We start from the raw sequence: 67500 nt of genomic DNA on the forward strand, positions 1-67500 counted from the left end.
TGTAGTAGGCCAGCAATTTATCCAAGGGTGGGATTTTAACCTCACAAGTTCAACACTTGCAGACACTGTTGGTAAGAACTAACTGCAAGAACCGCAATGGTTCATAGTTTTTTTTTTCTTTTCTTTTCTTTTCTTTTCTTTTTATTTTATATTGGAAATTAATGAACTTTGACTCCTCACTTGCTTTCTAATCCTGTAAAAAGTTTTAAAGCAAATGAATGAAGAAGCTTGTTTCTAGTGCTGGTTGTTGCTGTTATAATTGTTATTGTTATTTTTTTTTTCCTTTCCTTTTTTATAATTTATGTCACTGTGTGGCAAAGTTCATCAAGTTGTATTCATCCCCATGTTTATTGTCACCACCCTCCAAAGAAAAGTTCAGTTTGTTTTTAGTACTTGGCAGTTTACATTAGGCTGAAGTTGTTATTTTCTTGTCATGTATATAATGTGGAGTCTCTCCCCCCCTCCCCTCCCCCTCCCCCTCTCTCCCCCCCTCTCTCTCCCCCTCCCTTCTCTCTCTCTCCCTCCTCTCTCTCTCTCTCCCTTGCTTTATATATATATATATATACATATATATATATATATATACACACACACACACATACACATACTCCACAATTTAATAATGTTGGGTTCAAGTTTTTGGTTTCTTTAAAAAAAACTATTTGAAACCAATACCTTTGGGTTTCTTTAAAAAATTCATTGATTATAATGAAGCCTTGTTAAAAATTTCAGTTTTATGTTTATTATATAAATATTGATTTTTTTTGTTTTCTAGTAAGATATTGCATCAGTAATGCAAATATACAAATCCCAGGATTTATATATTAATCCTGTGCTCACTTTTTCTTAGTGTTATCTATGTTATTTTGAAAAGGCTTGAATGCGGCTATCACCTTCACCTGACCTCGCTCTGCCCTCCCTAACTGAGGTTTTGTGCTGATGTAATTTATGTATGATATTCATTTATTAATGCTTGGCATTGCTATTTTTTTTTTTTTATATTATGCTTTTTATTATTATTATTGTTTTTATTATTGTTGTTCATTGTTTCTTCTAAAACTGCCCTCCACATTCAGTATCATACGTTGCAACAACTAAACTAACTGTGCAGTCTCTTGACCTGCTAAAAATAGTTGTCAAATCTCCATAATGTCTCATCCTAACTATCTTTAGATAAAAAGGGTTCATTGGACATACGGTCCCTGATATATATATATATATATAAAAAAAGGGAAGAAAATGCACTGGTCATGAGTGGATCATCTTTGAATATACATTTGCTTGATCAGGACAAACTCGGGGCTGTACAGTAATTAGCACTCTTTTTTTCGTGCACCATTTTGTTGTTTTCTTCCCCCTATATTTTGCTTACACAATTGTTAAATAGTTAAAAGCATTTGTTTACACCTGTGGTGAATTTGTATGTATTTGATACACATCATCTTGTTTTAGACAAGACCCTCAACTCCCATTGTTTCCTTTCGTTATGTGTGAAGCACACTTAGTATTATAGTGTTTTGAGATTCCATTGCTATTATTATTATTATTAAGATGACAAGCTGGCAGAATCATTAGAGAATTGGTAAAAAATATTTCACAGCTCTTCAAATTCTGAGTTCAAATCCTGCCAAGGTCAACTTCACCTTTCATCCCTCCAGCTTGATATAAAGTACTGGGATCGATGGTATTGACTGGTCTTTTCTCCTCAAAATTACTAGCCTTGTGCCTAAACCACCATTATTATTATCAAAGTGGTGAGCTGGCTGAATCATTAGCATGCTGGACAAAATGCTTAGCGGCATTTCATCTGTCTTAGTGTTCTGAGTTCAAATTCCACTGAGGTTGACTTTGCCTTTCATCCTTTTGGGAATTGATAAAATAAGTACCAGTTGAATACTGGAGGTGATGTAATCAACTCCTCTCCTTCCCACCAAAGTTGCTGTCCTTATGGCAAAATTTGAAACCATTATTTAGCGGTGAGCTAGCAGAATTGTTAGCATGCTGGGCAAAATACTTAACATTTTGTCTATCTTTACATTCTGAGTTCAAATTCCGCCAAGGTCGACTTTACCTTTCATCCTTTTGGGATCAATAAAATAAGTACCAGTTGAGCACTGGGGTCAATGTATTTTGACTAGCTACCTCCCTCTCTCCCAAATTTCAGGCTTTGTGCCTATCGTAGAAGGGATTATTAAGACTGTAGAGCTGGCAGAACCATTACAGCATCGGAAAGATACTTCAACACATTTCTTTCTAGCTCTTTACGTTCTGTACTCAAATCCCATTGAGGTAAATTTTGCTTTTTATTCCTTTGGAGTTGATAAAGTAATGGCATTCATGTAATCAAATAACTTTCCCATTGAAATTGCTGACCTTGTGCTGAAAGCTGAGCTGACAGACTTGTTAGAGTATCAAAGGAAAAAAATGCTTTGCATTATTTGTTCCAGTGCTTCATGTTATAGATTCAAATATTCCTAGAGTCAACTTTGCCTAGGGTTCATAAATTAAGGTACCAGTGAAGTGTGGGGGTTGATAGCATTGACTAATCTCTTCCCTTCAAAATTACTGGCCTTGTCTAAATCAAAAACCATTATTAAAGGCAATGAACTGGTGGAATTGTTAGGGTTTTGGACAAAATGCTTAGAGGCTATTCTTCCATCTCTTTTATGTGCTGAGCTCAAAATCTTGCTGAGATCAACTTTGGTACTTTCATCAACTCCAAAAGGATAAAAGGCAGACAAGAAGTGAGGTCGATGTGACTGATGAACTCCCTTCCCTTAGAATTGTTAGCCTTGAGCCACAATTTTGAAACAATTTTTTTTTTTATTTGGTAATGTTTAAAAAAATTAGTTGATGGCAGTAATTGCATCCCATTGTGTTTCTGAGTTTATATCCTGCTGAAGTTAAGTTGGATTTTCATCTTTCCAAGGTCGATTTAAGATAAATACTGGCCAAGTACTGAAATCCATAAATAATCAACAATGTTCTCCCTCAAAATTTGTACCCCTTGCACCAATATTAGCTGTTACTGTTGCTATTAGCACTATTGCATTGCTGAAGACTAGATCATTGGATTTACTTATATTTCCTTTCTGTCAATAATACAAGGTGTCTATAAATGACCTTTCCAATTTGAGAAGTTCAGAAAAAATGAAAAATAAGCATAACAGAGTTTGTTGGGAAACACTTCTATGAGCACTTCTGTGTGAGCTCCACTGGTTGCACATAACATATCTAGATGATGTTCAGCTTCTGACCATTTGCATTAGAGCATCCTCTCATCAATATTGGATATGACTTGGCATATTTTTTCCTTGAGATTTTTGAGGTCTTGAACATTTGTGTGATAGACTCTGTCTTTAATGTAGACCTATAATAAGTCTAGAGGGGTTTATATCTGGTGACCTAGATGGCCAGGAAATTGAACTGCCTCTTGTAATCCACCAGTTTGGGAAAGTTTCATAAAGAAATTCTTGAACATTCAATTGCCAATGGGTGGTGCACCATCTTGTTGGAAAATAACTGTTGGTTGCAAGTGGTGCAACTGTGGTGCCACAAATTCTTGTAAAAGGTCAGGGTAAGCGTTGGAAATAATTGTTTCTTCTGCAAAGGAAAATGGGCCAGTCACTTGAACTAACACAAGGCCACACCAAACATTGACTTTTGGGTTGTTTCTTTGCAATTCTTTTGTTTTGTTTGAGTTTTCCAAACCCCAGTTCCTGATGTTGTGCTTATTTACCATTCCTGATACACAAAATGTTGCTTTATCACTGAAACAACTCTTTCTAAGGAACCCTTCATCTAATTGAGTTAACATGTCCACCACAAACTGTTTCATTTAGGGTTTGTCATCTAGCTGAAGTGCTTGCAAAAGTTGCACCTTATAAGCATAAAGCCTCAAGTTCTTATGCAAAACTTCAATAATATTTATTTAAAATATGCAAAGTTGATTGATAAATCTCAACTTTAATAGATACAATAAATTGTAATGGAAATTGTAATGGAAATTGTAATGATAATTTATTGACATTCTATTTATATGTTTATTCTCTCTAGATCTTTCTTTTAACTGTAATTATGATCTTTAATAGTAAAAAAAAGCCAACTGTTTTTTCTTATTCTGCCAGAATGTACATCTTACTCTAGGTTGCAATAGATCTCCCCCCCCCCCCCTTTCATTCTTATAGGAAAGGCATTGATGACACAAGAACTTATACTTTCTCTCTCCCCACTATTCTAACCAGTCATATCTGACCATAGGAAAAGAGATTTTTATTTTAATATAAATTACATATCAGTTTTTTTGAACTGGGCAAAACGGTCTCGACTCATTCTGCTGAGCTCATAATGGAAGGGCTGCAAGCTTTTACCTTCAACGCTAGATCTGTTTGCAAGAGGGAGCCTCTGACATAATCACTTGGCTTGCTAAAAATAGCAGACAAATTTCTCTCAAATCACATGTTACCATCTCTTAAAATAAAGCGTAATTCTTGATACCTAAGGACATGATGATTAATGGCTAGCATGTCTTAGATCATGGTTCTGCTTGATCAGAATTAACTTGGAAGTAAACAACAAGAAAAATATATAACCCTGGTTCTCTTATGTCAGCCTGTGGACATAAGATACAAAGTCTATAACTTACATTTTGTGGTGGACTATTATAAAGAAAATGATAATTAGATGTAAAAAGCTGAAATTCTGCTAGTGTCAACTTCCAGCTTTCATTTAGCTACACTAAGAGTGAGAGAACTATTTAATGTTAGGGTTGATTTGTGTGTTAGAACAGACTTACCCCCAGCAGCTTCTAAGAAAAATAATGAATCTTTAATTTTACAAATTTCACTGTTGTGTAACTTATACTGAATTACTCTTTTTGGCCTTAAGGGTTTAACCCATTTATTATACCATGGGTTTGAGGGACTTTGGCAGGTGGTTTCAAAATCTTGAATGTGAGCAAAGGGCTCCACAAATAAGAGTCCCACATCCTCACTCTAAACAACTATAGAGATAAAATATCAGTAATATTAATTTAATCGACTCTACAACCTAAAACTTAATTTTGTGCAATCTGGTGAGGTGCCAGAGTTGTAATGTTGGAAAAAATTTCTTGTGTTATTTCTTTTGGCTCTTCACCTTGTGTCTTTCATCCTTTCAGAGTCTATAACATAAAGTATCAGTCTATTGCTGGAGTCAATATAATCGACTAAACCCCCCTCTCCATAAAATTGCTGGCCTTGTGCAAAAATTTAAAATTATTATAGTAAAGGTGATGGTTTGGCAGAATTGTTGAAGAGCCAAACAAAATACCTTGTAATATTTGCTTCAGTTCAAAGGTAGTGAACTGGCGGAATCTTTAGCATGTTGGGCAAAATGTTTAGTGGCATTTCATCCAGCTTTATGTTCTGAGTTCAAATCCAGCCAAGGTCAACTTTGCCTTTCATCCTTTCGGGGTTGACAAAATATGTACTGGTTGATGACTGGGGTCGATATAATCGACTTACCCCCTGCCTTGAAATTGCTCATCTTGTGCCAAAATTTGAAACCAATAATTGTTCCAGTTCTTTGTGCTTTGAGTTCAAATTCTGTTGAGGTCAACATTGCTTTTCATTCACCCCGGGTCAGTAAACCACCACTCATGTGCTGATGTTGGTTTAATCAACTAACCCTCTTCACTCAAAATTTCCAGCCTTGTTTCTTTATCGGAAACAATTATTATTATAATTATTGAGTGCTGACGATTTCAAAGATTCATTATACAAAATGTTTTGCAGCTCTTTACATTCCAAGTTGAAATTCTTTCATGGTCAGTTTTTGCCTTTCATCTTTCCAGGGTTGATACAATAAATACCAGTCAAATACTGGTGTCATTTTAAGTGATTGAACCCTTCTCCCTAAATTTCTGGTCTTGTTAAAAATTATTGTAATTATTTAATTTTTTTTTTCCTGTGTTTCGTTTCATAGTTTTTATCACTGTTACCATAACAACAACATATACTGAAAAATTTTCATTAAATTTTGCACATGTGAGATAACCTTACTTTCAATGGTACACACACACACACACTCACACTAGTAAGGTCCAGTGTGGCCTAGGTCCTATTTTCTTCATTTTTTTTTCACTCCAGAATCAGACAGTGGCATTAAGCCAACTACCATGATGGCTTCAATTTTACCTTTTTTTTCTTTTTATATATATATATATATATATATATATATATCTTCCTCATCTTCTCTCCCATCTATACTACATAAAATTTTTTACCAAATATGTGAGAGGAAGGTGATACAATTAACTAAATCAATTAAAACATCCTTTCCCTTCTTAGTTTCACTCAAGGGCATTCATTCATATATTTGCTGTTATCATTATGATATGAAGGAGCTTCGGGTGACAGAATTGTTTGACTATTTGGCAAAATGCCTTGTATAAATTAAAAAAAAAAAAAATTTTTTTCTCAAAATTGAAATAATGTCAGGGTCGGTCTTGCCTTTTATCCTCCCTGGGGATCAATTTAAAAGAAGAAAAAAAATTTTAACTCAAGAAAAATATGTACAGCGGTTGAATTTAAAATAATTGATTCTACTCTCTCATTTTTGGCCCTGTGCCAGTTTTAGAGAAAAAAAAAAAATCATTACAAAGTGAGGTGGGGATAGGTGTTGTTGGCAGATGTCAGAAATACTAGAAAAAAAAAAAAAAAAAGGGCAAAATGCCTTGTGATATTTGTCTTTTCTTTTTTTTTTTTTTGTTCCCAGTTGCATTCCTGCCAGCACTGGCTTTGTCTTGCATCCTAAGGGGCTCAATTAAAATAAGTGTCAGTAACACACATACACACTGGCTGTAATTTATTGTATATGATGGCTTTAAGGTGTGCTTTTTTAAATTTTTTATTTACATAAAATACATCCCTAAAGACTCAGCCTGCATCTTGAGAACACAAGGTTTATGTTATTGGCGAGTGGTGGCTCAAATGCTCTGCTGAAATTGAGCGACATTCTATATAAGCTGATGCACCATTTAGCTTTGCTCTGCTCACTCTTAAATTCAGTTCCCATTGAAACAACCCTTTACTTTATCACTTCTCTAACGCTGATTAAACAGATATCGGTGTTATATTGGAATCAATCCCCTGCCCGCCCCCCCCCCCCTACACACAAAAGAAAGCAAAATTCAGGCTTTGTTCATCTGTTAGAAAATATATTGTTATCAGGGCAGTGTATTGGCAGAATCATTAGAGCATCAGACAAAATGCCTTGCAGTATCAGTTCTGGCTCTTTATATACTGAGTTCAAACCCTGCCGGGGTCAACTTTGCCTTTCATCCTTCTAGGGTTCATAAAATGAAGTACCAGTTAGGCACCGGGATTAATATAATTTACTTAGCCCTCTCTACAAATCTCTGACCTTGCACCTATGTTTATTATTATTATTAATTAAGGCAGTGAGCTGGCAGAATTGTCAGCATGCTGGATGGAATGCTTAGTGGTATTTCGCCTGTCTCTACATTCTGAGCTCAAATTCCACCGAGGTCGACTTTGCCTTTCATCCTTTTGGGGTCGATAAATTAAGTATCAGTGAAACACTGGGGGTTGATGTAATCAATTTAATCCCTTACCCCCCAAGCTGTCCTTGTGGCAAAAATTTGAAATTATTATTATTATTTAAGGTGGTGAGCTGGCAGAATCGTTAGCACGCCGGGCGAAATGCTTAGCAGTATTTTGTCTGTCTTTACATTCTGAGTTCAAATTTAGTCCAGGTTCACTTTGCCTCTCATCCTTTGTGGGTCGATGAAATAAGTACTATCTAAGCACTGGGTCAATGTAATCGATTTACCCCGCCTCTCAAAATTGCTGGCCTTGTGCAAAAATTTGAAACCACCATTATTATTATTATTATTATTGTAATTATAATTATTATTATTAGTAAATGTATATATATATATATATATATATATATACATATATACATACAACTATTATTCAGGGTGAAGAATCGGTAGTCATTCTAGAGTCGGAAAAATAAAATGCCTTGTATTTTTTTCCAGTTCTGGTTTCAAATACTGCCAGGGACAACTTTTGCCTTTCATCTCTTCAAAGGTGTTGATAAAATAAAGTACCAGCCAAACTACTGGGGGTCAATGTAATTGACGCCCCCCCCCCCAACTCCCGTTGAAATTACAGGCCTTGTGCCCAATTTAGAACCTTATTATATTGTAGCCTATATATAATGTAAATAGCCGATCATTTATCTGTTTATTCCTTCAATACTTTGCTGTTTGGGTTTTTCACATTCCAATTTTATGGTCTGGGGTGCTTTACATGTGTATATAGTATACATCTATATTTATACATCAACTGTTTTGTTCTCTTTTTCTTCCCCCCCCCCCTTCCTCCTATCTTCATCTGCCTTTTCTCATTTTCCCTTACAACTGTTATTGCTGCATTGAAGAAAAAAAGAAAAGAAAAAAAAAAAATTCAAAAGCAAGTAAAAAGAAAACGATGCTACTAAAAATTGCTTTGTGCCATTAAAAAGAATTTTTTGTTGTTGTTGCTGTTACTGTGTGTTGATATGAGAGGTGTATATATATATATATATATATATATATATATATAAAATGATAGTTGTGAAAAAAAAATTACAACTTTCAATACAGCCAATAATTTTCTTTTAAAACAGAAATGGGGTGGGGGTGGGGGGATTAAAAAAAAAACAACTTTTCACCCCTTTTTAACATTTTCTTCCTACATCTAGAAATTCTCATTTCTTTTTAAATGTAAAAAAAAAAAATCTATTCATAGATTTGTTCAAAAATTAAACTTTTTAAAAAAAATTTTTAATTTGTTATATAAACTGACACCATCTTGTATTTTCATTTCATTCTATTTTATTTTTTTTTTCTACTTGCTATGGAATACATACATATCTGAATATAATATATATATATATATATATATATATATACATGTGCTTCTTTGCAGCTAAGAATTTTTAACTCTTATTTCTAGCAATGCAGGTGCTGCCCTGCACTGTCAGTTAGCGACAATTGAATTTTTCCTTTTTGTTTTTATATTGCATATAGCGACCTTTGTTATATATATATATATGATATAAATATATTGCTTATGCATAGCGATATTACTAACCTGGTGTTAGAAAGAAGCATTAGTATAATAGAAAATAATAGATTATAATAGAAAATCAAATAAATGACAAGAGAACAAGAAGTTACTTAATGAACTTCATTAGCTTACAGTTGTTTCTGCTGTAACATGCAATCCACTTGGGTGTTTGTGTATCACTCAACTTTGAGTGCATTGCATGTTGTAGAAAAAACAACTGCAAGCTAATGAAGTTCATGGCATCATTTTTTTTGTTACCTTGTCATTTAGTTAATTATATATATATATTTATTTATTCCAGTTCGTTATTATAATTAAGGTGGCGGTGGATTGGCAGAGTCATTACTGTCAGAGAAAATGGTTTGCAGCCGTATTTGTTCCAACTCATTACATTCTTAGTTGAAATACCAAGGTCAACTTTGCCTGTCATTCCTTTGGGTGGTGATAAAATGAAATACCAGTCACATACTGGGGTTGATTTAATTGATTAACTCTCCCCTCAAAATTGCTGGCCTGGTGCCTATTGATTATTATTATTATTAGAGTGGTGAGTTGGCAGAATTGTTAGAGCATTGGACAAAATACCTTGCAATATTTCTTCTGGCTCTTTATGTTCTGAGTTCAAACCCTGCCAAAGTCAACTTAACCTTCCTTCCTTCTGGAGTTGATTAGATAACGTATCAGTGAAATACTGAAGTCAAATTGATTGTTCTCCTCTCCCTAAAATATTTCTGGTCTTGTTCTTTTGGTGGACCCTTTAAAGTGTTGGACAAAATGCTTTGCAGTATTTGTTTCAGGCCTTCACATTCTGAGCTCAAAGCCTGCCAAATTTGTCTTTTGTCTTTTTGGGGGTCTGTAAAGTAAAGTGCCAGTGAAATATCAGAGTTGGTTTAATTGACTAATTTCCTGCCCTAATTTTGAGGCCTTGTGCCAGTGATAGAAATTATTATTTATTTTTTGGGAATTTCATATTCTTTACTATTTTAGTATTTAAAAAAAAATTTTTTGGGGAGGGGTGGTTATTATTATTATTATTATTATTATTATAGGGTTGGTGGATGGGCAGAATTGTAAGAGCAATGGGTAAAAAAATGGTCTTGCAGTATTTTTTTTTTTTCCAGCTCTACATTCTGAGTTCATATCTTGCCGAGGTTAAATTTGCCTTTCGACCTATCAAGGTTGATAAAATGAAGCACCCGTCAAGTACTGGAGTCAGTTTGACTAAAACCCTCCCCTCAAACTTGCTGGCTTTGTGCCTAAATTTAGAAACATTATTGTTGTGGTATGCAGTAGGTTTTCTTATTGGACTGAATTCGGTCATCCAGTTTCACATCCAAGCTGGAACCGTTTTCATCACTTTATGTCACTACTAATGCCACTCTGAAAAAGGCATGAACATCTCTATCTCTCATTCACTTTCTCATAAATCTGAGGCCAACTGGCCACGTTGAAAGAAAATCCCAAACTATTCACCCAATATTAAAGCAAATGCTGGGACAAAATATAAAAATTGTCTGCAGATTATATTTATTTTTTAATATAGAAAATAATTTACTTGCCTATATTTTTGAGATGTTATTACTAGAAAGGTATATATATTTATTGGACTACTATGCACTATCTTTTGAGGTTTCTAACTACACTACGTTTTCTCTTTTCTTCTTTCTTCACTCCATCAAATGAAAAATATGTTTGTTGATCATCTACAGGGGATCAACTGCTATTTGTTTTATGAATTCTTTTTGAAAGGGTTCAGTACTCTTTATTTACGTATACTAAATACATTAAGATATAATGTTGACATGATTTTATTTCTGAATTTAAATTCTGCTCTTATTTTGAGGTAACTTTTGTATATTAAAATGTGTGAGATATGTAGATACAAACATGACCATGTGGTTGAGAAGCTTGCTTCACAATCCTGTATTTTCAGGTTCAGCCCATCTCTGTGGCACTTTTGAATAAGTGTCTAGTTTGCTCAAGGCTATAGCTTCAATTTGATCAATATCTTACGAATGGAATTTGGACTACAGAAATTGTATGTTTGTGTAGATATATACGTAATGTTTATATCTTTTGCCATATTTGGTAGGATGTAAGACTGCACTTTGAAGTCCTCTTGGTTATAAATATTCTCTTGTCTCTCTCTCTCGCTGTCAACAATGCAATGAACCAGTGATTAGCCCATTGGAAACCTGTCGCTAATAATACTATGGTTCGCAAATTGCTATATATGTATGTATTCAAAGTTCAGCTTTGTCTGCAATTTATGAATTATCTCTACCCATTGAGTAATATCAAAAAAACAAAAAAAAACAACTTGGTGTACTTTTGCAAAGAGATTCTCAATTTCTTTTACAGAGTTAAACCAAATTTTTTCTGATGATACTTATTGGAGTAGAGGTGCTCTGTGGATTTGTAGAGAGATAAACTGTGTAATTCTGCATCCTATGATGCATTGAGCATTTGACTGAGTGTGATCTTTTTTTTTTTTCTTTTTAACTGGAGTATACATGTCTATATTTAAAAAGGTGGAGTTTTAGAACTTAAAAGTTTAAGGATAGAGATGAGATGGGGTGTGATAATCTAGTATACTTCAAGAAATTACCAAATATGTGGTGTAGAAAGAAACTGAAAAAGGTTTAACAATCCAATAAATTCATACTGGTCTAGAAACTATTTTTTTTTCTGACAATAATTTGGAAATACTGCTTCTTTTTTTTTTTTAACTGCTGGATTTATTAAACACTTCTTTTTTTTTAGTTTAAATGTATTAACCTGAATACAAATGAATCATCTTTTTCCTTGGTTTGCCATATTTTTGGAAAATTATTTTAATTTCTTTACTTTAGATATTGGCCCCTGCCAGAATAAAGTGAATTATTCTACCAATTCTCAATTTTTTTTTTTTTTTCATAATCCACTTAGTTGAACATATTGCTACCATTTCTCCGCCCCCCACTTCTAATTCATGTATCACTGCATTACATATACGTTATTTATATGAAAGAAATATTGTTTTTGACTTGTGTTGGCAGGGGTAAATTGTGTTTTAATATCTTTGTGGTAAGTTTTGTAAAACCTTCGCAAAAATAGCCTATGGCATTTTTTGTTGATTCCTAGTTGAAACTGCTTTTTTTTTTGTTTTTGACACTGCTAATGCTCTTGTGAAGGGCGTGACTGTCACAACTATTTCTCTGTTTATACTATTATTTATTTTTTTAAAGTTGTTTGGGGCTGAACACTCATTGAAGGATATCTCTGGTCATTAAAAGTCAAGCATTTGGCTTTATTTCTTGCACTAATGCATAAGATTTAAAAAAAAAATTTTGTTTCATCTAAAAAAAAAAACTGTGACAATATAGTGGATATTGTATTTTCTTTTTCTCTTCATTTTGTTAATGAAGAACATTTTTAATAAATATTTTGTTTTACCTTTGTGGTGTTGGGAGATGTATGAATCAATCTTTTTTTTTTTTTTTTAAAGTATTAGTAGCATGTACTGGAAAATAGTTTGTGCTTTTAGACTGCTCAAGGAGAAGCCCACATAATAGGCAGCTGTGATTGGATTCAATCAAAACAGCTGCCTCCACTGAACAATGTCTCTGAGGAGTTTTGAGTACACATCTCATCATCTCACGTCATTATCACACTTAAGTGGGGGAACTGAATAAAAATGAAGGAAAACAAAAAGCCAGTTATTTACAAAATAGAGTTAATTCCTTAAATTTAGAATATGAAAAAATAAACATGGAAGCTTTTTTTTTTTTAATTTTTCTTCCACAAAGTTATGATTTCAGTGAATTCTAGCTTAATTTGTGGAATAGCTTCTATTATGTGATATTTGCTTGGAATTGCCTTAACTGTTAATGGTTTGACCAGAACAGTTGCTTGATAGCGTGCAGTTATCATCATCTTTTAATCAGAAAGAGATGTGATGCTGACTGGCATGCAAAAACAAAACAAAATAAGTGTTTTGAGGTCACCTAGTTCTGTTCAGTTGTCTCGATTAATTAACCATTAATAGCATGATAATCAGCAATACAATTGATTGCTAGTTGTTTTGCCAACTCTAAACAACTCATTGGGATAACAGACTCGCGTTCTTGCAAATTCAAACATATCATTTCATCTTGAGAGATGTTATCAAAACTGAGAATTAAGAAAACGGTTCTTTTGACCAATTTTTAAGTATTTGAGGCTGAGATTTTATTCCATTGCTTCTACTAGTTTCCCAAAGCTTTGTTGTGAAAGACAAAAACTTGAAACTGAGTAACAACTGCAGAAAGCCTCTGCTTTGAATTATGAATAATAAACTCTTGTACTCTCTCTCATATATAAATGAAATCCAAGCCTTGGAAGATTTTAAATCTAGTGTTGACAGTTTGCTGGTTGATTCACCACCATCCTCCTCATTTTAAGTAATAATTCATATCTCCTAAAGGTTGTCCGTTTGCCTGACACCTTTATCTGCCAACATATTTTAAATAATCCAGTACATTCAGAGTAAAAAAAAAAAAAAATCAATAACAAAAAAATCAACATCTACCTATAAAATTCATTTTTGTAAATATTTGTTCACATTACCATCTAATATATAACTTTTTTTTTTTGGAATTGAAGATATGTCATTCTAGAAGTGTTATATATAAATTGTAAATACATAAATTCATATCATTCTGAATAAATTGAAATGAAAAAAAGAAAAACAAACCAAAAAATATATTGTTATATTTCTCTCTTTTTTTTTTTAAAATTAAATCATTAAAAAAAAATATATAAATTAAATTTATGTCTTTATACACATACATACACACACAACTAGAATTGCCATTTGAAATAATGCCCTTCCTCTCCATGTATGTGCAGTTAGAAGGAAATATATCTACACTTTAGATGTGATCCTTTGTTGATATTTGGGTCAGAAGGTCATGCCATATGCTGCAGCTAGTTTGGTTCTGTAAACTCTCCAATGCAGCATGTACTGCTTTCTTGGGTTGCTCTCCACAGTTCGTGAGAATCATAAAGTGTTTAGAAAGATCTACAAATGTTGATATTTCATTACTAACTGTTCCTTGTAGCCTGAAAAAAAAAAAAAAAAAAAAACAGTAACGAAAATACCTTTTGAACTGTCAAGGTATCTCAAAGATTAGGCTTGCTCTGACCTAAAAAGCTCAAGTCAGAATCACATATCTGAGAAAAAAAATTGCTGTTACACACAAACATTCTAGAAAAAAAAATGTGGTAGTTAATCTCATTGGCTAAGATTCCCCCTCATCAACATGCTACAACCATTAACTCACAGATAAGGGTTTTTTTTCTTCTTTTCACCTTTTTTATAGCTACTACATTGACAGGCCATTCAACATACCTGTCTCTTGTTACCCCTGATGTGTCTCATCTACCATAAGCAGATACTGCCGTAAGTACATAAACCAATCTTTTTTTTCTTCTTGGTGCTACAATCTTCTGGAATTGTCTCTAACTTTTTCCTGCAGAAGCTGAAATTGAACATTAACTGCAATGATTTGACCAGCCCGCAGCTTGGGAGATCTTATAATGGCCATAAGTACTGACTTCTCTTCTTCTTCTTCTGAGACTCTTAAATGTAATAAAATCCTTAAATTATGGCTTGCTTAGTTGGCAGTATGTGCCAGGATTCTGACTCCAGTCTACCAATAGTAAAATAAAAGACTGAGGAGGCTAAAAAGTTTTGTGCAAATTATTATTCAAGTGCTATTCACATGAATGCATGTGACTTAATGACTAAAGTATTCAGTTCATGATCATAAGGTTGTGAGTTCAATTCCCAGTGGTGAATCATGCCCTTGAGAAAGACACTTTATTTCTTGTTCCACTCAACTAAGCTGACAAAAATGAGTTGTACCAGTAATTCAAAGGGGTCAGCCTTATCATATTCTGTATCACACTGAATATCCCTGAGAACTAAGTTAAGGGTATGCATTTTCTGTGGAGTGCTTAGCCATTTGCAAGTCAATTTCATAAGCAGGGTGTTCGTTTCATTGATGAGATCAACTAGAAAACCCAAAGACCGTAAGTGACAGAGAGCTAGGCCAACAACATGAAAAACGAGCGTGAAATTAGTGTTAACATATTTGAAGTACAGAGTACATCTAAAATCAATACTGAAATGGAAAATCGAATAAAATATGTACAAACCATATTTTATTTAAAATCTTAACCAGGTGTTTTTCTGCCAAGATCTTACAATTAAGTTTGGAAGAGTTGTTTCCCTTGGACAACCTACCGTCCGGCAGCCGATTTCCTTGTTCAGCGAAAGTGTTTGTTTGCTCATTGACAGTGTTCACTCCCGCCCGCAGCAAGTATATTGCAAATGTGCAGTGAGCTTCCATAAGCAGATAAAATGCATCAATCATCAAATTGCTGGCACAGAAACTTAAAGTCCTGAATGTGAATGTTCCATACATGTGTCATTTAATATATATATAAATATATATATTACATACAAAAATAAGAGGAATGACCAGCAAAAGTGGACTCCTATATGCTAGAAATAGATGCCGAATCATCTAACCACGAAAAAAAAAATATGTTCTCAGTAAACATTTAGCGACACAACAGACTGTAAAAGGGCAAGACAAATGAAAAAATACAGTCTGTTGTGTCGCTGAATTTTTACTGAGAACATATTTTTTTTTTCGTGGTTAGATGATTCGGCATCTATTTCTAGCATATAGGAGTCCACTTTTGCTGGTCATTCCTCTTATTTTTGTATGTAATATAATCTTAATCTTCGGATTTTTTTAATATGCTAGATCACTGGTTTTAATTGATTAATATCAATTTCTACCCTCATTAATAAATTTTATAAATGTATATATATATATATATATGAGAAGGGATGACCACTAAGTGGAGATCCATTAAGCTAGAGATCGACCATCTACGGTGAAACCACAAAAGAAAAGAAAATGTACTCTAGGGAAATTTAGCGCACACCAGAACATGAACGAGCAAGACAAATGGCACTTAGCAATGGCCACGACTACAATTTCACATTTATAAAATGTACAAAAACAAAACAAAACTTACTGCCAAGTGTAGAGTGAATTGCGTTGGTCATGGTGGTGGTGGTAGAGAGGTGAAAATTGCTTTGCCCAGTCAATGAGTTGGCGTAAGCAGGTGGAAAACACCGGAAAAGATAGGAGTATCACTTGAGAGAGTAAATCTTCTGCTACAGACCATATTAAGCTGCAAAGAAAACAGTAAATCTTCTAGATATTTCCCATCTCCTCATAGAACAGAGGCATCCATCAGTTTCAGTTTCTGTCTACCGAATCCCCTCACAAGGCTTTGGTCAGCCCAAGGCTATAGTAGAAGACACTTACCCAAACAATGAATAATTTAGTAAAATAACTTTGTTATTAAAGATGATGTGTGGAACATAAATGAACGGCGCAGGAGTGGCTGTGTGGTAAGTAGCTTGCTTACCAACCACATGGTTCCGGGTTCATTCCCACTGGGTGGCAACTTGGGCAAGTATCTTCTACTATAGCCTCGGGCTGACCAAAGCCTTGTGAGTGGATTTGGTAGACGGAAACTGAAAGAAGCCCGTCGTATATATGTATATGCATATATATGTATGTGTGTGTATATGTTTGTGTGTCTGTGTTTGTCCCCCCAACATCGCTTGACAACCGATGCTGGTGTGTTTATGTCCCCGTAACTTAGCGGTTCGGCAAAAGAGACCGATAGAATAAGTACTAGGTATCCAAAGAATAAGTCCTGGGGTCGATTTGTTCGACTAAAGGTGGTGCTCCAGCATGGCCGCAGTCAAATGACTGAAACAAGTAAAAGAGTAAAAGAGCTTGATGGAAGGTTCTGCTTTGGATCACTTTAAAAGAGTAAGTTTTTATGAAACAATGAAGATTGGTCTCAATGGTGAAGGTATCCAAAAAAATCTAAGGAACTAACCTCGGAGGCTTGGACATCATGATATTGTTTTGGACAAATTGTTCAAGAAACTGATACACTTTTGAATACGAGTCTTTGGAAATGTTCCACAGTGTAGGATTAATGTCAACATCTTTTTTTGTTAGAAAATAAAGAAGAATTTCCTGCAAAATAAAAACACACATACATATACAGGGTTGCAGTGAATAAACTGCCATCTAAATTATGCAGAAATGTAAATAACACTGACATCTCATTTTAACAGATATATTTACTAAAATTACATAAAAATATCTTGAAATACTAAAGAGTACATTTATTTAATAAAATCGCCATTGGCTTCAACCATGGCCTCCAGACGACTTCTGAATCTCCTGCAACTCTTCTGGATGGTCTCCTTGTTTAAGTTGGTGAATGCTGCCATAATCCTTGCCTTCAGTTCATCTTTGGTGTTACAAGGAGTTTTGTTGGTCTCTCGCTCAACTGCACCCCACACATGATAATAAAGGGGGTTGCAGTGTTGGTAGTTTAGGGGTGATGTGGTCACAGAAATTGTCTCACAGTCATGATTGGGTTTTCCTGCTTGTGTGGCATGGTGCAGAGTCCTGTTGCCAGACATATAGGGTCTTCCAGTAGCCACCCTCTTGACCCAGAGCAGCACTACCTCCTACAGGCACTTGATATAGGCCTCCGTGTTGAGTCTGTGGCTGTGTGGGAAGATGGAGGCATAATGTCGCCATCACTAGTGTTCACTCCAAACACCATGATGTTGACTGGATGTTTTATTTTTGTCTCTCTTGATACATGTCCTCAGATTGACACTCAAACACTTTGAAATGCTTGTATTGGAGCTTGTGGCGCAAATGCTAAGCAGTACAACATCATCATCATCATCATCGTTTAACGTCCGCTTTCCATGCTAGCATGGGTTGGACGATTTGACTGAGGACTGGTGAAACCGGATGGCTACACCAGGCTCCAATCTGATTTGACAGAGTTTCTACAGCTGGATGCCCTTCCTAACGCCAACCACTCTGAGAGTGTAGACATGTTATTTCCAAATTTCTGGCAGAGTGAATTGCATCATGGAGCAGCATACTTTGCTGGATGTGCAATGTCAGTGTGTATGTATGACAGATTATAAGTGTATTAAGAGAAAAATTGAGTATAAAAGGCATCAGATGTAGTGTGCAAGAGAGAAGACTACATTGGTATGGTCATGTGATGCATATGAATGAAGACAGTTGCACCAAGAGATGCTGATCTCTAATTGTGGAGGGAACATGTGGAAGAGGTAGACCCAGGAAGACATGGGATGAGGTGGTGAAATATGATCTTTGACTGTTGAGTCCCATGGAGGCAATGACATGTGACCAAGACTTCTGGTGATCTGTTGTGCTTGAGAAGACGTGTCAAGGTAAGTGAAATCATGGTTGTGGCCAGTGCCAGTGATACACAAAAGACACCCAGTACACTCTGTAGAGTGGTTGGTATTAAAAAGGGCATCCGGCCATAGAATCCAAGTCAAAACAGATGACTGGAACCAGGTGAGGCTTTCCAGCTTAGCAGCTTCGGTCAAACTGTCTAACCCATGCCAGCATGGGAAATGGACATTAAATGATGACATATACATGTGTGTGTGTGTGTGTGTGTGTGTGTGTGTGTATATATATATATATATAAAATTCTGAACAGAAGTCATCGTACTATGTTGGGTACATCGTGGTATGTTGATTCTTGTTTATTTTTATGTATCTCGACCATACGTGTACTGATGAACAAAAGATGCAGGTTACTTCACAGTTTTTCTGTATTTGATTGAGAAACCAGTGGTTTACCGTTAAGTTAAATGTTTTTAAGAGATTAATTTTGAAAGCTGCATTCCCTCGCTTTCGGTAAATATGTTGCTTATTTTTTGGTAGTTTTTGACTTATTTAGTTCCTCGAAGCGTGAGGCATTACTACACTGTTAATGCCCTTTATATAAATTATATATATTTATGGAAAAAAAATGATGAATTTTTTTTTCATTATGAGGTTTTTTTCACGCCGACTACTTGATAAATTCTTATAAAGATTTTATCCTATATTATATTATATATATATATATATGTATACATATGTGTGAAAATGCAAACAACGACTTACCCAACCATCTTTAGAAGCAGGTAAATTGGAAATGATTTTTAATACCAACTGGTCCAACCTTTATACAAAGAAATAAGAGATATAAGATGTTAATATGTAACAGAAGGATACAATTTGAAAGGATATTTTGCTGCTATTTCTAGCATGTGGAATGACTGTATAGGGAGTCCCTCAATAGATATGTTATATATAAAGATGTAACAAATAGATGGGAATTATGACTTGATGCAAAACTTGAAAATAGAAATTAACTCTCTCCCTTCACAAAGTAAATTAAGAGTCCCCTTTACTCATTGCTGACCATAGGCTTCTGCACCTGGAGAATTCCTCTTCAAGGTGCAAACCTTTGCAATCACCTGAATTCAGGTTTAGTTCCTATGTGCAGCACCATGAGTAAGAAAATTTCTTTTGTAACACCAGGCTGACCACTCATGGAATTTGTGAGTGGATTTATCAGACAGAAACTTAAAGAAACCTGTCCTAGTCCTGTGCTGGAAGAAGACCCACACTCCACAGCAGAAGCGTTAAAGCTGCATCCCCTGGTGAAGAGGATTGGCCTGCAAGAGTCCTGTGCTGGTGCCATGTTAAAAGCACCCAGCACACATTGTAAAGTCGATGGCATTAGGAAGGGCATCCAGCTGTATAAACTCGTGTGCAGACAAGTCATCGACAGACAATTCCCACATAGCCTCAGACTTAACACGGAGATTGTGGCTACTGGGTCAAGAGGGTGGCTGCTGGAACATCCCATGTCTGGCCACAGGGCTCTGCACCATACCACACAATTGTCCTGTCTGTAAGTTGTCTGTCTACCATAGAAACCAAGCCAAATCAGACAGGAACCTGGTGCAGCTTTCTGTTTAGCCAGCTCTGGTCAAACTGTCCAGCCCATGCCAGCATAGAAATATGAAAAATGGACATTAAAAGATGATGATGATGATGATGATATATATATATATATATCTTGCAAACAATATGCAGCTGCAAGTGCTACCAGTTGAAAGCTTTAGTTGACGCATGGCTATAGAAAAAGAAACTTGCTCATGATGCCATGCAGTGGGATTGAACCGACAGCCACATGACTGGGAAGCAAACTTCTTAACCACACAGCCATGTGTGAAACTTTAGAGGATTGCTATGAAAGAAAGGAATAAACCAGAAGAAATTTAGCACAGTAAGTTTCATTCTTATTCAGACTTTCCAAACAGGAATGGAAACTGGCCCCAAAACTTCTACTGATATGATCTGCTTACCTGATTTAAAAAAAAAAAAGAGGCAAGAATAACAATTTGATGACAAACCTGTCTTCATCAGAAATAATAGAGATTTGGTTGACAAGTCTCTGCCAGAGTATTTCACTTTTAACAATAGTAACTAATGACGAATGTGAGCCTGTTTTACTAGGTCGGCATTTGTCATAACTGCAGTTTACAATGTCTCTTTCTAGTCTGGAAATTATTTGCAAGGAAGCATGGAGACTGTTGAGCTCAGCACATTGCTGAAAAGAGAGAGAGAGAAAAGTATAGGTTGTCTAGTATATCTAGTGTGCTAATACCTCCGCCTTAGCAAAGGCAGAGGTATTGTTTTCAGTTGTGTTTGTTTGTTTGTCAGTGGACAAGATATCTCAAGAACCGCTGGATGGATTCGAATGAAACTTTCAGGGATGTTTGGCCTCGTGACTAGCACAAACTGATTAGATTTTGGGATTGATCCAGTACCGGACAAGGATTCTGGATTATTTTTCAGTTTTTTTTACTTAATTTTTGAGAGCGGTGAGGTTCATTCTTAGTATTCTTGTCTGTGAGAGCAGTTGAATTTATTTCAGATATTCTCATTTTAAAAATCATCTCTGGCTAATTATTAAACAGACGTTGGTGTTGCCTTGTTTAGAATAATTTCAGCACAAACACATTGTAATTGTTTTTAAAAAGTAGTTAATGGCAAATTGGTAAAACATCAGATGAAATACCTTGCTATTTGGTGACTTCATTTATGTGGAAGTGCATGGTCTAGTGGTTAGTACAAGGGTCTAGGGTGTTGGACTCATGATTGTAAGATTATGGTTTGATTCCTTGACTGAGCATATTGTTCCAGTCCTCTCAGCAGGCAAAAATGAGTAATTCTGCGACAGACTAGCATCCTGTGCAGGGGTGGAATTTATATGCCACAAAACTGGGAAACGGGGCGCTTATGAGTTGGCATGACCCTAGAAGGTAACTTTTTTTTTACTGTCAATTACGGTCTGATTTCAAATCCCGCCCAGACTGATTTTACTTTACATCAGTGGCTCTCAACCATTTTCCACCTATGGATTCTTTGCTTCATATTTTATTCCATTGGATCCTTAGAACCATTTGATGTTTTAAAAAAAAAATTGTTAAAATATTTAGTGTATTGTAGAAGTATAAGAAATTTATTGTTCACAAATTTTAACACAAAATCTTATATGGATCCCTAAGGGTCATATGAACCCCGGTTGTGTGCTTTACACATCTCTAAAATAGATAAAACGTAGACAATGTAGTTAGAGTTGGAAATAGTCTGGAAATAAGAAGGGATGGCCATGGCCAAGATGTGTTTGAGAATAGGTTAACCCTTTAGCATTCAGATTACTCTGTCACACATAATGCTCATTTATCCACATTGTTTTGTATTAATACGGCATTATGTTATAGCTCTGACATTCTGAGTTCAAATGCCGCTGAGGTCAACTTTACCTTTCATCCTTTTGGGGTCAATAAATTAAGTACTAGTTAATTACTGGAGCTGATGTAATTGACTATCCCCCTCCCACAAATTTCAGGCCTTGTGCCTATAATAGAAAGTGTTATGTTGTAGCTCTAAGATTTTGACAATGTGATTGTTTTCTGAATGATATTGTAGGGAAGGTGTGAGAGGCTAGACTTGGCCAGTTTAAACATAAAATAGGTAGAATATTTGGGCCAGATATGGCCGGTTTGAATGCTAAAGGGTCAACATGATTGCAGTAGAGCTGGTTCTACCCTTTCCCCTACTGTAGCTGATGTTTATGATGAGGGCAATAACACCTAAGTAATGATTTACAGGCTGGAACAGTAGATTATCAGGTCAAATGTATAACAGTATTTAGCTTTAACTCTCTATGTGTGTGTATGTGTGTGTGTGAGTGAGTTTGGAGGAGTCAAGTTCAAATTCCACTGAGGTCAACTCCTTTTGTTTTTCAGAGAAATTGAATGTAAATGTCCATTTCTTGTTAGGTAAGCCAAACAATAATAAAAGTTACTGCAAAACTCTTACTTTGATGATAATTTCCTTTTCTCCCAGGGACATTTGAATAAGTTCCTCAAATAATTCCTTTGGAAGATGACTATTACAGAACAGCAACTAAAATGTGAAAATAAAGAAAATAAGTGTAAGGCACTTCAGCATCATTGTTTTAACATCCACCACTTTTCCATGCTTGCATGGGCTGGATGGAATTTGTTGAGGCAGGTTTTCTACAGTTGGATGCCTTTCCTGTCACCAACCTTAACCTGTTTCCATGTAAGGTAATATTTTCACATGACCAGACATGTTTCCACCGAAAATTGGAATTGAAACACTTTGCTTGCATGGTGACAATTGTTTACAACTATCATATGATATGAAGGCAAGGACACAATAAAGCGTAAACACATACATACACTCCTCCTCCTTTAACATCTGTTTTCCATGCTGGCAATTTGACCAGGGCTGGAAAGCTGCACCAGGTTCCAGTCTGATTTGGCTTGGTTTCTATGGCTGGATGCCCTTCCTAAAGTCAACCACTTTACAGTGTGTATTGATTGCTTTTAACGTGTCATCAGCACGAATGCTTTTATTTGGCACTGGAATGTGTATTTTGTACATGGCACTGGAACAAGTGTTTTTTACATGGCACCAGCATTCTTGCAGGCCATTCTTCTTCACCAAGCGAGAATGTAGCCTTAACACTTCTGCTGTGGAGGACAGCTTTTCTATATATACATATATATATATCTAAACGAGGTATAAACAGTAGCTGCATGACAACGTGAAGTATATTTGCCACTTAAATGTGGCTAACCACTAAGGGTGGATGCTACTGAAGCTTGTAGCCCCAGGAGGACACCTCCTCCAGTTGGCTATTGACACACTTTCTGTGCCCTATCAGGTCAAAGATGGGAAGGATGGTTTCCCTTTGCAAATACTGATAGGGCACAGAAAACGTGTCAATAGCCAACTGGAGGAGGTTTCCTCCTGGGGCTACAAACTTCAGTAGCATCCACAAGCCTCGTGTGTGTGTGTGGGTGGGGTGGGATGGCAACGTTATGTGAGGAGAATAAAGAGTAGAGAGGGATAAGATATGAGAAAAAAAAAGGGGCTGCAGCAAAATAAGTTTCTTGCTGTAGATGGTGGAAGAGGTGGAGATGGAATGTGGTGGGTGACATTTAGTCTACACCAGAGCACTATGTATCATTATTTGGGTAAATGAAATTGTTGACGGAGATTCAGAAATATTCCTGACAGCTAAGGCTGGCCTATCTTACGGATAATAATTGACCAGACAAAAGCTTAACGTTAGTTTCTCTGCAACTGCAGAGTTCATGATAATCTCTGAATCCATAGATAATCAAAAGACAAAGTTATCACACATTGCCAACTCTTTCACTAATCTCTTCTTTCTCCAGTGTTTTCTGTCATAATCCTCCATTCTCCCTTACACACCATCTCTCATCCATCCACCAAGGATCATCACTCATACTTTCTTGTAAACCCCGGTAACAACACAGAAATATATCAACTAGCCTCCAAAAAATGTGTGAGAAAGAGTCTCTTTATAGCTATTTGACTAGCATGAAATAGCAATCAATTCTTGAAATCACATCACACCATTTTAAAAAGGAAGGACACATTAGCCAATGAAGTCATCGATATAGAAAAAGGGAGCGCATTCACATCTTTGATCACATGTCTGCTTGACCAGGGCTGATCTGGAATGAAACATTACTGCCGTCGCTGCCACCGCCACCACCACCACCACCACTGCTATCACCACCACCACCACCACTGCTATCATCACCACCACCACCACCACTGCTTTAACATACTAACTTGTCTTAAATTGTCAGTGGCTTTGTCCAGAAACTGAAGGTTAAGGTCTCCACATATCAAAGGGGATGATTGCACTGCATTCAGCTTTATGATTTGTTGGTTGAATACTTCCTTATAAGGTTTTTTAATCACTTGTTTATAGATCTGAAATATATCAAGAATGAAATTTAGCATAAAGTGTGTATGTATGTATATATTTCATCTTGAAGTGGTGCATGGTACCAGAATTTTCTGACTTGATCGGAGCATGAGCAAGTGGGATGGTAGGGCCAGATCAGAACATTATGTATGCTCAGAATGGCCACCTTGGGAAACTATGATGCCTGGATGCCATAATGTAAATCATGAGACACTAATTAAGAAGAAGATCATTTTGCTATCACTGTATATAAAACTAGGCCTGATGAAGCAATTTACCAAAGCACTGCAACATAACAAGCCATGTTTCTAGTACCTCAAGGCGATCTTCCCTAAAATAAGTGATGCCAAGATTAAAGAGGGCATATTCGTAGGCCCTCAGATTTGTCAAGTAATAGCTGATGAGGACTTCGAGGTGACAATGGATGAAACTGAGCTAGCAGCCTGGCATGCATTCAAAGATGTATGCAAAGGACTTCTGGGAAAGCACCAAATGGCCCAGCGTGAGAGTATAGTGGAGAGCCTAATCAAGTGCAACCAAAATCTCAGATGCAATATGTCACTGAAGATACACTTTCTTCATTCTCATCTGTCCTTCTTCTCAGAGGATGCAGGAGATGTGAGTGATGGAACTTGGAGAGAGGTTCCATCATGATATAGTATCAATGGAAAACAGGTATAAGGGAAAAATGGAGCTGTGCTGGCTGACTTCTGCTGGCATCTGAAGCGTGACACACCTGAGACGTCTTATAAACAAAGAAGTATATACTAAAATGTAGGTTCATACTTTATATAATGCTAACAAACATGCTGATTCATTATATATTTATAGGCGCGGGTATGGCTGTGTGGTTAGGAAGCTTGCTTCCCAGCTACATGGTTTCGGGTTCAGTCCCACCGCGTGGCACCTTGGGCATGTGTCTTCTACTATAGCCCCGAGCCGACCGAAGCTTTGTGATTGAATTTGGTAGGCGGAAGTTACTGCCGTGTGTGTATATAACTGTGTATGTGCTTGTGCCTCTTTCCGAAAGAGAGAGAGGGAATTAATTACAATGGATATATTTAATTTGACTTTGGGAGCAAAATAAATTAATGGTATTGTGGAAATTGGTATAAATTGCATAGTTATTAAGTTGGTAATTTACAAGGAAAAGTGACGAGATGGGAAATTTTTCGTTATAAAATTCAAATTTAGCATAATCAACTTCATTATAAAATGTACATGAGAACAATGTTTTTTTCTTGACCTTGAAATTTGTTGTACAGTGTTATTATTATATCAGATCTAATGTGTGTGTGGGGGGAGGGGGAGGGGGGGGGGGGGAAGAATGGAGGCCATGCACACACACACATACTAACACATATCACAATATTTTTCAAAATTCCAAGTTACATTTTCTAGATATATGTGAGTGAGATCATTGCCAGTACCGCTGGACTGACTCCTGTGCAGGTGGCACGTAAAATACACCATTTCGAGCGTGGCTGTTGCCAGTACTGCCTGACTGGCCTTCGTGCCGAGTGGCACATAAAAGCACCCACTACACTCTCGGAGTGGTTGGCGTTAGGAAGGGCATCTAGCTGTAGAAACATTGCGAGATCAGATTGGAGCCTGGTGTAGCCATCTGGTTCACCAGTCCTCACTCAAATCGTCCAACCCATGCTAGCATGGAAAGCGGACGTTAAACGATGATGATGATGATGATGTGGTACATGTCAATATGAGTGTTCACCCAGCATGATAGGGATTCTGCCAGCTTACCACTTTTAACTCTGAGGCAAAAATGTTAATAAGCATATACTGATACATTAAAAAGAAAACCTGTGCTCCACAGCAGAAGTGTTAAGACCAATCCCTGTGTTGGTGTAAAACACTTGTGGCAGTGCAATGTAAAAGTGCCTATGTGGTGTCACATAAAGGCACCTGTGTGGTGCCATGTAGAAGTGCATTTGCAGTGCCACGTTGAAAGCACCGAGGCCACTCTGTAAAGTGGTTGGCATTAGGAAGGACACCCAGCTGTAGAAACCATACCAAATCAGACTGGAATCTGGTGCAGCTTTGGTGAAACCATCCACCTCATGCCAGCATGGACAATGGATGTTAAATGAAGATGATGATTAACAGAGTAACAAAAAAAAAAAAGCGGGGAGTTTTATATTGAAATAGAGCCCCTTGTGCATTACCTCTTTGCAATAAGCTGCCCAGTGGAGAGCATTTTGTAAAGAATTCTTGTCCCAAGTTGCTACTTCTTCTGTGCTAGCTTGCTGTAAGATTTTGGTGAAGAAATATATGTTTTTCAAAAATGTAGACATAATTGAATCTGAAAAAAAACCCCCAAAAAAACAAAACAGAATTTACACACATTATGCCATCATTGTTGTCATTTGTTCTCAGTCATCAGTCATCAGTCATCAGTGAAAACATGTCCGTGGAAACAGATGATAGTTGATGACAAAAAGGGCTATAGAAAATTTGCCTCAACTAATTCCATCTAACTCATGCAAGCATGGAAAAGGGGATGTTAAAATGACAACGACGATGATGACAATGGAGCAGAAACAACATCTTCACTACTGAAGTAAATATTAATGTAAAGTCATGTGGAGACAAACAACAACAAAACACACACATATGATGAACTCTAATACAATGGATTTCAGTCACAAGGCGTTAGTCAACCTTAGGTTACAGTAGGAAACTGTTGTTCAAGGTAGTTACATAGTAGAATCAAATCTGAAACTAGGTGGTTGTGAAGTGGACTACTTAACCAGAGTCATACATGAATCTAGATGAACTCATAAAGATAGACGACAGAGAACAGACAGAGAAATATGCTTGCACTGTTGCACCATGTGTAGGACTTAATGCATTGCCCAGTTTAACTTTACCACTTTCGGTGCCTTAAGTGGAGCCTACTTTTGTAAGCATGAAGCAGGGCTGTCTCAGCAGTTTTATAGGCTCAGGACAAATCAATGCATTGGGCCCTGTACTCGTGAGGTCTCTGGGTAACTGTCCACTGTGCCAATACCTTAAGGTAGCACTAGGATCAGGTCTGAGGATATCTTATTGCTATATTTCAAGATGGTCATTTTTTCCTCTTGCCAAATAAACGCCACGCACTATATATTCGTTCTGCACTCGTTTATTATTGTTATTATTCTATCCTATGCCCATTGTCTGGAAATCTTTCGTCACACATCTGTGACCTCTAGAGTGACTCTTCCATCCACGTTTTCCTGTTCTGTTTAGTCCATTCTGTCTAAACGCATGCATTTGTGTCTCTGTGTGTGTACGTGTGTCTGTGTTTTGTATGCGCGTATATGGGTTTGCTTACTATATTATTTGTATCCGTGCTCTTCATATAAGTTTTTTGGCATAACTACAGGGTTTTACCCCCCAGACTTTGAGAGGTCATAACTTTCAGAAAAATGATTTTTTTTTAATGAAATTTTCTACGCATATAGTATTAACTATGTAGAATCCGAATATACAAAAAACTTTTTTTCAATCTTGCAAAAACACGAAGATTAAGAATAAACAGAAAAAGTACACAAATATATTTTACACACCTGTCGTATACGTCGGTTTTGTTTTTTTCACTTTAAAGGTGGATTAATCCCAACAAAATAACATAACTACCTTTAAAGTGAAAAAAAACAAAACCGACGTATACGACAGGTGTGTAAAATATATTTGTGTACTTTTTCTGTTTATTCTTAATCTTCGTGTTTTTGCAAGATTGAAAAAAAAGTTTCGGAAAGCTAACATTTTAAAATTCTTCGGGAAGCGACACTGTGATAGTTTCTCTATTTAACCGTGCGTGTATATTCCTATTTTTGCTCCTGTTCTCTTCTACTTCTCTACTAGAAACGTTTACTTTGGAATTTACTTCTATTGAGAAAAAAAAATCGTGTGCATGTTGTTTTTAACGAAAGTTTTCTTATGACGGCTTCTCTTCACTGTCTAGAAATCTACGGATGCACATACGCACATAATAGAGAAAAATGAAACAAATATGGACGACTTGCTCCGAAACACCACCGAGTGGGGGAACGCTTCTCAAAAATAACCTGCAGTTGTTTCCTTCAAAATTCCTACATGCTCGAAATGTACATACATCAAGGTATATTTGTAGACAATTTCACGAAAAAATATTAATTTTCCTGGAAGTTAAGAAGAATTTAAGTGGACTCTGTTGGAATTTCCGAAAATTGTCCCCCACCCCCATTCCAAAACACTTTCACCGGAAATTTTTGTATATTCGGATTCTACATAGTAAATACTATATGCATAGAAAATTTCATTAAAAAATTTCATTTTTCTGAAAGTTATGACCTCCCAAAGTTTGGGGGGTAAAACCCTGTAGTTATGCCAGTTTTTTCCCCCCTACGAGCCTAATAAACTGTGTAAAGGGTCATGGGCACTACTTTCTCTTGACGAAAAGTTATAACACAAACGAAACAAGAGTTGAAGTGTGAGACTAAAATGGAACATAGAAAGGTTATAAAATACAACGAAATGTGAGAGGTATCAAATGTCAAAGATATGTAATGGAACAGGTGACAATTGGTTTTAGTATTTCGTGCGAAATGTTCGGCTATGTTGTGTTGCATCCATCCCTGATTAATCCTATGATTAAAGACATTTCAGCCAAAACCATCCCCTCTTTTTAGGTGCATATAGGACTACATTGTTTAATATGTCATTTCCTGTTCCAAGATGGTAAAGTGTGATTTGAAGGAGATTTGACTACAATTTCTAGCAGATGTTGCGACCACATAGAAACTCCGCCATTGACTCATTCGAGGAATCTGATTTGAACAGTGCAAAGCGTAAACCGGAAATTATGGAAGTTTAAATGTTAGGACAATAAATAAATAGGGCATCGTTTATGTATGAATAAAATATTCCCCAAAATTGCTTAGTATGGCTAGTATAAATTTATATAGTAATTACAAAATGACATACCGTGAAGACATAAAGGTAAACAAACCGGTTTGAAATTTGTAATTCAGCGCCATACGACTAGACGGTGCACACCGAATATTTACCTCATTAAAAAGAAGCCCGACTACAAGTTCGATTTCTTGCATTAATACACCAATAGCTTTTCTTTGAGAAAGAAAAAAAAATTAATTATAGGTAATTATATTAAAAGATATCCGTTTTTCTGTTATGCGGGAACAAAGACGGTGGGGTTGACTCGCTTGTGCAGGTATGTCTATGTTGAGAACCCACTGGAGTCAGTGTTAGTCTTTTATTGTAGTTGAATTTCTATATCTGACGCTTAGTAGGAATATCAAATTGACTCAGTATTTGACTCATTACTTTATTTTATTGATCCTAGAAGCATGATCTCGGCGAAATTTGTGACCAAAACATAAAGCAACATAACTAAGTACTACAAATCCAATGCTTTACTGTCTGCCAATTCTAAGATTTGATGTTGTATTTTATCAATTCAATATTGAACAAATGATTTAATATTAATCAGCTTTGTTATTTCAATTTCAATGAAATACTTTGTATCCAATTCCAAAGGAATAATGAGGCATTACAAAGTAACGCATAAAAATACAAAACAAAACAAAATCAGTGATCAAGATTGTAGCAAATAAGAGTAGTCTCCCCTAGATCTAATTTGCCAGAAATAGTTATCTCCCTTAAAATTAACACCGAGCCAACAAGGGAGTCTTTAAGTGCTTGTTCAACTTGTTAGAAACAGCAACCAAATCCCCCTTAAAGAGAAACAGAAGAAAATAGAAAAAGAAGGAAAGAACAGCAGCAGTAGCAACAACTGTAGCAGTTGTAGTAGTCAGGATATGAACGGGAAGACGATACAAACCATTTCAATACCGACGAGACAACGAGCCTATTGGAAATAGCAGCCAAATTATCCTTAAATCAGGCCCTACATTCTTGAAATGTGAAAGACATATTGGTTAATGAAAACAAAGTCCTAGATATGTAATGCTCGAAAGAAGGATGAGGATGGTCATGGTTGGAACACATTTGATCATAGATTTGCTCAATCAGATATGTGAGCGTTAAACGTCACCAACAAGAACAAGAACAATAACTTCACCACCACCACCGCCGCCACCACCGCCGCCGCCACCGCCGCCGCCGCCGCCGCCGCCGCCGCCACCGCCGCCGCCGCCGCCGCCGCCGCCGCCGCCGCCACCACCACCACCACGACCATCATGATCATGATCATTATTGTCATCATGGTCTGATGATGAATTATTAATTTACTCAGCAATAAAAGATGTGCAACACTAGAGGTGTCAAACATAATGGCCCATGGTAATGTCTAGTCTAGCCTTCGGTTCAGTTATATATAATTCAGAATAGCCAGTGATATGTTTGTTTGTGAACAACATAAGCAAATACAGGTGTTTTATTAAGCTAAGTATGAATTGGATCAATCTGTGACTGAAACAAGTTAATTATACAACATAAATTCTTGATTAATTAAAATCCTCACCGCATATCTATATACTTCGTTTTTGTACCTGGTTTGCATGATTCTTTATGTGAACTCGTGTGTTGAAGCAAGTTTTGTTGTTGCTGGGGAGAATCATATTGTTTTAATGCCTTATTATTCAACGCACGCATCGGTTCGATTTCCACTCATTTATTATTTATATATTTTTCTTCCCAAAATTTTGTTGCTTTTGCAACCTTATCAATGGATGTTAAGGTTACAAAAGCAACGAGAATATTGGAAGTAAAGTATAAATAATAAATGAGTAGAAATCGAACCAGTGAATGTGCTAGATAATAAGGCATTATGACAATATGACTCTAATTCTGTTCTCTTACAACATAATTCTATCTCTCTCTGTAATTACTACTAAACAATGAAGAGAACACAAACACACACTTTGCTTCGCATGCTGTTGGATTTATCATAACCTGCCCGTCGAGGCAAGGTATTGTAACGTAATGGTAAATAAATATTTCCTTAAAACTTCATGCATTGTTCATCTTTCACATCCTACAATATGCCGTTATAACAACAAATCTTTCTCGTTTCAACTGCTGACCCTCGACCTCAACTAAAACCTAATCGTTACACACACACACACACACACACACACACACACACACACGTATATATTTATATATATATATATATATATATATATATATATATATATATATATATATATATATATATGTATATATATTATCCCCGTTGACAGGCCGCTGGTATTTATAGTGTTGTAGTGACATCTTATAGCAGACGACTGTTATATGTTCAATGTCCGGAGTTTTATCCACGCATGCGCAGGGACTAGTTCCGGAAGGAATACAAGAAGAGTCTCATGCGCATGCGTAGAGTTCGACACCCAGCTCTGGCGCCTTTTCTCAGTCTCTTCGGTGACCGATCTCTGTCGAGCCAAGACGTCCAACAGAGCTCTCTCACATGTCAGCACCAGAGCTTCACAAATAACCACGGAAATCATTCAGGAGGCGTCTCAGTAACCGAGGTCGACGAGCTACCGAATTCCCTCCAAGCGTGAACTGAATTCCATTGTAAATAAATATTGTTATGTTGTTCAGAATCTGCGTTCCGTTGTTTCTTCTAGAAATTTAATGTACGGAAGCGGTGTACACCTAATGGTGTATAACCACTTCCCTACAGTGTTAAGCACTTTCGGTATGCAAATTAGGGACTCCTTCATAGAGTAACTGCTGCATTTGTTGAGTATATAAACAGTTTGGCTGCTTGTTCTTGATCGAGTTCTTGATGAAGATCTGTGATAACTTGATCCTTGATCTTGTGACAACTTCCTCTCTGTTTTCACTTTACACCAATGAAGTACAGACAACTGATTCAACACTGCAGTAAACTACCACACATGTACGGTCTCCCTAAGGGTCACAAGGATGGTATTCCATTAAGACCTATAGTGAGCTGTAGAGGTTCAGCATGTCATCCACTGAGCCGCTGCCTTGTGGATATAATCAGTCCATTAGCAGGAAAGTCAACATCGTACGTGAAGAATTCCACCCACTTCACAGAATTGATCAAGGATACCCCCATTGAATCCAACCAGATGGTGAATCTAGATTTGATAAGTCTGTTCACCAAAGTCCCAACTACTGAAGCACTATCGGTGATTCAAGAAAAACTAGTGACAGACACCCATCTAAAAAACGCACTAGTATACCAACAAAAAATTTGATGGAAATGTTGACCTTTTGTGTAGAAACTACCTATTTCAGTATGGACACTGATATATATCGACAAGAAGAGGGCTTAGATATGGGTTCGCCATTATCATCGATAATAGCCAATATATACATGGAGTACTTAGAGAATTTGACTTTAGGATCAACACCACTAAAATCAACCCTATGGCTGCGATATGTTGATGACATCTTTATTCTCTAGCTCCATCAGGAAGATGTCCAAGTGCTGTTAGCTCATGTGAACTCAATAAAGCCATCCATACAGTTCACAATGGAAAAGGAAAAAGGCAATCAGCTAGCATTCCTGGACGTATTAATAACACGCACCAATTATGGATTCCCGACATCCGTATACCGCAAGCCGACCTTCACTGGACGATACCTTAACTTCAATTCCCACCAGCCATACGGCGTAAAGAGAGGAATTGCTCAGTGCCTAAAAAATCGAGCAAAGAATATAAGTAGCGCTCGTGATACCCATCACGAAGAAATGATCAAGCTCAGTAACAATCTGTTAAGCAACAACTACTCCAAAAGTATACTATCCACTCCAATTATGAAGAAAAGAGAGAGTGAAACCAATAAACTGTCTACAGTCTGTCTACCCTATGTGAAAAGCCTCTCCGAAAACATTTCGTTATATGTCTGTATGTATGTACGTATGTATGTATGTATGTATGTATGTATGTATGTATGTATGTATGTATATATATATATATATATATATATATATATATATATATATATATATATATATATATATATATATATATATATATATTATATATATATATATATACACACGACGGGCAACTTTCAGTTTATGTCCACTAAATCCACCTATAAGGATTTGGTATGCCTGGGGTTATAGTAGAAAACTCTTGCCCAAGGTGCCAATCTGTGAGACTGAACCTGAAACCGTATGGTTGAGAAACGAACTTAAAACAAAATTATATCTATTCACAACGCTTTTTTTTCCTAGGGAAGGATACAGTTGATTATATTGACTTAAGAATGATAAATACATTTGATTTCAGTGGATGTGAACTGTATATAACAAAGCACAGGAGGAAAAATGTATCATCTTTATGCAAAAAACAACTTTATGCAAAAAACAACTTTATGCAAAAAACAAAAAAATACAAACAAACCAGTATTTGCTTTTACAATTTCGGTTGCAGTTCTGTGAAGTATTAAATGTCAAGTCCATTCCTATTAATTTTGCAATAATACATGGCGACCACCGTCCTCTTACATCATGCCTCGGAGACAGACCACATCACGACGACATTTTCAGACATCTGCTTATGATGTAGATTACGTTTTAGGTATTAATCCCACATAATCTACCTTGGTTATTACAGTGAGGTTGCTTTATCTCATTCTATATGCCTTCTGTGCCATCAGGTATTTTGTCATTTTCTATTCTCGGATAGCAAAAACACACGCCTCAACATGAGAGCTAAAATGTCGTCATGTTCAAAATAGACTACTCTGGTTGTTTGCATTAGTGTCACGCTGAATGAAGCTTACTTACAAAATATCTATGCACAATCTTCTGCTAATAAGCAGAAGGCTTTCTTCGTATGTTCTGTTGCTCTAGAAGCGTGCAACTCCCCAGGGCGTGTATCCTCGGTTATCATCCGTCTCTCATATTGCTATTTAATTCATGTATACAGATTTTTTTTCCCTGGATGAACTTCGACACTTGATGGTTAGTTAATGCTGACGAAAAGATATGATGCGACAAGCAAAGGCTGTTTGAATCACTTTTAAACCTCTTCCACCATATTTTCGGTTTGAGGAAACATACTATCTATGTAGAAATTTATGGGAGTTTTTCAATAGTTTACAGGTTTTAATATCAACTGTTCGTATCTCATCTAGCGTCCAATCGACAGCCTAAGTATTGACAAGAGTACTGGAACAGTAAAAAAATTGCAGGAGAGTTCTGAAAGCCATATTATCCTTCATCTGGTTGTTATATTCTCTTGTTTTGCGTTCCAGGTTACAAGTATTTGTCATAAAAATGTCTTTCATGAATCACTAGGTATTTGTAGCATTCCCCTTGAGATATCGAAGAAATAGGTAGTGGCTAGAGATGTATGTATGTATGTATGTATGTATGTATGCATGCATGTATGTATGCATGTATGTATGTAAGTTTGTCTGTAAATATACGCGTGTATCCTTATATGAAAGTATATATATATATATATATATATATATATATATATATATACTAGCAGAAATACCCGGCGTTACCCGGGTTAAAGAGAATAATGAAATCTAAAAACGCCGTCTAGACTACGCATCATCTTTATATATAGAGTTGTATATACACACACGCACCCAAACACACGTATATATATGTATATCAATATAACTATATGAAAGTCAATGAAGTTTCGTAAAAGAAGGTGATCATGTACATACTTTCTTGCTGTTGTGATTATAACACCTCATTGTAAACTATGTTCCTTGTTTCCCCTTGTGGAGCATATACAAATAGGTTTTTTGTTGCTGCCCACTCTTGAGCAGCCAACATACAGTTGTCCATGTGAGAAGCAGGGCTCTTCCAAGAGAAGACCAGCTACAGACAGTGTTTGACCCTGATATTTGTTTATGGACATGGCAAAAGTCACACGAAGGGGGAATTGTAGTCTTCTGAATGTAAAAGGAATGTCTGCTCCTGATGGAGTAAGAGGAATTCTTGGAATAAAGACGTCATCCCCTTTTGCACATCCAGAAAGAATGGTAGCCTCGATAACGTGTGACATCATTTTCTAAATAATGCTCATCTGTTATGTTCGGGTTAAAATTTCATCAACATCAAAAATATATGAATTTTCATGGGAGTTATGGCCGTTATGCAAAGAATATAATTTCCAAATTTCATAAAGATCCATTCAGTACTTTTGACGTAGTTTTGGATAAGAAAACAAATGACTAATGTGTGTGTTTGTGTGCATGTGTATGTGTGTGTGATGGGTGTATATATGTATAGATATCTGTATGCATGTATATATGTGTACATATTACATGTACATCTATATATATATATACATCTACACATATGTATACATATACATGTATGTATAGATCTATATATATATACATATACGTGTACATCTATATGTATACATATACATCTCTCTCTCTCTCTCTTTCTCTCTCTCTCTTTCTCTCTCTCTCTTTCTCTCTCTCTCTTTCTCTCTCTCTCTTTCTCTCTCTCTCTTTCTCTCTCTCTCTTTCTCTCTCTCTCTTTCTCTCTCTCTCTTTCTCTCTCTCTCCTTCTCTCTCTCTCTTTCTCTCTCTCTTTCTCTCTCTCTTTCTCTCTCTCTCTCTGAAAGTATCTGTCATTACAGTATCGAAATGGTGTACATATACATGTATATGTATACATATACATCTCTCTCTCTCTCTCTCTCTCTCTCTCTCTGTCTCTCTCTTTCTGTCTCTCTCTTTCTGTCTCTCTCTTTCTGTCTCTCTCTTTCTCTCTTTCTCTCTCTGTGAAAGTATCTGTCACTACAGTATCGAAATGTGATTGTTTCAGTTAGTGGAATAGTTTCATTTTTAAAGTGAAAGTATTTGACATGAGTGTTTTTGTTTCACTTTTGACACGTAATACTTAAATAGTGGAGGAGATATTATGTTGCGGTGTGCTCGAACTCTGCAAGAAGTTAATAATTTTTTTTTACTAAAACACAACTGGAACCCTAAGTAAGGCATGTGTAAAATTTGAATGAAATTGGTTGCGTAGTTCTCGAGTTTTAGGGATTCACACAGACAGACAGACAGACAGACACACATTCTCATTTATATATATATATATATATATATATATATATATATATATATATATATATATATATATATATATATATATGTATGCATGTATCTATGTATGTATCTGACTGTCCGTCTATCCGTCTGTCCATCTGTCCGTCTGTCCGTTTGTCCGTCTGTCCGTTTGTTTGTTCGTCTGTCTGCCTGTTTGTCTGTCTGTCCATCCGTCCGTTCGTCTGTCTGTCCGTCCGTCCGTCCGTCCGTCTGTCCGTCCGTCCGTATGTCTATCTATCTATCTATCTATCTATCTATCTATCTATCTATCTATCCGTCCACCTACTTACCAACCAACCAACCAACCAGCCAGCCAATCAACTAATCTTCTGCCTCGTTCTTATGTCTTCCCTGTCTCAAGCTCATCCTATATTGTTGTATTTGATATTATTTATGACATTTAACTCAAGTCAATCAACTTTAACAATACGGATTGTGTCCTGGTGTCATTCTGTCTTTTATCCGTTAATCCGATAGATATACTGCTGTAGCGAAACGTTTATCTCAGTAGATAACTGATGTCCTCCATCTTCTTCTGTGTCAATCGATATATTATTGTATGGAGTTGGAATTAATCTCTGTCGTAGAGACATAATTGATCTTATTAAGCTTGGAAAAGGTGGTGGCGTGTTTGGGTGTTTGAGTACGGTTGGGTTTTAAGGGGAGGGTAGTGGTGGTGACCTAATGACCTAACTACACGATGTTGGTCAAGCACTAAACTTTCTTTCTCTTTCCCTCTCACACACACAAGCATAAACACACAGACACAGACATACAGACACACACACGCGTGTGTGTGTGTGCTGGGTGAGGATGAGGTGTGTGTATTTTTTATCTTCTACTTGTTTCAGTCATTTGACTGCGGCCATGGTGGGGCACCACCACAAAAGGTTTTAGTCGAACAAATCGATCCTCTAATTAAATTTATATATATATATATATATATATATATATATATATATATATATATATATATATATATATATATATATATACAAAGTATGGGGGTTTACTTCACAGGTGGTCTAAACAATTAGGTACGCTAGGTAAGTGCTGTAACAGATTACTGGGGCTCCAAGGTGATAGCTGAGGTAGTAGTTATGGAGCCATTGCAGATTTCCGATGCAGCGGATATATAATTGTTAAACAGGACGACAAACATTAAGGCAAGGCAAACATCTCAAGTCATATACGCTTTTATGTTAAACTGTCATATGTTTAAATTTGCCAAAATGCGTTTTTTCAACATTTATTTTTGCTTGCAATAGCCGATTCTTTTGGTCAAACTATCGTAACTCCAGCTGCTTCAGATGCCAAGATATAAAAAATTGTTAAAGTGTTGTACAACTGTTTTGCTATGGAATGGTGGAACTATTTTTTTTGTTTTCTGAAAAAGCAACGTTTTGGACTTATGACACTTTGCATAATGGCAGCGATGCATACATACATACATACATACATACATACATACATACATACATAAATATATACATACATATACATATATATATGTATGTATGTGTACACACGTACATATGCATACAAACATATCTATATATCTACATATATACAAGCACAATATATATATACATATATATATATATATATATATATATATATATATATATATATATATATATATATATATATATATATATATATATATATATATATATATATATATATATATACATATATATACATATATATATATATATATACATTACTATGATTAGCCATTACTATGATTGACCGCTGACTGAACACTATTCAATTTTTTTTCTCCGTGTTTGTCTCCTTGTCTCCGTATTCTTTCTGTTGAAGAGCGTAGCTCGAAACGTTAAAGACTTTCCGTATTCCCGAGCGTCATACTAATACATCCTTTTGTTGTTTACACCACCTGTCCTCGTCTGTTGTTGTTTTTTTCGTACATTCTCCCATATATATATATATATATATATATATATATATATATATATAAATATTCATTTATGCACACACATACTTATGCCCGTACACAACCACACCTATAAGCATATATACATCACAGCTAACATATAGTAGTCGGAAAAATATATACACCAGACTGATGATGTATAACATTTAATGATCATAAATTATGAATTCCAATGATAACATTAACATTAAACACTTTGGGGCCGTCTACACTCACCAACTTCACTTCATCCTGAAGGCTCCTATATTCACCAACTTTACTTCATCCTGAAGATGAGAACACGAAAGTCTAAAAATGTTGAAGATGGATTTAGAAACTTTACCATTTCAGAAAACTCTGCGAGCAACTCATATCTGTTAAGATAGAATAAAACAGTCATGTTTTCAATACAACCTGGATTAAAGAGAAGCAGTTCGTTATACACGTGAACACACTCAAAGATGTGTGTGTGTATGTATGTGTGTGTATGTATGTGTGTGTATGTGTGTGTATGTGTGTGTGTAAGAGAGGGAGAGAGAGAGGGGGAGAAAAAGAGAGAGAAGAAGAGAAAGAGATAGATAGATAGATAGAGAAAGTGTGTGTGTGTCTGTGTGTGCGCATACAGACAAATATGGAGTGAGCGATTGGTTTGATAAAAATAGATTAAAAACAGATAGCAACAGAAACAAAGAAGTGGACATGGAAACTATATATATGTGTGAGTCTGTGTGTGTATGTATGTGCGTGTGTATCTGTGTGTGTGTCGCTATCTCTGTGTGTGTGTGTGTGTCACTATCTGTGTGTGTGTGTCGCTATCTCTCTGTGTGTGTGTGTGTGTATATATATATATATATATATATATATATACACACACATACACACATATACAGAGATAGAGAGATAGAGATAAAGATAGAGAGAGAAGGTGAGTAGGTAGATGTAAGTGGACATAGAAACTATATATGTGTGAGTCTCTGTGTGTATGTGTATCTGTGTGTGTGTTCATATATGTGTGTATATGTATATATATATATATATATATATATATATATATATATATATATATATATATATATGTGCATGCATGTATGTAGTTATCTATCTATCTATCTATCTATCTATCTATCTATACACATACACACATATACAGAGATAGGTAGATAGATAAATAGAGAGACAGAGAGGGATAGATAGATAGATAGATAGATAGATAGAGAGAGAGAGAGAGAGGGGGCGGAGATGACCAGAGAGACAGAAATAAGGAGCGGGGATTGACGCTCCATGACACTGAAATGTCCGTGAAATTAAAGAGGATTTGACCAAGGTATTAAACGTTAATATCCTGTCCGATAGACTTTATTAAGTTGACCTCTCACAAAAGGGTGATAGGATTATATACACACATACATACATGCATGCATACATACATACATACATACATACATACATACACACACACACATATATACATACATATGTATACATAATATATATGTGTGTGTGTAAGTTTAATATAGTGTATATATATATATATATATATATATATATATATATATATATATATATGTGTGTGTGTGTGTGTGTGTATATGTGTGTGTGTGTATTTATATATATATATATATATATATATATATATATATATTCATAAAATTCAGAGATGCCTATAATAGGACATCTAACCCGCTCGAAAGAGCAGCAAAAAACTCTATACCACAAAAATAGGGATAATTTCGAAAGAGAATGAAAAATAAAAACTTTTACCAGTCTATACTCTGTACCATGGTTTCAAGTTATTTAGCAAGATAAAAATATATCTTACTTGGGCAACTTTCTTCAGCAGAGTACCACGAACAAGCGAGTAAACACGAGTCATAGGGAAATACGACCCGCGTTTACACGCTTAATTCTTCAAACTATACCGCGCATGTGCGCTTTAACTTATCGGCAGTAAATATAAAATAAATGCCGATTTTCCTTCAGAAATTAGCCAAAAAATATATTATTTATATATATATATATTCATATATATATGGTGATAAATTGAATATTAATTCAATTTAAAACCAAGTGGCCTAGCATATAAAAAAAAATCTGAAAATTCAGAAAAAATTGTATTACACGTGTATAAATTGAGAATTAAACGATTTTATCCACTTGACCATAGAAGCATGTACAGCAGTGATTCTCAACCGGGGTCTATATAAGTTTTTGTTGTTAAAATTTATGTGCAATAAATTGCTTAGATTTCTAGAATACACAAAACTATTTAAACAAGTTTTTTTTTCATTTATCTACTAATAATATTTAATTATCCTTTCTACTGGAAGCACAAGGTCTCAAATTTGGGGGTAAGGGATTAAGTCGATTATATCGACCGCCAGTGCGTAACTGGTACTTATTTAATCAACCCCAAAAGGATGAAAGGCAAAGTCAACCCCGGTGGCATTTGAACTCAGAACGTAGCGGCAGACGAAAAACCGCTAAGCATTTCGCCTGGCGTGCTAACTATTCTTTTCTATTCTAGGCACAAGGCCCGAAATTTTGGGGGAGGGGGCCAGTCGATTAGATCGACCCCAGTACACAACTGGTACTTAATTTATCGACCCCGAAAGGATGAAAGGCAAAGTCGACCTCGGCAGAATTTGAACTCAGAACGTAACGGTAGACGAAATACCGTTAAGCATTTCGCCCGGCGTGCTAACTACTCTTTTCTATTCTAGGCACAAGGCCCGAAATTTTTGGGGAGGGGGCCAGACATTCTGGCAGCTCGCCGCCTTACTAATAATATTTAATTATAAAAGTATAACAGGATTTTTTTAAAACATTGAATGGCTATAGGAGTCCACCGAGTAAAATATGAATCCAAGGGGGTCCATCGATAAAAAAAAAAAAATGGCTGAAAGGCACTGATGTGCAGTGTTGCTGTTATTTAGCCACAGGTCAATTCTGTTCAAGCACGCCTATGATAAAAAGCTTCCCAGCTGCGACTACCTCGTACTTTTCTTCGGCTCAGTACATTCAGTTATAACCTTCATTGTACGTGCGGAAGCAAGGAAGGCAGAACCACGAAGTAAATACGCATCATTAAACATTTGTTAGCGTAGAGAAACAGAATCAATTACTGAATAAATGATTCATGGCTCCATTCTGCATGAAAACGCAATAGTTAAGCTAGTTCTTACATATTTAATGAGTGGGCAGACATCGAGAAGCTAATTAGAAATAATTATGCAATGAGATGAAAAGGAATTTATTTAGTTTTGAATTCATGGAGGTTTGCCGCAGATAAAATATCTAAACACATCATTAATAGTGTTCTAGTACAGCGACAACATTGATTTTCAGGAATCTTTGGTCCCAAAATCTTTCCAAATCGTTTTTGTTTCGAACCAGAGGTGGTCACCTTGGTCAACAAACTTTAAATTAAAACAAATGTTAAATTTACTTAAATAATTAAATGAAATACAGGTACATATAGATTAGTATAGATTAGTGTGGATTATTAAAGCTTCCAGACCATCAGTGTCTGGAAAGACGGATTTGTACTTGTAATCCAATAAAATAAATGGTTTATCACATCAGAACAGGTGTTACTTAGGAATGTAATTATCCTTCCATTATGAAATGGTAAAGTGCCATTTGAGGGAGATTTGGTCTCTACCTCTAGCAGGTAAAGATGATATTGTTGAAAGTATTGAAACGAACAAAACTTTCTTTTGTCCATCAAAATATCTCATTAACAAACGTTTGTATACGAAGCCACGCATTTACTTTGTCGCTCTATAATTATAACTAATTTAGCCTTTTTATTATTTTTTTCCACGTATCTTTTCTCACCGTTCAAGACAAGGAATGAAGGGCAGCACCCATGAGCCTAATATTTCCAAGGACTCCGAGCAATGTTACTTTTAAGCAATGCACTTGTGCGCAAGTGCGTGCATACACATTTACAGTTAGCACACAAAGAAAAGTTAAATTTGCTCGTCCAAGGTTTTTAAGACAGAATTGAAGTTTTTTTAATTCAGGAAAGTATTATTTCATAATAACAATCTTAAATAATAGACACATAATAATGCACATTTGCGATAGTTCCTAGCAAAGATGTTCATACACTTTATAAAGAGAGACAAGATTTGCACACAAAGCAAATTTCAGCGCAAAGTCAAAGCAAAAAGAGGAGACATTGCTTTCGAGATCGGTGGGAGGAAGTGACGTTATCCTGAAGCCAAAGTCCTCGGCCAAATGCTTACAACAGAGTGAATGCTAAAGGGTTAAACTGAAACCAACTGTAAAAGCACAGTGCAAATGTTTCACCATCCTGAAAGTAAGCAACAGTAATCGGAACAATGTGAATAAATAAGCTTTACATTTGACAGAATAATCTGAATGCTAAAGGGTTAAGATAGAAACGAGAAAAAATAACGAGAACCCCCCCCCCCCCCCCCCCCCCCCAATATAACACCATTATTCGCACACCACAAGGTTCAATGGAACCTACTATTGCAAGCCAAAATGCCTGAGGAATTACCACGGGCGATGGCGAGGCTGAGGCGTTGGAAAAGCCAAGCACTCTCACGGGCAACATCTGACATCTTGATGAGGAGAGCTGCTAACGATGACAAGAACTTCGCGGTTAGCAGCCCAGCTCCTCAAAACGTCCCAAACGCCACAGGCTGGAAGAGATAGTCCAATAAAACCGAAACATTTCCTAGAGTTGTCTCCCGTTTTTGCCGGAAAGCGGAAAATTATTTTCGTCAATAACTGAAATTGTGTTATCTTCAACTCATAATCATTTGTCGCTTTGCTTTCTTTTAAATGAACGCCACATTAGATATGTTAAAGCATAGGCTTGAATCTTCTTGATTTGTCCACCTGTCACAATGGTCTGTATATTGTTTTAATACAGCTTTAAATTAAACGGCTTCTAATCGTGTTATGGCATCATAGATCACTATCGGAGAATTTAACAAACCAAATAATTTGATTTATCGCAGAAATCTAAATTGCTATGTCAGAAATATAATTTATAATTGTACCGTTGTTGTTGTTGTTGTTGAAGCTGCCGTCGCCTTTGTCGTTGTTGATATTGATGTTGTTTTTGCTACTGCTTGCTGTCATCATCGTTGTACAACCACAGATCAGTCCTGGTTGAATAGATCTCTGATCAAAGTCGTTTCAGCCATGACCACCTACCAAGCCAAGTTTTTGTATATCTAGGACTAAAATGAGCAAGCGATCGTTTTTTGTTTTGTTTTAAGACAGTGAGGTGTGATTTGAAAGCATTTGACTGCTATTTCTTGTTGGTCAATATATTTACATCCTTAAGCTATAGTAGTCTATACTTTACGAAGGAAGTCTAATAAAACCGAATTATGTCTGGAAGTGTCTCCCCTATTTGTCGCGCTCATTTAAATATTCAAACTTACTACACTCTGATTTTCTCTACGACTTTACATCTATGAACCACATATCTTATGCTAAATAATTTCTGGATGCCTCGGAAAAGAAACGGGTTAAGGCTGAACTCTTTCTGGGCGATAATAATATAGTTCAGTTGCTGAAAATGTTTGATTTAAATTTCCAGTTATTTTTTTTCATTATTTTCATTATAGAAGTCGACTTCGTAACTGTCAAAAAGATACCGGTGGTCTGACAGCAAACCTCAATACGACTCATGAAATGGAAGCCTGCTCATTGATTTATAAACATTTGCGTCTAAAAGCTGCTTTCATTGCCTTATGGTTACAAATTTCAATTCATTGCCGTTGTTTAGACAAAGGAAACAACGAAGTTTATGAGTTTAGATAAGTTCGTATACCGTGGGGAAAAAAGGAATCTGTTAAAGAAAATATCTGTCAATGTCACCCACATTTTGAACTCGTAAAATAAGAGAAACATCAATGGCGGTTTTATGTAAGATCTAAAACTGTTTATATTGCGAATCTTCTGCGCTGCAAATGAGCTACACCAAAATTAATGGCGATTTAAAGTCTAATGGTTTTCGTATAGACTGTACCAAAATTGAAAGGAGTTTTAAGTCTGATAGCTACAGATAAGCCAGACTAAAATCGATGGTGATTAAGAATCTGATTGGTTGACGATAGAGTGCTGATAGCTTGTTGATTAACTTCATCAAATTTGATGACAAGTACGATGATCTGCAGATGACTGCTAGATTGCTGAAGTCTTGTAAAGTACGCTGTTTACGGACAGTTGATGAGAATGCATCACGCATTGCTGTTTTTCTGTAAGCTGGACACTCAGAATAGGGAATTTTTTCATTAGATTTCTGGCTACTCAGGCAATTATTGAAACTAATCTTCATACGAAACTCAAACATTTACAGAGCTAGTCTTTATATTGGGCTGTCAGATAAATTCGTTCATTGTCAGATTAAGTCGTTCGTTGTCAGATAAATATTTTTTTCTTTTTTCCTTCTTGGTAAGCTATGGTCTGAAAAGTGATACAATTTATTCAGATTTCAAAAACAGTAATAAAAAGTAGAGGAAGCATTGAGCTCCAAAAACCGTAAAACACTATGATAAAGATATTTCTTTCTGTGAATTCAAATAACATTGGAAAGGATTAAATTAAATGGAGGGAAAACAACGAACGAATTAATCTGACAACCCAATAGTATGAAGCATATAAAGAAATCAAACATCGAAAGTATTTGTGGTCTCAATCTGCGCGTATATCTTTCTCCAAACACATCCACCAACTGTTAGCTATTCGTCTTGAGCTCAATAACTCAGTACAGAGAGCTCTTCTCTAAGAAACTTAACAGTGATGCTAATCTAGAAATCACTTAAATAGGTTAGGTTATTGTTTACAGCTTTAGTCTCCCTGTAGCACAAGTCTTCCTCATCATCTGGAGAAATCACAAATATTTATCCCAAAGTAAATAACTCAAGTTAGAAAATAACCTGAACTCCTAGAAATGCTACAAGCCAATGAGGGAGCTTCTATCTGGTTGATCGATCTGTTTAAAATTATTATATGATGTTTCTTTAATATTAAGATGTGCTTGCATAGCAAGTGACCTGATCTGAGAGCGTGTGCTGGAACGAAACCAATTGCAGCGTGGAAGGTGTTTATAAGCCATTTAAAAAGATGCAGCACGGAATTTTGTCAGTGAACAGGTCGCAGTCACAAAGCGACGAAAATATTTTGGCAAATTAAATTTAAATGTTGAAGTGAATCTAACGGTTTTTGCGTGTTTTTAAATGGCTTATAAACGCCTTCCACTCTGCAATTGCTTAAATATTAAGTTATATATAAATCTGTAGAAACCTAGTTTCTCTGTCAACTCATGATTCATACTTTCCATGATGCCATCAATTATATGTAACGGGGTACCATTGCTCTGCTTCGTCGCAAATTCAGCCTTACTACCCGTCATGACATAACAGCCAATTATAGAGCAAAATGAGCCAAGCTACGAAAATCTGCTCTTATCACCAATTAACAAGTTCAACTGACAGCTATACTTGTAGATTAGTTATGTTAGCATAACTATATTTTTAACTAAGACTTTTCTAATACATTTATATTACTACTGTTAAAAGCTGTTTGACAATATTTCGAGAACAACGAGAACTAAGATGGAGTTAGGGAAGCTGTGCATATATAAGATTGAAAACACGTCGGTTCTACTTTTTAAAATTTGGCAAGATGGTGCTTTTCGTCGACCTCCAAAAACGTCGGCTTAGCAAATCCAAACACAAATCTTTTACGTTATGAGTAATCTACAGCTTCAAAAGACTTTTATTTAAAAGTTTTAACCTGTAAACAAGTCCATAATAAGGCATATAAGATCAAAAGCCACTCTTACACCATCAGTTACAAGCTGCAAGTATTTAAATAAATATGGCAACAGAGATGTTTTAGTTTGCAACGAACTACAACGCTCTTATTTACACACCCATACACACACACACACACACACACACACACACACACACACACACACACACACACACACACACACACACACACACACATACACACACACACTGCTTAACGATCAGTGTTGGTTTGTTTACGTCTCCATAAATTAACAGATCGACAAAAGAAACTGATAGAATAAGTACCGAACTTTTAAAAAATAAGCATTGTGGATAGATCTGCTCGATTAAAATCCTTGCAAGGCGGAGCCCCAGTATGGCCGCAGTCCGGTCACAGAAACATGTGAAAGTCAAAGGTAAAAGATAAAAAAAAAATTAACTTTTAAATCTCTTCGAATTTTTCAATTCATTAATATGCCAACTTCAGAAAAGCTTATTGACTATCAAATGCAATAACTTGATAAAAAGAAAATAATCGTTGAAAAGAAGTATTTTTTAAAATCAATAAATTGAAAAAAAGAAAATATATATACAATAATTAATATGCTGTACCTGCTAAAGATACGTCTCGCCAATGAATTGAAATTGAGAAATGAGCATTATAAGGAAGCTTCAACTCATGCTAACGGTCGCCAACACCAGCGATTTGTGTGAAACCATGCTTTTTCTAAAAGAAAAAAATAATTTTAAACAAATGATATTTTGTTATACCTCGGGAGGGCTATTACGCCAATAATAAACACATGCATTCGTTTTATTTCACTTCAATTCTTTCAGTTGTCAATTGGTTAATTGGTTAAATAGTTAACTAATTTACAAATAAAAAAATAAAGAAGTGAAACAGAACCAGTGCATGTGTTTATTATTAGCATAATGAACCGCCCGAGATACAACTAAATACGTTGCAACACACAACGGAAGGGAGTTAGAACGTTATGATTTAGTGCGCATGCACAAAGCTTAAGGTCAATCTGTGCCAAGCGGATTCATTCTGCGTGCTTTAGCTTTGTTACTACAGCAACAATCCGGATTCTTATTGATCAGACCACGTATTGTGTCTGTGTATGTTTTCACGTGTGAACCGGTGTTCGTATCCTGTGTATCTTTATGAGCAAAACTGTGTGTCCCTCTATGTCAAAAAAAAAAAGAAAAAAAAAGAAAAAATGGGTGTCTAGCCATTCGATAAACAGACATCGATAAAATAAGAACAGGACTGAAATAAGTAATGGAGTTGATTTGATCAACTAAAAAAAAAAAAAAAGAAAGAAAGAAACCTTCAAGGCAATGCTCCTACATGGCCGCAATTCAATAGCTAAAATCATTCAAAAAATCAAAAAAAAAAAAATATATATATGTGCACTTTGCGTCTTTTTGTTTCTTAGACTTGCTTTCACGAAATATTTTTATGCTATCGAAACAAATGAAAATGCCAAGAACACCAGATAATCATGGAGCCATCTTCAATTGAAGAATTTCAAACATGACATTTAAATATTTATTTATTTAATTTTCCTTAATTAAATTTCTATACTCCTGTCGTTGCTAGCGCCGCCATTGCTCTTGGTTATTATTATTATTATTATTATTATTATTATTATTATTATTATTATTATTATTATTGTTGTTGTTGTTGTTGTTGTTGTTGTTGTTGTTGTTGTTGTTTTTATTATTATTATTATTATTTTGTTATTTTTGTTGATATTGTTGTTCTCTTCTTCTTCTTCTTCTTCTTCTTCTTCTTCTTCTTCTTCTTCTTCTTCTTCCTGTCGTTGACGTTGCTATTGTTAATGCAGTGCTCTCATTGATGCAGAGTTCTATCAGGCATGTCGTTCTTTACTACTACTACTACTACTACTACTACTACTACTACTACTACTACTACTACTACTACTACTACTACTACTACTTTAGCTTCTTTTCTTTTTTAAACCTCGTTTTTAGTTATTAGAACGTAAATTACTTTTGTGAAATTAACTCTTAATTAAAAATAAAATTATCTCCCTTTCTCAATGGGGGTCGCTAACTGTTTCTGCCTGGTTTTAATTTCTCTCTCCGACGAAAGGCAAACTTCAATATTTTATCTTTTACCTTTTACGTGTTTCAGCCATTGAACTGCAGCCATGCTGGGACACTGCTTTGAAGGGCTCAGTCGATGAAATCGACACAACTATTTATTTTAGGATCTGCTATTATTATATTGGTATCTTTTACCGAAATGCTAAGTCTCAGGGACGTAAACAAACCAACACTGGCTGTCAAGCGGTGGCGAGGACAAACACAAAAGCAGAGACATATACTCACATAAACACGCGCGCGCGTACACACACACACACATACACACACCAAATTCACTCACAAAGCACTGGTCGGCCCAGAGTTATAATAGAAGACACTTTCCCAAGATACCGTGAAATGGGATTCTTTTCTGCTCTAGGCACAAGGCCCGAAATTTTGGGAAAAGCGAGGCCAGTCGATTAGATCGACCCAGTATGCAACTGGTACTTAATTTATCAACCCCGAAAGGATGAAAGGCAAAGTCGACCTCTGCGGAATTTGAACTTAGAACGTAACGGCAGACGAAATACCGCTCTCCATATGTTACACTTGACATTTCATCTCCAAGAGGATGCTTTTAACTTCCCTTCAAACTCCAAGCCAAGTCGCCGATCTGTGACTGTCCCGCTGCTCACCTTATTTATTGAACTGCCAGTAAGCCCAGAAAAATCTCTATACTTGAGTGAAGGCGATCGTTGCTTCAGAGAAACTCTTTGATATCTACAACATCACCATAGCATTTTTCAAACAGTTATTTGAAAATATTTCAATACTCCAGACCACTCATTCGGCTACGTCTCTGGCTCTGCCATTATTCGGATGCTTGGAGAAAAACACTAGCTTTACACTAGAAACTTCATTACCCATTTCTTTTCTTCTTTCCACTTCGTGCCAAGGTGGCACATGAGGCTTCCATTTTCTTACCTTCTGAGTATGTGAACTTCCTGAAATTTTCAATGCCCAACCTTCAAAACAGTGAAGGCGCGTGGCTTAGTGGTCAGGGTATTCGACTCATGATCGTAAGGTCGTGAGTTCGATTCCCGGTGACGCGTTGTGTCCTTGAGCAAGACACTTTATTTCACGTTGCTCCAGTCCACTTAGCTGGCAAAAATGAGTAGTACCTGTATTTCAAAGGGCCGGCTTTGTCACACTAAGTGTCACGCTGAGTCTCCCTGAGAACTACGTTAGGGGTACACGTGTCTGTGGAGTGCTCAGTCACTTGCACGTTAATTTCACGAGCAGGCTGTTCTGTTGATCGTATCAGCTGGGTCCCTCGTCGTCGTAACCGATGGAATGCTTCAAAACATTAAGGAAGGTTGGTTTTCTGTTTCCTTTCTTTAAACAATCGCAGTGCTGCCCACGTTAACGAGATCCACTCGCTCAGGATTTGAAATCGGAGTTTCCTTCTAGTAGTGGATTTTATGGATCTCCAGTTCGACCAGCCTGACTCCTCTTAAAAGAGGATGCCGAGAACAAGTCTTGATATCGCGCAGGGTCGTTGGCATCCGTGCCGCGCTAGTCACAATCGAAGTCTCACAACCCGCAGGCATAAATAAAATCCTCTCATTCTCTGCCGAACACACTTTCCTTTACATGTTCGCAGTTTAGCAACCCTCATCGTCTTTTTCCTTCCTATCACTAGACTGAACTCTCCTTTCTTCGCTTTGCAAATTTGTAACATTCTTGTAGATAACCTCCTACTTGTCATTCATTCTTGTGATCTTTACCCCTAATTTCCTAGTATTTCAAATTTGGCAGTTTTCCAATTGATTATTTTTTTCCGCTTCGAACACTGTCCTTCTAACTCAGGTCTTTCACATTATGACCTGTTTTCTCCTTCCTTCCTTCCCTTCTTTCATCTTTAACTAATTTCTTTCTTTCCCCCACCCCCGTTTTTCTACACAGTTCTCTTTTTATATTCCTTCTCATTACTTAATCTATTTATTCAGTGTCAACAGGAAATAAATTTTTATACCTTTTCTCCGATGAAGGATACGACAAGAAACATGTGATATTTCTTTTTCTCCACGTCAAACAATTTTTTTGAAATATATTTCAATGATCTATCTATCTATCTATATCTATCTATCTATCTATCTATCTATCTATCTCTATCTATCTATCTATCTATCTACTTATATATGTATATATATATATATATATATATATATGTACATATATGTATGTGGATATATATGTATATATCTATTTATATATATATAAACATATGCACACACACATATACACACACACGCACACACACACTCTTGCAGATACACACACATATATATATACATATATGTTTATATACATATATGCATATACATAAAAGACTCAAACATTGGTAGATAGCTACACAGACGCACATGTGTTTGTGTGTGTGTGCGTGCGTGTGTGCGCGTGCGCGCAAGCGCACGTGTGCATATATAAACACACACACACACACACACACGCACACACACACACACACACACACACACACACACACACACACATACACACACACAAACGCAGATTTATCCGCAAAACACATCCGTTTAAATATTACATTAATTGACAGGCTTGATAAATGCGTACCAGTGACGTCAACATTTTCCTTTAATTCTTTAGCTTCTGCCATTGTATTCTCTTTCATTCTCCCGTTCCTTTCTTTACCATTCTTCCATTTCTTGTTTTCAGTTAACGTTTATTTTCATTTCTTTATGATTAAAAATATATGAAAAAAAAAAAAAAAAAAAAAAAAAAAAATTAACCAGCCACTTTCACGAAATGATTAATGTTTAATTAGATAGAAATATAATATAATCCGCGCCAAAAACTAATCGCAATTAATATTTACATCAGAATGACACCCTCGCCCACTCCACCAAAAAGAACAACAAAAGTAAAGTAAGATGTGAAAAATCTATTTACTGACATATTTTTATCGTGCTGTTATATTAAAATAGAAAAATAGTTAAAAAAAATACATACATACATACATACATACATACATACATACATACATACATACATACATACATATATATATATATATATATATATATATATATATATATATATATATGCTTAGTGTATATGCATTCGGTAAATTTATTTTCTCATAAATGTGAGTGCGTGCGCCTGTATGTGAGTTGTGTGTATGTATGTGTGTATATAATATTATATATTTGTGTGCATATATATATATGTGTGTTTGCGTATGATATAATTATATCTATCTATCTATCTAGAAACATATATATATGTATATATATATATATGTATATATATATATATATATATATATATATATATATATATATATATATATATATATATATATATATATATATATATATACAAGTGTGTGTGTGTTTATGTACAAATAATATTACACATTAAAGTGTATGTATGTACGTATGATGTAATATTTGTGTGAGTATGAACATTTCTCTTTTTCTCTGTGTTTTTATCTATAGTATATGTCTGTATATATATATATATATATATATATATATATATATATATATATATATATATATATATATATATACGAGAGAGTGCTGAAAAGTTCCTGGGTTTGGGTAGAAGAAAATACAGGAGGATCAGTTAATTATGATTTTATTCAACGTATTCCCCTCTCAGATTCATACACTTATTGCAGCAGTCATTCATGTTTTCTAAGCCCTGTAAGAGAACTCGGAAAGCTGGGCTTCCAGCCAGGCCTTTCAGGATACCCTTAAAGCCAGGAACTTTTCAGCATCCATCGTATATGTATATATATATATATACATACGTATGTATATTATATATACTTGCGTGTGTGTGTGTTCGTATCTTCTGTCTCTCATTAATCAAATACCCAACGAACACTGAAAATGAACGTGATTTACCGGTAAGTTACAGTGTGTATACTATATAATCTATTATCTAATATATATTATAATTAAGGGTATCTCTTGGATACCCTTAATTATAATATATATTAGATAATGATTACCACCTATAAGGTTTTTATTCCCAAGCTGGCCCCTTGATACGATCGATATTTTAGATAATGATCTTATCCTTATATATATATACTCGTGTACGTGTGTATTATGTATATGCATGTATATATCTACGTGCATATAACTACAGACACATACACACATGCTTATGTGAATAAGGTAGCGAACTGGCAGAGGTAATAACTCGTTGGATAGAATGATCTGTAGTGTTTGTTCCGACTCTTTGCACTCTGAGTTCGAATCCAACCAAGTTAACTTTGCTTTTCATCGTTTCAGAGTCGATAAACCACATCCCAATTGAGGGCAATGATTTGGTGGAACAGTCAGATATCTTGCAGTATCTGTTACGGCTCTTTGTGTTGTTTCATTAATGCCTGGGACGACACTTGGCCTTCCTTGGATATATCATTGGTGACGTGAAGGAAGGCGAGTTGCTTGCATTAGCAAGTTACTAGTTTTATTCCCCACTTAGCTTTCACCATCAAAAGTGCCAGCATTTTTTGAATATCTCTGATCTGGTTTTTGAAATGTCCACAGATTTATTGTAATTGAAGAGGAAAAGGTTTTTCTCATTTGTATACAATGGTTGGTCTTTCTTTCAACTGATCAACGGTATTGCAGAGACAATATCTTAACCATTTCTGCTGTACTTGGGCTGTTTCCAGAAGTAAGTGCTAAGCCCCAAGTACACATACTACTTTTGCATTCATGGATACACCACGAAGGAAAGACAAGTCAGTACGTCCGTAGCATCCATGCTCATCTAAGAGAAGGTAACTCCATATAAACCCTGCATCTTGATGTCCATTAGTCTCGTGGCACTTGTTGCACCAAATCAGACCAGACTAGACTAGTACAAGTTAGAAGGACGGGAGAGTGGGATTGGTTCTGCACAAACATGCCCACTACAATAATAAACCCCTGCTGTCTTGTGGGGTAATTTACTAAGCGCTAGAAATCTAAGGAAGTGAAGGACTAAAGAAAATCAGGGGCTGAGACCCCAGGGCTGTATGTAAAACACAATCTGTTTGACATTTCTCTATGGTTTACATCTTCGAGAATGTTCTTTGCTATATTGAAGACGGTACTGCATTCTTTCAATGTCCTGGATGTATGGTTAAAAAATTTGCTTCTCAATGACTTTGCTTTTGGGTTCAGTCTCATTGCGTGACACCTTGGGTAAATAGCCTCGGGCCGATCAAAGCCTTCTGAGTGGATTTGGTAGACAGAAACTATAGACAGAAACTGAGTAGGCAGAGGGTGGGGAGTAGAGGTGGGGTATGTGGGAGTGGGTGTAAGGAATGGGTTTTATATATATATATATATATATACACACACACACACACACACACACACACACACACACACACACACACACACACACACACACACACATGTCTCTGTGTGTGTGTGTTACAAATTCTATAAGGGAACAGACGGCACTAGTAATTGTAGGGCGAGAGGTTAATCACTTGAATGCTTTTGATCATTGACTAGCTCAAAGTCAACACCAGTTTAACCCTTTAGCATTCAGATTAATCGGTCAAATGTAAATACTCATTTATTTACACTATTATGAAATAATCCTGCATTATCTCGCAACTTTAAGACCTCGATGATGTGACAGTCTATTTTTAGAATAATATTGTAAGGTAGGTGTGAGACGCCTTATCGAGACGGTTTGAACGTAAAACAGCTAGAATATTTGGGGTCAGATATGGCCGGTTTAAATGCAACGACAACAGTTGCCACAACAACAACAACAACTTTATATGGTGCAATTGTTTGGTTTATTTGGCTTGCTAGAAGAGGGCTTAGAACTTGACAGACCAACCAGGCAGACGCTTGCTATAGGACCTTCAATGTTGTTTCCCAGCCTGCAAGAACGGAAACAAAAAACGAAACGAAAAAGAACAACAAACGTGCAGCTAAATCTCCGTCACACCATACCCTACCGTTTTAGGTAAGGATACATTAGACGTTGTAGTCCTCTATGTCACAAAATAGATGGGATGGACACAGCTGGACTGTATTTGATCAAGTTTGCTGACTTAGGCGTGACCCGGGGTCAAAATAATACTAATAATAACTAGGTAGGCCGAAAAAAAAATCCAAATTAGTGAACGGTTTTGGGTTTAGTCCCACTGGGCAAATATCTTCTGTTATAACCCCGAACAGACTAATGCCTTGTCAGTGAATTTGGTTGACGGAAACTATGCAGAAGCCCATTATATATACATATATAGATGCATATATATGTATAAGTGTGTCTTTGTGCTTGTGTTTGTCCCCCACTCACAGCTTGGTTTGTTTGCGTCCTCGTAACTTAGCGGTTCGGCATAAGTGACCCATAGAATAAGTACTAGTCTTTAAAATTAAGACAAGTACTGGAGTCGATTTGTTCGACTAAATGCCCTTCAAGGCAGTGCCCCAGCATGGCCAGAGTCCTCTAACTGAAAGAAGTAAAAGAAAAAAGATAAAAGATAAAAGATAAAAAGACAAGAGATAAGAGATAAGATGTCTGATTGAAAAATAACGAAACGAAAAAAGAAAGAAAAAAAAAAAAAACCCATTGGATTTGATTATTCAGTCTCTTGATATCTCAATAATTCTCTTTTGCCATTCTTTATTGTCTGACAGAATTTACAATAAATAAATAAATATGTAAGGAAGTAGAAAATAAAAACATCCTAAAACAAGGCGAAATAAAAATAAAGTGAAAGATCGTATTTAAAAACTCGAAAAGGAGGAAGACATATTTCTTCGTTCTTGCTTTTTTTCTTCCGGTTCTGGATTCTGGCCAACATGAAGTTTAATTTCCGTCCGATAAATGATTTGTTTCTTTTATGATTGGAAACTTTCAAAGACAAATATTTATTCTATAAATGAATATTAATATAAACTATTGGTCATTGTTAGGCTAATTGGTTAAGTAACTAAAGACAATACAACGAATAAGATTAATAACAGTTTCTGATTTAGGCACAAGGCCAGCATTTTTGAGAGGAAGGCGTTGAGTTGAGTCGAGTCGAACTCGATAAACAAAAACGCCTATGGTTTTTAATTTAGACACAAGGGCAACGGTTTTGAGTGAAGGGGGCAAGTTGGTCCCAATAACCCTTAGAATTAGACCGGTGCTTTTTATTTTATTGACCACCGAAATGATGAAAGGCAAAGTTGACTCCGTCCGGATTTGAAATCGGAATTCTTTTACTTGCTTCAGTCATTTGACTGCGGCCATGCTGGAGCACCGCATTGAAGAGTATTAGTCGAACAAATCGACCTCAGGACTTATCTCTTAAGTCTAGTACTTATTCCATCATCGGTCTCTTTTTGCCGAACAGCTTGATGCCTTATTTAAGGCATTAACAATGATAAGGCATAGGTATGTAAGAAAGAAATTTGTTTCGAATCTACTGCATGATACGTTGAGAAAGCCTCTTATTCTGTCATCGCTTCGGTTACACTAATACTTTTTAAGTCAAATTTTTCTAGACAGAAAACTGCAGGAAGCCTTTCATATAGTGCTCTAGTCTTGACGATTTGATTTGTCGTGTTTTCGCAGACGTAGTGTATCCAATGCATCTTTCTTCTTTTCAATGTTACAAGAATATTCTATTATTAGAAACATGGTTGAAGATGTCTATTGGACTGACTGAAGTCTCTCACAAAATCTGAAATTTCTGTGACAGCGGTGGCAACCATATTTATTTTGAAAACATCTAATCCAATAATAAGTTATGTTCACCAAATTACTGATGTAATTATATACATTTCAATACTCCAGCAGAGACACCGCTCTTGAGCAGTCCGACTGCAAGTCATTATAATAACACACACACACACACACACACACACACACGGGTGAGTGGGCAAACGAAAGAAAAAGCACTCAACGCATTTAGTAGGAGTTACATTTATTATTATTTAAAACAGTTTGATTTGGCTTTTGGCTTCTAACAGAAACCCGGCTTGTTCAGGCAAAACTTTTAAGTCGCATGGAGCTGAATCCAACAGTTTTAAATGATAATAATAATAATAACAATAATAATAATAATAATAATAATAATAATAATAATAATAATAATAACAATTTACAATATTTACATTATTTACATTTGACGGATATTTGTCCTCATCTTGTTTGTTGTTAACACAACGTTTAGGCTGATCCACCCTCCACCCTTCATCAGGTGTCTTTGGGAATGAGAACCCAGGTTCAAAATTTCCCCAAGACACCTGATGAAGGCTGGAGGGTATATCAGCCGAAACGTTGTGTTAACAACAAACAAGACGAGGACAAATGCCCGTCAAATGTAAATAATGTAAATAATGTATATATTTCCTCATCTCTTAAATATAGAAGTGAATATTATTATTAATAATAATAATAATAATATAAAAATTAGAAGAAGAGTGCCACTGTCATCTAGTGAACGATATTTCCACTTCTTGTGTGTCTGCAACAGGTTCAAAAAATAATTATGTCAATGTTCGAAAAATAATTTTGTCAATCTACTTCATTTTGGTGGAGTTGCCTGAATCCTATATATATTAACCAAAATGAAGTAGAGTGACAAAATTATTTTTTGAACCTGCTGAAAATACACAAGATGCCGAAATATCGTTCACTTTTGGATCCAAAATTATTGCATAGGCATGCGATATACATACATCACACACACACACACACACACACACACACACACACACACACACACACACACACACACACACACACGACAGGCTTCTTTCATTTTTCCGTCTACCAAATCCACTCGCAAGGCTTTGGTCGGCCCGAGGCTATTATTGTAAAAGATACTTGCCCAAGGTGCCACGCAGTGGGACTGAAACGGGAACCATTGGTTGGGAAATATATACATACACTCGCACGCAGACACACACACTTAATCTGATGCGCTTCAAATTTCACTCACAAGGCTTTGGTGGACTTGTGGTGACGGTAAGAAGACATCTTAACCAAAGTTGGAACAGGCTGAGTTCGTGCACGTGACTCGGAACCTGCAACCACGTGATTGCTAAGGAAACACCTATTTAAAACAAGGCAACAAGGCCTATGACGACGCCCGCACCCACCCACCCACACACACACACACACAAGCACGCATATACACATGCAAGCTCACACATATACCCGCACGTGCGCACGCGCACAGAGATGTGTTTCTGTTGTTGTTGTTGTTGTTGATATTTAAGCATCAATTGATTTGAACATTGTTGTGCGTTGTTCCTTTTCGTTCCTTTCGTTCGAATCACGCTTAGTTCATTTGGTAACGCAACACGTCATCAATGAAGGATCTTTCCTGTGCAGTTATGTCACTCTATAGCCCCCCCCCCGTTTCTCCTCGTGACGACGACCACGGCGGCCCACCCCCATCATCAGCATCACCATCACCATCATCACCACCGTCAACACTAACTGCCGCCGCCGCCGCCGCCGCCGCCGCCGCCGCCACCACCACCACCGCCACCGCCGCCGCCGCCATCCAACTCCGCCCCCAGTTTCCCGTCATCAATCAATTTCTTTCTGCATTTTTTCTTTTTAAATTTTCACCATACACACATCCCCTATATCCTCCGCGCATCTACTTCATCGGCTAATTCTCCTACACTTCTTAACCCCTATCCTCCTCCTCCTCCTCCTCCTCCTGCTCCTCCCCCTCCTCCTCACCGCCGCCGCCGCCACCACCGCCGTCGTAGTCACCAGCACCACCACCAGCACCACCACCATCTTCTTCATCATCTTTTTCTGATGCGCAATTTCCCCTGCTGTCATTCTCAATATTTCTTCCAATTCTTCATCATCACGATCGTCATCACGATCATCATCATTATCATCATCACATCATCATCACAGCTATTTTGAGGGAGGGGATGAGTCGATTACATCGGCCTCCAGTGTTCAACTGGTACTTATTTTATCAAGCCCGAAGGAATGAAAGGCAAAGTCGACCTCGTTCAAATTCCGCCGAAGCTAACTTTGCCTTTCATCTTTACGGGGGTCGATGAAATAAATACTAGTTGAACACTGGGGGTCAATGTAATCGTCTCACCCCCTCCAAATCGCTGCCCTTGTGGCAAAATTTGAAACCATTATTATTATTATTGAGTGAGAGAGCAGTGCATGCCATCAAAGTGACACTGGGGTAAAATATACGAAGCCCAATATACCCGTCATGGCTACCCGTCTGATAAGGGTACACCAGGCACATACATCACAACCATATGTGCGCGACATGGCAACCTCATATCAAGATAAACAGCGCATAATCTTGCAGATGGGGCCCAGTTAGAATTTTCTTCAGGTCGAGTGGCCCAACCTGCTCAAAAGGTCCCTGAATAAGGGTTGTTTAAGGATGTTGAACGAAACACCCATGTTTCCATAAGTCAATTATTCCAAACCCCAAAGAATTCCTCTCAACACATAGCTATGATGCTCCCATATTTTCAGTGGTGAATTATTCAAACCCCACAAAGTCTTCCTCAACACGTGGTTATGATACTCCACAACTATTCTTGCTCATGATCAGAGATGCACATAAGGGACATGCTCAACTGGTTAAGGTCAAGTAACTGACAAGCAAATCTATGGTACTGAGCAGAATATTTGCTGAAGCCCATCTTTTATACCAAGAAAAACATGTACATGATAACACTTCCAATCAGTTAAGATCAAAAGCCATGAGAGCCACTGCCTGCTACTGTATCAGGGCACTTATTATTATTGTTATTATTATTATCATTATTATTATTATTATTGTTCAGTAGTTTTATTTTTATAACGTGCTTTCACTTCACTACCGAGCGCAGCTCTGTGCGCCTTGGGTATATGCTGTGGTTTGCTGTGGTGCTTTTATGTTTACTGTATTGAAAGTGTTTTGCGTAGGATGTGTGCAGTACCCAGTAGTGCAATTTTCTGTATGTTACATATATTTGTAAGTCCTGGTATTTTTGTTATGTATTTGTCTGAGTATTTTTTTATTATACCTAAGGCACCTACTATGATAGGAATTGTTTCTGTTTTTAGACTCCACATTCGAGTTATCTCTATTTCCAGGTCTTTGTATTTTGAAAGTTTTTCCATTTCTTTTCTAGAAACGTTGTCATCTGCTGGTATTGATACATCAATTAGAAAGCATTTTTTTCCTTCATGATCTTTGACAACTATATCTGGTCTATTTGCCTTAATTTCTCTATCTGTGTGTATTGGCATATCCCAGAGTATGGTTGCTTTCTCGTTTTCTGTGACCTTTTCTGGCGTGTGTTTATACCATCTTTTTTCTGTTGTTATTCCATAGTGTTGGCATAGCTTCCAGTGTATATAGGTCCCAGCTCTGTCGTGTCTGTGAATATATTCCTTCTTAGCCAGGACTGGGCAGCCAGAGATAATATGATTTATTGTTTCTTGTCCATCTCCACATATTCTACAGTTACTTGTTATATTTTTTTTCATTATGTGTTTTTGGTAATTTCTGGTGGGGAGGCTCTGGTCTTGTGCAGCAATTAAAAATCCTTCAGTCTCTGCTTTGAGTCCTGAGCTTCTCAGCCATTGCTGGGATTTTTCTCTGTCTATTTCTTTCGCATTTAGTTTAGCCCAGTATTTACCATGTAGGGGCTTTTCTTGCCATCGTTTTATCATGGTCCGTTGCTGTTCTAGTTTTAGTTTGGATTTCATTTGTTTTATAGCTTTTGTTGTTTCTTCTTCTTCTTCTTCTTCGTATTTGTTAGGTAGATTGATTTCTTGTTTGTATTTGTCAGCTTCCTTAAATACTGAAAACAGTTTTTTGTTTTGCTCGTGTTTTGTGGCTATTTGTATTAGCTTCCCTTGCTTCTGGAGTAGGTATTTTTGCAGTCCTATGGTGGTTATTTTATAATAGTTTTCTAGCTGTATAAGACCCCTGCCACCTTCTGTGCGTTGTATATATAGCCTTTCTATGTCAGATTTTGGGTGGTGCATCCTATATCCTGTCATTATTTTTCTTGTTTTCCTGTCTATTTTACATAGTTCGTTTAGTGTCCAGTTAAGGATGTTGTAGCTGTAGCTTATAACTGGGACAGCTAAAGTGTTGATACCCATTATCTTGTTTTTAGCATTGAGCTCTGTTTTTAGTATTGATCTAACTCGTCTATAGTACTCTTTCTTTATTTTTTCTTTCATTTGTGTATGTTGTATCCTATCTAGTTCATTGACTCCTAAATACTTATATGGTTGGCTTTCGTCTAGTTCTCTTATTTCATTGGCTTTATCTAGTGTTATATTGCTACTTTTAACTAATTTTCCTCTTTTCAGGGTTGCTTTGGCACATTTTTCTAATCCGAATTTCATGTCTATTTCCTTGGTAAAGCCGTGTACTGTCTGTAGTAGTGTTTATTATTATTATTATTATTATTATTATTATTATTATTATTATTATTATTATTATTATTATTATTATTATTATTATTTCTTTTTGCATTTGTACAAGTTGGATCCAAGTCTCACCCAGAGACCTCAAGAGACAACGAGTTAGAAGTTCATGTAGGTGTTATGCCTAGGGTACCATATATTTGGATTTGTACAGTTTTGTTCAAGTGAATGTTTAAGAAACCATAAGAAAATTATGTTTGCTTTAAAATTTGAGATCACATAGACAGTATTTTACGTAGGATATGGGCAGTTTCCATGAGCACTATCTTTATTATTATTATTATTATTATTATTATTATTATTATTATTATTATTATTATTATTATTATTATTCTAATAATGGCGGCGAGCTGGTAGAATCATTAGTACGCTAGACGAGATGCTTAGCGGTATTTCGCCAGTCGCTATGTTCTGGGTTCAAATTCTGCCGAGGTTGACTTTGCCTTTCATCCTTTCGAGATCGATAAAATAAATACCAGTTGAGTACTGGGGTTGATGTACTCGACTGTACCCACCCACTAAATTTCAGGCCTTGTGCCTACAATAAAAAGGATTATTATTATTAATAAAAAAGGATTATCATTATTATTATTATTATTATTATTATTATTATTATTATTATTATTATTATTATTATTATTATTATTATTATCGTCATCATCATCATCATCATCATCATCTTCATCATTTATATATGAATATATATATATATATATATATATATATATATATATATATATATATATATATATGAATGATATATATATATATATATATATATATATATATATATATATATATATATGTATGTATATACACAAAGGTTTAAAATTGTTCTTTGCTAGATACATGGATGACAGAATCAAGCCCGGACAAATCGAAGTTCCATAAGGAAGAGTAAATAGGAGCAATTTACACTATAATTGTTACATTGTAGCAATTAGTGAAAATTGTAGCGCCGTCATCAAAGGGAATCTTTCTCATTTCTTTTGCAAATAACTTCAAGAATCCTATTAAATCTTCAATGAATTTCTACGAGTCGATGGGATTTCAATAGTGATCTTCTTCTTCTTCTTCTACTTCTTCTTCTTCTTCTTCTTCTTCTTCTTCTTCTTCTTCTTCTTCTTCTTCTTCTTCTTCCTCCTCCTCCTCCTCCGCCGCCGCCACCGCCGCCACCGCCGCCACCACCACCACCACTTTCCTTCTCTTTCCTACTCCTCAGCTTCATCGTCACCGTTGTTGTAATTTCTTCTTTTGACAATCTTCGCTACCACCGTCGTCGTCATCATTATCTTCTTTCTTCTCCTCCTCCTTCTTCGTCTTCGTCGTTGTCATCATCATCACCATCGTCATCAAACTTTCCCTATCAGGAGTCACCAAAATCCTAAAGCGAAGCAGATCACTTTTAAAGCGAAAAACGACTATGTGGCTTGACAGAACTACAACAGGAAGGCAGGCAGCTTTGGTAACAGCTTGGCTTGTTTCTATGGAAACAGGCCCCTATATGTCTATGGCTTTCGCTTGGCTGAAACTACCCCAAATTTGCAAACTTAAAAAGCTATTAGCTCTTTAATTATTGATTTATGACAAAAATGAATTTCATGCCAATAATTACCATACAAAACTACACCAAAGGACCCGATATGAAATCAATTGGAATAAAAGTTAAAGAAATTGAAAAGTAGCTGCCGAACAGAAAAGATCCGATCTCTGTTTTAAAAGGTGGCTTGAGAATAATTTTTATATCGTGCTAACGAATACGTAACAAAACCCCAGGACTTATAATTATGTATAGCATACGGAAAATTTCACTGATAGGCACTGCACACATATTACATCGAGTGCTTTCAATACTATAGAAAATTCAAAGTTCTTACAAAGCACTGCACGTACTCAAGGCACACGTAGCGGCGCTCATTTATGCACGGAAACACTGCAATGAAAAAGAGACTGCTGTTGCTGCTGCTACTACTACTACTACTACTACTACTACTACTACTACTACTACTACTACTACTACTACTACTACTACTATTATTTTCTTACATAAAATGGGTAATCGTTTTATAGGAATAAGGGAATGATAGAATATGTTTTTATCATCTCCCTTAAGTATATTAAGGATATAAGCAATTTGACATCAATGACGTAAGTTGAAGGAAAAGAAGAAAGGTTTAGGGTTAATGTAAGGTGAAGGAGAAAACAATAAAGAATAAGAATAAGGAAAAGAAGAAACAGTGGAAAAGAAGAAAAGAAGGATAAGTAGAAGGAATGGCGAACAGCAAACAGGAAAAAAGAAAGAAAAAGAAAAGGAAAAGAAAGCTTAGAAGAAAAGTAAGAAGAAAAAAAAAACAGAAACGAGATAGAAAAGAAATAAGAAGAAGTTTGAAAAAACAAAGAAAAATAACAAACAAAAGAAGGAAGAAAACAAAACAGGAAGAACAGAAAAAAGCTTCTAACAACACAAAAAGAAACAAAATAAAAATGTCAAGTTATTGTTCAAAAGACTTTAAAGACAAAATACATTCTATTGTCTTTTATAAACAGCTTTTAAATACACACATACACACACGCACATATACATACATAATATATATATATATATATATATATATATATATATATATATATATATATATATATATATATACACATATATGCATGCACATACGCACATACACATTTATATATACATGCATTCACACAAACACACGTATATATGCGCACACCAATTGAAATTCGAACCGTGTGAGAACAAACAAACGACGTCACATCTTTAGTCTTTTATTCTCGATGTCTTTCACATTATAAACATATTCACCCGTGCAACTATTCAGTCATTCACCTTCACTTCTAACACATTCATTCCTTTATTCCCTTATTTCCTTAATTCAATCTTCCTCTCGTTCTTGTTTTGTATTTTAAATTTCTATCGATCTGTAGAGATTTAAAAAAAAAAAAAATTCTTCAATTCTCTTTTCGTTTCCTTCTTAGTATAATAGTCAACTGTCATAGAATACACACTTACTTATCACCGCTTACACTTAACATTCTTAATTCAGCCAGGATTAATAAGAAGAAAAACAAAAATACGAACAAACACGCCACAAATCATCTGCTGCGTGAAAGGTAGCTTATTCGAAAATCCTATTTTTCCCCTCAAAAATCGTATGGAAAACTACGGGAGTCTCATAAAATACTCTTCCAACCAGCGTGAAAGCCTCTAAATGGTTGCTTAACCTGCTAGAAATATCAGCTAAATATCGCTCAAATTACACGTTACTTACTATATTTCTGTTGAAATACAGTCTTTGTTTCAATAGATTTCGAAAATAGTAAAGAATTTTTCTTTTATTTTCTACTTGTTTCACCCATTAGACTGCACCGCCTTCAAGAATATTTTAGTCAAACGAATCGAACCCAGAGATCTAGCCTTTTTCATTTGCAAATTACATATTTTTTAAAAAACAACAAAAAGACCAGACTTAATCCTATGGAACACAGAACGAAAAATTGGAATTTTGCTAGAGCTGACAGTGCCATGGGAAGAGATCATCGCTAATGCAGAGCAACGGAAGGAGAAGAGGTATGAGAGATTAATCGAAGAGTGCGGAGAACGGATGGACTGTCGAGTATTACCATCTGGCAGTAGGGGCTAGAGGTTTCACTGAAAGGAAAATTGCAACGTTATATAAAAGAAAGTTTGCATTTTCGAGCTCAGAGCTGAGAAAAGTAATAAGGAGGATACAGGAGGTAGTCAACAAAGCCAGGTTCTATTTATGACTGAAACCCGAAGACCCAAAATGGCTTGAAAGCCGTAACATGCCGACTGGGAAATATCGTCGCTAGGTGAGGCTGGCTGACAACGTCGATTTAATGGAGGGAGTGAGAAAACATGCAGCGCATACATCTGATAACTATAAACACATCATTTATGCAGATTGTACTGCAAGAAATTGCAGAACTGTTCTTCCTGGACGACGAGAGACTACCACCGTCCACCCTCATATGCAAATATAATCCTTTCTATTATAGGCACTAGGCCTGAAATTGGGGGAGGGGGATAGTCGATTACATCGACCCCAGTACTCAACTGGTACTTAATTTATCGATCCCGAAAGGATGAAAGGCAAAGTCGACCTCGGCAGAATTTGAACTCAGAACGTAAAGACAGATGAAATACCGCTAAGCATTTCGCCCGGCGTGCTAACGTTTATTTCTTTACTGCTCACAGGGGGCTACACACAGAGGGGACAAACAAGGACAGACAAACGGATTAAGTCGATTATATCGACACCAGTGTGTAACTGGTACTTATTTAATCGACCCTAAAAGGATGAAAGGCAAAGTCGACCTCGGTGCAATTTGAACTCAAAATGTAACGAACCAAAAGAAATACCACCAAGCATTTTGTCCGATGCTGTTACGAATGTACCAGTTCACCAGCTTTAGGTTACATTAAAATATCAAAGTTGTATTATAAACCTGTCCAACAAATCTTACGACACTGAAAGGATGAAAGGCAAAGTTGATCTTCACTGGATTTGAACTCAGCACGTAAAGAGCTAGAACAAATATTGCAAAGCAGTTTGTTCGACGCCCTCACGATTCTGCCCAGCTACCATCCTGTTGGTAGAGCGTGCGATTTTGAGTGAAATTTAGGTTAAATTTGGTTAGCTTTACCTTCCATCATTTCGGTGCTGTTAAAATACTAGTCAAATAATGGGGACGATGGTAGCACCGATATAAGCAAATCAGTGGATCTAGCAAATCGAATAACTGCATAAAAACTTTCTTATTGGTTCGTGTCTTCGTCTTGTCTAAAGTAGAGATCTTCAAGTGCATTTTGGCTGCCCCCCGGCAGATATTAGAATTAAGATAATGAGAACATTCATGCGTACGTAATGACAACACGAAAGTAATTTTAGCTCCCAAATTATGCAATCACACTGGGACACTTAAATTCATTGACAACATAATTAAGCAACATGTTTGAAGTGTTGGGCTTCGCAATACTGGAGCAAAATCGATTCGTTTAGAACTATTATAAGCCCAATATTTCGATGAGACCGTCAAAAGATGTAAGACTTATTGTCTGACAATTACAACAAAAAAAGATTAGATAAGAAATAACGAACAAAACACAAAACAGAAAAAACCCCATCTCATGATACAATTACATACGGCATCTGTCTATCTATCAATGTTTTTCTTTTCTATTTTTACTTTCGTTGTATTTTGTAGACAATAATATTGAATTGAATGGCATTAATTGCAGAATTACGCACACAAATTCTTACACACACACACACACACACACACACACACACACACACACACACACACACACACCTACCTATGTGCATATGCATCTCTCTCTCTCTCTTCTCTCTCTCTCTCTTCTCTCTCTCTCTTCTCTCTCTCTCTCTTCTCTCTCTCTCTCTTCTCTCTCTCTCTCTTCTCTCTCTCTCTCTATATATATATATGTATATATATATACACATCTATATTTATCTATCTATCTATGGACATATATGTATTTATGCACATATATACATAAACCTATACCTACATACATATACACACATTTAATACAGTATAAGAGACTCACATACATACATACATGTATACATACATACATACATACATACATACAATACATACATACATACATACATGCATGTATGCATGCGTACATACATACACTCATCCTCACCGCACACATACACGTGTACGCATATGTGTGAATGTATAACATGACATACCGTATATAGAACAGCATCATAACGTAGACAGGCAAAAAAGCCTCAGATCTATTTGTGACAACAACGGAGAAAAGGGCAGCATCTACGACCCTCTTTGCAAGACTAACATTAACAAACAGACCAGAGACCTGACCCAAATGCCTTAAGGCTCCACTAAAAATAGCCAAAGATGTATTGGTGTTAAACCGAAGAATATATTAACTCTGCCAACCATGAAACCTCCCAAAGTTTTCATTGTGGTGCGTCTACATATATTTTAGTCTACTAAACTTAATTAGCAATGCTTCTTTTTTTATCTTTTCGAGGCTATGTTAGAAGATATTTGCCTAAGGTGCTGCATAGTGGGATCGAACAGAACACCATGTATTTGATAAGCAACCTTCTTAACCATGCTGCCATTCACGTGTGGTTTAACTATGTATATGATGACTCCAGTATCATAATTGACGTAAAATGAAAGCAGACGTCTGCATGTGGTTACCAAGGTTACGTCAGATTATGATTCGTTTTATGTAAATACATGAGTGCGTTTGTGAAGGCAGACGATATTAACCCAGTCAACAACATCAGCAGAACGCTATCATCCTTCTGCTGCTGCCCCCTCATCACCACCAACAACAGCACCACCAGCACCACCACCACCACCACCACCACCACCAACAACAACAACAACAATAACGACGACAACAACGACACCTACACGAACAACCATTGTCCCTGTAACTATCACAATCATTAACATCACTGCTAACAGTATTTGAACTCAGAACGTAAAGACAGGCAAAATACCGCTTAAGCATTTTGCCCGGCATGCTAACGATTCTACTAGTTCGCCGCCTTCTTTAATAATAATAATAATAATAATAATAATAATAATAATAATAATAATAATCCTTTCCACTAAAGGTACAAGGCCTGAAATTTGGTGGGAGGGGGACTAGTCGATTATATTGACCCCAGTGTTTTACTGGTACTTAATTTATCGACCCCGAAAGGGATGA

At 36.1% G+C, this 67500-nt stretch overlaps 1 protein-coding gene across 8 annotated transcripts; it reads right to left on the bottom strand.

Moving 5' to 3' along the window:
• Positions 1 to 12149: 12149 nt before the first annotated feature.
• LOC106871123 (uncharacterized) lies at positions 12150 to 40324 on the bottom strand. Of its 8 annotated transcripts, none has more exons than XR_016242528.1 (11): positions 40232 to 40324; positions 38650 to 38786; positions 26615 to 26751; positions 24293 to 24436; positions 22478 to 22564; positions 20503 to 20699; positions 19202 to 19259; positions 17076 to 17218; positions 16194 to 16352; positions 13933 to 14201; positions 12150 to 12785 (listed from the first exon to the last, which is right to left on the bottom strand). XR_016242528.1 is itself a non-coding variant. In XM_089354822.1 (10 exons), exons 1-9 carry the CDS (start codon positions 29522 to 29524, stop codon positions 14012 to 14014), a joined length of 1215 nt encoding a protein of 404 aa, XP_089210948.1. In that variant the 5' UTR covers positions 29525 to 29983; the 3' UTR covers positions 12150 to 12785; positions 14009 to 14011. The 8 variants fall into 8 exon arrangements, 1 of the variants encoding a protein (XP_089210948.1); XR_016242527.1 differs by having other exon boundaries at positions 40174 to 40314; XR_016242529.1 differs by lacking the exons at positions 38650 to 38786; positions 40232 to 40324 and adding an exon at positions 30277 to 30508.
• Between the last annotated feature and the right edge of the window lie 27176 nt (positions 40325 to 67500).

The sequence above is a fragment of the Octopus bimaculoides genome, chromosome 7 (assembly GCF_046866305.1).
Source record: "Octopus bimaculoides isolate indiv1 chromosome 7, ASM4686630v1, whole genome shotgun sequence".
NCBI lineage: Eukaryota > Metazoa > Mollusca > Cephalopoda > Octopoda > Octopodidae > Octopus > Octopus bimaculoides.

What these genes read in the sequence shown, in the direction of transcription:
- LOC106871123 (XM_089354822.1), bottom strand. Translation starts at nt 29,524, where the DNA reads ATGCAAGAAATCGAACTTGTAGTCGGGCTTCTTTTTAATGAGGTAAAT. An exon ending in AAAAGGAAATTATCATCAAA is followed by an intron (nt 20,700 to 22,477) that starts GTAAGAGTTTTG and finishes CTCTCTTTTCAG; the next exon opens with CAATGTGCTGAGCTCAACAG. An exon ending in ATTATTTCTGATGAAGACAG is followed by an intron (nt 19,260 to 20,502) that starts GTTTGTCATCAA and finishes CTTTGTATAAAG; the next exon opens with GTTGGACCAGTTGGTATTAA.